The 72,089-nt window shown below is 38.0% G+C and overlaps 4 protein-coding genes and 3 pseudogenes across 4 annotated transcripts; all 7 read left to right on the top strand.

Moving 5' to 3' along the window:
- Nucleotides 1-5,418: 5,418 nt before the first annotated feature.
- Nucleotides 5,419-9,473, top strand: LOC122679041 (annotated as a pseudogene).
- A 12,627-nt stretch (nucleotides 9,474-22,100) lies between these two features.
- Nucleotides 22,101-23,231, top strand: LOC122678294 (olfactory receptor 6C2-like). Its single transcript, XM_043878940.1, has one exon. It carries the CDS (start codon nucleotides 22,101-22,103, stop codon nucleotides 23,052-23,054), a length of 954 nt encoding a protein of 317 aa, XP_043734875.1. The 3' UTR covers nucleotides 23,055-23,231.
- Nucleotides 23,232-32,097: 8,866 nt separating this feature from the next.
- On the top strand, nucleotides 32,098-33,036 carry LOC122678285 (olfactory receptor 6C2-like). The gene has a single exon (XM_043878932.1). The coding sequence runs from the start codon at nucleotides 32,098-32,100 to the stop codon at nucleotides 33,034-33,036; it is 939 nt and encodes a 312-aa protein (XP_043734867.1).
- A 10,844-nt stretch (nucleotides 33,037-43,880) lies between these two features.
- Nucleotides 43,881-44,810, top strand: LOC122678277 (annotated as a pseudogene).
- A 9,593-nt stretch (nucleotides 44,811-54,403) lies between these two features.
- On the top strand, nucleotides 54,404-55,354 carry LOC122679035 (olfactory receptor 6C2-like). The gene has a single exon (XM_043879277.1). The coding sequence runs from the start codon at nucleotides 54,404-54,406 to the stop codon at nucleotides 55,352-55,354; it is 951 nt and encodes a 316-aa protein (XP_043735212.1).
- Nucleotides 55,355-60,195: 4,841 nt separating this feature from the next.
- Nucleotides 60,196-61,174, top strand: LOC122685851 (elongation factor 1-delta). The gene has a single exon (XM_043890890.1). It carries the CDS (start codon nucleotides 60,260-60,262, stop codon nucleotides 61,100-61,102), a length of 843 nt encoding a protein of 280 aa, XP_043746825.1. The 5' UTR covers nucleotides 60,196-60,259; the 3' UTR covers nucleotides 61,103-61,174.
- Nucleotides 61,175-64,476: 3,302 nt separating this feature from the next.
- LOC122679027 lies at nucleotides 64,477-66,941 on the top strand (annotated as a pseudogene).
- Nucleotides 66,942-72,089: the final 5,148 nt, after the last annotated feature.

Raw genomic sequence — 72,089 nt, 5'->3', positions numbered from 1 at the left:
TCTTCCAACAAACAAAAGTGCAGGACAAGATGGCTTCACAGGTAAATTCTACCAAAAATTTAGAGAACTAACAGCCACCCTGCTCAAACTTTTCCAGAAAATTGCCAAGGAAGGTAAATACCCAAACTCATTCTATGAGACCACCATCACCCTGATACCAGACAAAGATGCCACAAAAACTGAGCACTGTTGTTATTACTTCTGTGTATATTGACATATTGATTGTTATGTGGGATGTGACTATTTTCCCCAGCTTTTTACCACACTTCAACTTGTTTGTGGATTTCCCTGAAATAGAATCTCAAGTTACATTTCAGAAAGAATTCATATTTTTCTGATTATGATGTTTTTCATACCTTATACTTTTTTTTCTTTTGTTTCTTTTTTTAATTTATTTTTATTAGTTGGAGGCTAATGACTTTACAATATTGTAGTGGTTTTTGTCATACAATGACATGAATCAGCCATGGATTTACATGTATTCCCCATCCCGATCCCCCCTCCCACCTCCCTCTCCACCCGACTCCTCTGGGTCTTCCCAGTGCACCAGCCCCGAGCACTTGTCTCATGCATCCCACCTGGGCTGGTGATCTGTTTCACCCTAGATAATATACATGTTTCGGTGCTGTTCTCTTGAAACATCCCACCCTTGCCTTCTCCCACAGAGTCCAAAATTCTGTTCTGTACATCTGTGTCTCTTTTTCTGTTTTGCATATAGGGTTATCATTACCATCTTTCTAAATTCCATATATATGTGTTAGTATACTGTAATGGTCTTTATCTTTCTGGCTTACTTCACTCTGTATGATGGGCTCCAGTTTCATCCATCTCATTAGAACTGATTCAAATGAATTCTTTTTAATGGCTGAGTAATATTCCATGGTGTATATGTACCACAGCTTTCTTATCCATTCGTCTGCTGATGGGCGTCTAGGTTGCTTCCATGTCCTGGCTATTATAAACAGTGCTGCGATGAACATTGGGGTGCACATGTCTCTTTCAGATCTGGTTTCCTCAGTGTGTATGCCCAGAAGTGGGATTTCTGGGTCATATGGCAGTTCTATTTCCAGTTTTTTAAGAAATCTCCACACTGTTTTCCATAGCAGCTGTACTAGTCTGCATTCCCACCAACAGTGTAAGAGGGTTCCCTTTTCTCCACACCCTCTCCAGCATTTATTGCTTGTAGACTTTTGGATAGCAGCCATCCTGACTGGCATGTAATGGTACCTCATTGTGCTTTCGATTTGCATTCTCTGATAATGAGTGATGTTGAGCATCTTTTCATGTGTTTGTTAGCCATCTGTATGTCTTCTTTGGAGAAATGTCTGTTTAGTTCTTTGGCCCATTTTTTGATTGGGTCATTTATTTTTCTGGAATTGAGCTTCAGGAGTTGCTTGTATATTTTTGAGATTAATCCTTTGTCTGTTGCTTCGTTTGCTATTATTTTCTCCCAATCTGAGGGCTGTCTTTTGCATACCTTATACTTTTAAATGAGATGATATTATATTTTACCATCTATTTTTGTTTAGTGATACAGTTAAATAGTGGTCTTCCCTGGGGTCTCAGATGGTAAAGCATCTATAAGGCAGGTAGACCTGGCGTCAATCCCTGGATCGGGAAGTTCCCCTGGAGAAGGAAATGGCAACCCACTCCAGTACTCTTGCCTGGAAAATCCCATGGATGGAGGAGCCTGGCAGGCTACAGCCCATGGGGTTGCAAGAGTCAGACACAACTGAGCAACTTCACTTTTACAGTTAAATATTTTATTTTTAATTTTCATAGTTTTCAAAATTGCTCATTCTGAAAAGAATGAGACATCTTGTGAAGAGAATTGACCTGTGCTTTTTTTATTCTGTGATTACCCTCAATATATATTTACTTTTGTTGATACTTTCTCATCTTATTTTTTTTATAATTTTGACTAAATGCATATAAAATAAAATTTACTATCTCAGCTTCTTTAAATGAGTATTAAGTACATTTTTATTGCTGGGTATTACCCATAATAGGTTAACACACATATTCAATATTGGTTTTTCTTTTATTGTCCACAAATAATTGATATCCAGAGAATAGTTCCAAACAAAGCTGTAACTCAGCCTGATTTTTTACTTTCTTTTTCTTGTTTTGGACTAACTTGAAGGATACTATTGACAGTGTCTTATGTTGAATGGTAATACTTTCTTTTTGTTATCAATATTAGTTCATTTTTAAGAGTAAGTGTTACTCATCTTTTTAACACCCTACTCCTGTTATTAAATAGAGTTTTCCTGTGCTATACAGTAGGTACTCATTAGTCATCTATATTATACATAATGTGTATATATGTTGATCCCAATATCTTAATTCATTCACCATCCCTTCCCCCCCATGGTAACTCTACATTTGTGTTCTACATCTGTGTCTCTATTTTTGCTTTGAGAATAAGTTCATCTGTACCATTTTTCTATATTCCACATGTAAGTGATATTAAATGATATTTGTTTTTCTCTTTCTGACATGCTTCACTTTATATGACAGTCTCTAGGTCCATCTATGTCTTTGCAAATGGCACTGTTTCATTCCTTTTTGGGCTGAGTAATATTCCATTGTGTATATATATATATGTATATATTATATATATATATACACCATACCTTCTTTTTCCATTCCTCTCTTGATGGACATTTGGATCACTTCCATGCCCTGGCTATTGTAAATAGTGTGCAGTGAACATTCAGGTGCACATATCTCCTTTAACTATTATTTTCTCCAAGTATATGCCCAGGAGTGGGATTGCTGGGTCATATGTTTGTCCTATTTTTAGTTTTTTGAGGAACCTCCATATTGTTCTCCATAGTGACTGTATCAATTTACATTCCCACCAATAGTGTAGGAGCATTCTGTTTTCTCCACACTCTCTCTAGAATATATTGTTTGTAGAATTTTTTGTTGTGGGCATTCTGACTGGTGGTGTGAGGTGATACCTCACTGTAGTTTTGTTTGCATTTCTCTAATACTTAAGTGATGGTGAGCATATTTTCATGTGTTTGTTGGCCTTCTGTATCTCTTCATTGAAGAAATGTCTATTTAGTTCTTTTGGCCATTTTTTGACTGGGATGTTTGTCCTTATTTTTTGTTTGTTTGTTTTGTTTTTTTCTGGTAAAGTGCTGCATGCACTACTTGTATATTTTGGAAATTAATTCTTTTTCAGTTGCTTTGTTTACAAATATTTTCTCCATTTCTGAGTGTTGTCTTTTTGTTTTGTTTATGGTTTCCATTGTTGTGTAAAGGATTTTAAGTTTCATTAGATCCCATTTATTTATTTTTGCTTTATTGTAACTTGTACTATTTGAGAAGATGGGTCAAAAAAGATCTAGCCAACTCCGTTATCTTAAAATGTAAATTATGGGAGTGGGTCTGGTGAGGTCTTTGCAACCTCCAGACATTCTTTGGATTCATTGGAGAGTATATAACTCCATTGCTAATACTAGCAAAGGGGGTACTCTTTTGCCCCCTTCTGATGCCTATGTCAGAAGCTTTCTCTATCTCCTTTATACTTTAATAAAACTTTATTACACACACAAAAAAAAAGATGTTGCTGTGATTTATATCAAAGAGTGTTCTGCCTCTGATTTCCTCTAAGAGTTTTATAGTGTCTGACCTTATATCTAGGTCTTCAGTCCATTTTGATTATGGTATGGTGTTAGGGATTGTTCTAATTTCATTCTTTTATATGTATATGTCCAGTTTTCCCAGAACCACTTATTGGAGAGACATATATTTCTCCATTATATGTTCTTGCAAAGATAAACAGATGTTTGGTCAAAGAGTACAAACTTTCAGTAATAAAGCAAATAAATTCTGAGGGTGTAATGTATAGCATGGTGATTATAGTTAATAATACTGTATTATATACAAGAAAGTTGCAAAGAAAGTAGATCTTATATGATTTCACCTCAAAACAGGAAACAGTAACTATGTAATGTGATGGAGTTGTTAGTTCATTCTATGGTGGTAATCATTTTGCAATATGCAAGTGTGAAATCAACATATTGTACAACTTAATTTATAAAACTGTATATGTCAGTTATATCTCAATAACGCTGGAAAAAATAAAACCTAAACAAGAATAGAGTAACTCATTGCCACCTCCTGCCACCCCATATCTCAATAACGCTGGAAAAAATAAAACCTAAGCAAGAATAGAGTAACTCATTGCCACCTCCTGCCACCCCCACCCCTTCCTCTTGGACATCAAAATTTGTTCTGAGAAAAGGGATTAGGGTTAGGGTTAGACAGATGGCTAACAAACACATGAAAAGATGCTCAACATCACTCATTATCAGAGAAATGCAAATCGAAAGCACAATGAGGTACCATTACACACCAGTCAGGATGGCTGCTATCCAAAAGTCTACAAGCAATAAATGCTGGAGAGGGTGTGGAGAAAAGGGAACCCTCTTACACTGTTGGTGGGAATGCAAACTAGTACAGCCACTATGGAAAGCAGTGTGGAGATTTCTTAAAAAACTGGAAATAGAACTGCCATATGACCCAGCAATCCCACTCCTGGATATACATACCAAGGAAACCAGATCTGAAAGAGACACGTGCACCCCAATGTAAATCCATGGCTGATTCATGTCAATGTATGGCAAAAACCACTACAATATTGTAAAGTAATTAGCCTCCAACTAATTAAAAGAAAAGAAAAGAAAAAAAAATTTTTTTAATTTTTAAAATTTTTAAAATTTAAAAAAATTTTTTCAAAAGAATATCTTTTGTTTTCATTTTCTAAATTATATATGATACTAGTATTTCAAAAGCAACCTCTCTTTATTTTATGGCTGAATACTAGTCTATTATATGCATATATATACAACATCTTCTTTATCTTTTCATCTGTTGATAAACACTTAGATTGCATCCATATCTTGGCAGTTGTAAATAATGTTCCATAAATATTGGCATACAAGTATCTTTTCAAATTAGTGTTTTTATTTTCTTCAGATAAATACCCAGGAGTGGAACTGCTGGATTATATGACAGTTCTATTTTTAGTCTTTTGAGGAACCACAAAACCATTTTCCAGAGTGGTAGCACCAGTTCACATTCTCAGCAGCAATGTACTAAGGTTCCATTTTGTCCTCGTTCTCCCAACATTTATTTATGGTCTTTTTGATGATAGCCATTCTGACCCAGGTGTGAGGTAATATCTCATGGTGGATGTACCTGGATGGTATCACGCTAAGTGAAATAAGTCAGCCACAGAAAGACAAACACTGTATGCTATCATTTTCTTAAGAAATCTATAAAATGAAAGAAACGAATATAACAAAACAGAAACAGGCTTACACAGTTAAAGAACAAACTCGTGGTTACCAGGGGGAAGAGAAGAGAGCAGGGGGCAAGATATGAGTGTATGTGAGCGGGATAATGCTCCGTTTTTTTCACTTCTTGGGGTTTCTCTTTCTCTCATACATGGTAAGTCAAGGGTAGGAATAACGTTACCTTTAATGTTTTTATTTTAACACACTTGGAAGAAATACCATAAAGTTATTAATGTCTGGATGTCATTCTTCCTTAATTTCTTGAGCCACTTTAAGTGTCACATGTTTTTTACATTCCTTGGATACAATTCTTACATCATCATTTAGCCTCATATCTCCTTTCACTCAGTCATGTTTCTTGGAGTCTTAAATACTTCTCTACTTAAGTCTTACATACTAAGGTCATTGATACCCAAATTAACCACCTTGGAGCATGCCACAATTCATGATAAAATTAGTAACTTTTCGGTCATCTCAACAAGGATTGACTGAATGAAAATTTTTGTGAATGTGGTAAATCTGATGGAATTTTTACCTTTAACCTTAAATACTAAAGCTAGTCATTGAATAATGAATATGATCTTGACCCACCAATTGTTCTTGTTTACTGTCTTAGAGATGTTTAATAACCTCTGTTCTCTATAGGTATATTCGCCCTTCACATTGTATGATAATATGTTATACAAGTCAGTTTTATTGCATATAATTAGCGTCTTTGATTCATTAGTCCCAAGGGTAACTTTTCTTTGTGTAGTTTTGCTTCTTTTACCTTCTCAGTGAATCCCTTGAGTATGTAAGTAAGTAAATAAACGATTAAAGAAAGCGTATTCATTTAGTGTGTGAAATTAACTATAAGACATCTCCCTACTTGGAGGATATGCCAACACTTTTGTCAAAAGTGCCTGGATTTTTTCTATTTCTACATGTAAGGAATATAAGAATGTATTATACTAATAATATGTATTATATCATTTGGACATATTCACAGTAAATTCTAGAGAATTTATCTTATTTTGGCTAAAATCAAATAAAGTAGCTTCTACTACCCAAATCCAGAATGTTGGCCTCAGTTTACATTTTCATACAAGAGAGAGGTGGGAGGGGAAAATTTACAGAAACACAGAATACATTCCACCTTTTGGCATTGAGTTGCAACTTAAAAGCTATTTTTCTTTTCATTTCTTGCTGAAACAATATTGTCTAGACTTTGAGTACATTGATAATCCATTTTTTATCCCTTTTCACATCTTAGGCAAAAATACAGGACAATGCAGGAACTAAGGTAAGTGCTTTAGAGTTTGGATCTTTTGTTTTTAACTGTGAATTAAGGTAATTTTCTGGAAATCAAAGGCAGATATTTATAAGCAGTTTGATTTTTTTCTTTCTGGATAATTGTTTTTCATCTTTTTTGTATAGAAATACAACATATAAAGGGTGTCTGTTCATAAGATGATTTAAATCTGTCCATTGGGGTTTTTATTAACTGCATAAACTTAACAATGAAAAAGTTGAGAAAAGAAGACTAATAAAATGATCTCAAAAAAGAGACATCCTCACTCTATAATCAAAATTTGGCCACTTTTTAGTTATCAATTTCTTTCACACAATTATATCCTCTTAAAAAGACATACATCTATTCATTAATTAAAAATAGAAGTTATTAAGATGCTTATTACATGAGAATATATGTGAAAAAGAACAGATTATTTTCATTTAGCAGACAAGAATACTAAGCAGCATTTGACACAGAAGATATCATTAATTACTCTAAATCTTTCCTCATTTAATTCTGGAAATCATTGTGATATTCACACAAACACTCTGGACTAGATCAAATTTTATCTTTTTAAATCACCCTAAGAGTAAACTATTAAGGAAGCAACACATAATTGTACTATTCAGGCTTAAATTCCGACATAGAAACTAAGGAAAGGAAATGAAACATAGAATGGTAAGACATTTTAGATACAATATACGATAGATTTTAAAAGAAAGCTGACTATTTGAACATGTTGAGAAAAAGAATCGTTACCATCAATTGAAAGTTTTACAGTAATTTTGTCTGTTAGGAATCATGTAAGTGGTAAACTTCGTATGGAAGTAGTACATCTCATCTACAAGGAGGCTAAGAAGACATGTGGAAGATGAAGAAAAACTGGTATATGTCTTAAAAGCAATGTAGCTAATTTCTAAAATGTGTTTAGAGATTTGAAAACCTTTACTGGAAATATGGTTGCAAGAGTTTGAACCTTTTTGAATTTATAGAATTATTTCTCCCTTTTATTTATTGTTTATATTCTAGTTTTATTTGTAAAAGTTGTCAACTGTCATAATTGTATCCTTGGGTAAAATCTTGCTAAATAGATTCTTTTCTTGATTTTGCTGAGAATTTTAGCTTTATGTAAAGATTAGTCAAGTTATCCATAAATTCTCTTTTAGATCTAAGATACTGTGACTATTTTCTATGATTTTTAAGTCCAATCTGTAATTTTCTGGTTTACCACCCAACTGACATTGATATTCAATTATGTTTTATTGTTGCCCTTCTTGAAGCAGTATTATCTATTGTAGTCAGTCTTAAAAATAATGTGTCATTTGCCCTTTGTTTAAAAAAAAACTATATATGCCCTCTTCATATATAATTTCCATAGATTTTAAGTAAATTCACAAACACTCTAAATTTATTCATGTATTTAAGACTAAGACCTTGTAGTGGATATTCATTATGATAAAGTTGAAAGGAGCAAAGGTGTTGAATGTAAAAGGCTTTGGGTTCAACATCCCACTGAATTACTAACACAGTACATCTTCATTGGCTGTGAACTTTAAACTTTGTAGAAATATAAATGCTTAGATCTCACCCAAGGGATTCAGATGGATTTTATCTGTTGTGTCTTAAATATTTATATTCATTAAAGGTTCAACATATTTCTATTAAAAAGCTGAGATTTAGATATATACCTCAGAAAAAATCTTTAATCTAAGCCTCATTTTTTTTCTCTAAAAAGAGGGATGGTAATACTCTACTCATAGAGGGTTTTGCAGATATTAACAAGAAAATTTATGTACATCCCCAAACATGGTGCTTAGCATATTGTTGGCATCAATTTAATGTTAGCTTCTCTCTCATCTTCTTTGTTTTTTTCTTATTGACTCTCACAGCCAATCCTATTTTTTTTTCCAGATCTTTTTGTCTGTGTTTGATAAAACTCCTATGAGATAAACGAAGAACCACTCAGTGCAAACAGAGTTCATTCTTTTGGGTCTGACAGGTGACCCTGTGTTGCAGACTGTAGTTTTTCTCTTTCTGTTTTTCACCTGTGTGTTCAGTGTGACAGGAAACTTAACCATCATCCTGCTCACTCTGCTAGATTCCCACCTTAACACACTGATGTATTTCTTTCTACGGAATTTCTCCTTTTTAGAAATTTCATTCACACAGTTTGCATTCCAAGGTTCTTGGTGAGCCTTGTCACAAAGGACAGAACTATTTCCTATATGAATTGTATGACTCAGTTATTTCTTTTTTATTTTTCTGGGAGTCACTGAATTTTACCTTCTGGCTGCTATGTCCTATGACCGTTATGTGGCCATATGTAAACCCCTCCGTTACACCACTCTAATGAGCAATAGAGTTTGCCACCAACTTGTACTCAGCTCTCGGGTAACTGTGTTCCTGATGATCTTTCCTCCAGTGATCTTAGGGCTCAAGTTGGAATTCTGTGATTCCAATGTCTTGATCATTTTATCTGTGATTCTTCTCCCATCCTACAGATCTCTTGTTCAGATACACATTTTCTAGAGCTGACGTCCTTTTTCTTGGCTGTGGTGACACTGATGTCCACACTGATGTTAGTGATTCTCTCCTATGCTTATATCATCAAGACAATTCTCAAATTCCCTTCTGTCCAACAAAGGAGGAAAGCCATTTCTACCTGTTCTTCCCACATGATTGTAGTTTCCATTTCTTATGGAAGCTGCATCTTCATGTACATAAAAGCATCAGCCAATGACAGAGTGGCCTTAAACAAAGAAGTAGCTGTGCTCAATACCTCAGCTGCCCCTTTGCTGAATCCCTTCATTTAAACCCTAAGGAACCAGCAAGTGAAACAAGCCTTTAAAGATACGGTCCAGAAAGTCTGGTTTACTTCAAACAAATGAGGAAATTCTAAAATGCATAAAGGAAAAAATGTTTTCCTTTTAATCTTGGTCTAGTTTGTCTTATTCTGTGTATATTTTTAGATTATATAGCAATTTCTGCCAATTTAGGGCCTCCTTCCAAGCTCATTTCCTGCTAGACTTTCTGCTCTACAAACCTGTTCCTTTATGATTTCAGGAATGCAGTATTTTAAATGTGATATTTTCCACAGATAACATTGTAAGAAACAAATGTTTTCAATATGGCTTTCTATGAGCTATGTGTTAGATAACTTTTCAGAACTTGGCATGTGAATAAAATGTGTGGAGCTGTAGTTATAGTTTTAGAACAAAACTGACTACTTGAAAGAAATGATGAAATCAATTATTTAGTTAAAAAATAGTTCAATTATAATAGATATAGCATTATGCTCCTGAGAATATTGTTTCATAAGTGTCATAATTTTTAATGTGTGAACAGATTGTACAAATTATAAAGTAAGATATAATTTATAATTATTTTACAAAATATGTTTTCACACAGTAAGATAATACATTTTGATTATTCTTTATGTGATGAATAAGAAAAATATCAGTCAAATTTTGTATGACCCCAAATGAAAATATTTTTAATTACACTGCTAAATTTTGAATTTCTGAGAGATTGTCTACCTATACCTGTGAGTTGAATTATAATGTAAGAATTTACTGCACTGTCTTACTTTAAAACCTGAAGTACAGTCTATGTCTTCCACAGAATTTTCCTGCTTGAATAAAGCTGCTTTCACTATCTAAAGCATCCCTTATTTGAGTGCAATAATTATTATTCCATACAATGCCAAATTGCCGTTTACTATTCTATTCTAGTTTCTATTTCCAACTGAGCCTTTGGTACTGTTACTGGTCATGCTACTGATACAAACTAAATCTCAGAAAGGTCAGTGGAGTCTTTTCTTTCTGCTAATCAAGTTGATTTTAATGTATAGTACTGCTATACTTTGAACAAAAGAAATGTGGCAAAGAAAATGTAGTATAAATTCCCTAAGATAAAAAGTGATGTTTGCAATTTATTGAAGCAAAAATCAAATGAATTCTAGAGATCAAATTTACAGAGTCTGCAAGAGATAAGCTATTGAATCTTCTCTAAAATCCAGGAGAAGATTGGCTCCATGCAACATGTATAACTACATGCCTTTTGAGTTCTCTTTCTTTCTTCTACAGTGCAATTACCTAGATTTTTCTTTGGAATTTGAATTGGTTTATAGGAGTATCTGAGAATAAGCAAAAATATTTCTCAGTGTTCCAATATGGTGGAGAAGTGGATGGACATGCAGTGCATCTCCCTCCATGGATGCATCAGAAGTACATCCACAGATGGAACAATTCTCTCAGAACACTGGCTGAACATTACCAGAAGACCTTGGTCATTGGAAAGGACTATATGGATCCAAGCATAAGTAGGTAGAATGAAATACAGAAGGTAGAAGGAAAAGGAGGGAAAGAAGGACTAGGCCTGCACCCTGGTGTGGGGAGCTGAACAGGAGAAAGATTCCCACATCTGAGGAAGGCCCCTCACTGTTGGGGAATTTGGTTGAGACAGAAGGGAAGCATTTGAGGTTGTCCGAGGAGGGTGAAGCAGCAGATCTGTGTCAGACTGGACAGAGTGAGAACCACACGACATTGGTGCCACAGCCCTGTATACCCCAGACTGGAACCAGTGTTCACCAGCTCACACGGAGGCTGGGAGCTGGAACAGGAGCATTGCACCTGAATGTTCTTTGCAGCACCATTTACAACAACCCAGACATGGAAGCAATCTAAATATCCTACAACATAGGAATGGATAATGAAGATGTGCTACATATATACAGTGGAATATGATTCATCTATCTAAAGGAACAAAGTGGTGCCCTTAGTAGAATTATGTATAGACCTAGAGACTGTCATACAGAGTGAAGTAAGTCAGAAAGAGAAAAGTAAGTCAGAAAGAGAAAAGTAAGTCAGAAAGAGAAAAACAAATATCATATAATATCACTTACATGTGGCATCTAGAAATATCACACAGATGAACTTATTTACAAAGCAGAAATAGAGGCAGATGTAGAGAGCAACCGTATGGCTCCCATGGGAGGAAAGAGCACTGGGATGAATTGAGAGATTGGGATTAACATATATACACATTATGCATAAAACATAACTAATGAGAACCCACTGTATAGCACAGAGACCTCTACTTAACACACTGTGGTGAGCTGAATGGGAAGGAAGTTCAAAAACGGGAGGCGCTATATGCGTAGGTAAAGCAGATTCATTCTGCTGTACTGTGGAAACCAACAGCATTGTAAAGCTACTACACTCCAATAAAACTTAATTTAGAAAAGAATAGTATCAAACTCCAAGCAGTTCTTAAGAATGGTAGCCTATCAATGTACTGTATTGTATTAATATATCAACATATTACTGGAATTCTTCATATAAGAAGATGAAGTTGGTCTCAGAAAACTACTTCTTTTTTTAATTAATTTACTTGTTATTGAAGGATAATTGCTTTATAGAATTTTGCTGTTTTCTGTCAAACCTCAACATAAACCAGCCATAGATACATATATAACCCCTCCCTTTTGAGACTCCCTTCCACCTCCCTCCCCACCCTCCCCATCTAGGTAAGAAAATTATATATATGAGAAAGGATCCATTTAAGTATGAGACTAAATCAATGCAATTTAAGAAATAAAAGGACTCAAAATTTTAGCTTTTACCATAACCAATAGAAATCCTAAATAGTATAACCTAGCAAGAAAGAAAAATGCATTAACCAAGAGAGGAAAATATCTGCAGGGTAACAGTAGTGGGGTGTAACAAAATGAGTAACACTTCTTAAACCTGAACTAATGTTGATAACAAAAAGTAAGTATTACCATTCAGCATAAGACACTAGTCAAGAGTATCCTGGGAACTAGTACAAAACAAGAAAAAGAAAGACAGAAATCAGGCTGAGTTACTAGCATTGTTAAGAAGTATGGTCTAGATATCAACTATTCCTGGGTATTACAAGATAAACACAACACCAAACATGAATGTTAGAATATTAAGGGAAAGCACAGAAAGAAGGGTTCTTAATACTGCCGAAAAGTGAATGTTAGTCACTCAGTTGTGTCCGACTCTCTGTGACCCCATGGACTGTAGCACACCAGGCTCCTCTGTCCATGGGATTCTCCAGGCAAGAATACTGCCATTCCCTTCTCCAGGAGATCTTCCATGGAGACCCAGGGATCAAACCCAGGTCTCCTGCATTGCAGGCAGATTCTTTACCACCAGATTCTTTTACCATTTTTTACAGTTCACCAGGGAAGCTGAACTGTACCCTTAAAGGAACTGAGATGGTAAATTTTATTTATTTTTATCAAAATTTTTTTTAAAAAATGAGATAGTATAAACAAAATATATATTCAGAGTAACCACACATAATACAAAACCACAGGTAAATCCTCCTCAGAAGATGTCAAACAGAATGAGCAACTTTGAAAGAAAACTATGAGAGTCAGAACTAAAATATTTAACTTTATTATTAAACAAAATTAATTTGAAGAATATAAGAGCATCTCATTTCAAAACTACAAAGTGTGAGGAATAGAAAAAATGAATTAATTGGAAAAATATAAATTTTTCTGAACTCTAACATGAGATTCTATTTCAAAAAAAATCCATAGACAATTAAAGATGAATAAAATAGTGGAGAAAATATTTGCAACACATGTAAGTAAGTTGTAAATATATGCAGAAGGAATAGCAATAATGCTCATTTCTAGGGAATATAGTATATAGACAAAGATATTTGTAAAAAACTGCATTTTGCATCACAGCTTATAGTTTACTTTGAAAGAAACTATATAAATTCATTTTTAAAATTTTGCAAAATTATATAACATCATATCAGCATGAAGTAGTCACTTTTTAATGGAAGAAAATTTTTTAGGAATCATGAAGTTTCAATTGTTAGACTTGATTTCAAACTATAATGGAATGCTCTAAAGGAAACATTACATAGTTCCCCAAATGATTATTTTAATTTATGACTATTGAGATCAAAAGAAGATTATTTTACATTTTTAAATCTTTCAGAAAACAACTCATAAAGACAGTTTCACATTTTGAAATATACCAATTAATATGAATATATTTATATAGAAAATTTCTGGAAAATTGTAACCTAAGCTATTATGATTGGTTGTTATACTTAGGCCTAACTTTTCTACTTTTGCTAATTTAATTTTAGAATAGATGGCAATTTTAGATAACAGCTAGAAAGTACTTTATAATTTAAAATAAATAGTAATTACTAGATTTTATACTATCAGGCTTAGATACATGTGTTATTGTATTAAGAGAAATACACAATGAAAGGAATGTACTTAATACCACTGAACTGTACCTTTTAAGTAGATGAGATGGTAAATTTTATATATATTAATTAAAAATCATAAAAAAGAGCATGGCAAAGCATAAACAAAACCAAAAAATTTACTGAGGGTAATCACAAATAAAATAAAATGTGTGTATAATTTATAATAAATAGCAATTACTTAAGGAAAGCAATTTCTTTCCTTCTACTAACCTTGGGTTTTGTTTTTTCTTTTTCCTCTAGTTACTTTTAATGTAAGGTTAGGTTTTTTATTTGAGATTTTTCTTGTTTCTTGAGGTGAGATTATGTTGCTATAAACTTCCCTCTTAGAACTGCTTTGGTTGCATCACATAGGTTTTAGACTATTGTATTTTCATTGTCATTTATCTAGGTATTTTTAATTTCCTCTTTGTGATCTTCAGTGATTCATTGGTTATTTAGTATCATATTGTTTCAGTTCAGTTCAGTTCAGTCGCTCAGTCGTGTCCAACTCTTTGCCACCCCATGAACCTCAGCACACCAGGCCTCCCTGTCCATCACCAACTCCCGGAGTTTACTCAAACTCATGTCCATTGAGTGGGTGATGCCATCCAACCATCTCATCCTCTGTCGCCCTCTTCTCCTCCTGCCCTCAATCCCTCCCAGCATCAGGGTCTTTTCCAATGAGTTAGCTCTTCACATCAGGTGGCCAACGTATTGGAGTTTCAGCTTCAGCATCAGTCCTTCCAGTGAACACCCAGGATTGATCTCCTTTAGGATGGACTGGTTGGATCTCCTTGCAGTCCAAGGGACTCTCAAGAGTCTTCTCCAACACCACAGTTCAAAAGCATCAATTCTTTGGCACTCAGCTTTCTTTATAGTCCAACTCTCACATCCATATAGTCTCCATGTGTTTGTGTTTTTTATAATTTTTTCTCATAATTTATTTCTGATCTCATAGCATTATGGTCAGAAAAGATGCTTGATGTGATTTCAATTTTCTTAAATTTACCAAAGTTTGATTTGTGACTCAAGGTGTGGTCTATCCTGGAGAATATTCCATGTGCACTTGAGAAGAAAGTGTATTCTGCTACCCTTGGATGGAATGTTCTATAAGTATCAATTAATTCTATCTGGTTTAATGTCATTTAAGGCTTGTGTTTCCTTATTAATTTTCTGTCTGGATTATCTCTTTATTGGTATAAGTGGGGTGTCAAAGTTCCCCACTATTATTGTGCTACTGTTGATTTCCCTTTTAATGGCTGTTAGCATTTTGCCTGATGTATTGAATGGTTCCTATGTTGGGTGCATAAATATTTATAATTGTTATGTTTTCTTCTGGCACTGATCCCTTGATCACTATGTAGTGTTCTTTCTTGTCCCTTATAACAGTCTTTATTTTAAAGTCTATTTTTTTCTGTTATGAGTATTGCTACTCCAACTTACTTTTGATTTCCATTTGCAATGAATATTTTTTCTACCATTCACTCCAGTCTGCATGTGTCCCTGTGTCTTCACTGGGTCTCCTGTAGATAGCATATACACAGTTCTTGCTTTTGTGCCCATTCAGCCAGTCTAAGTCTTTTGGTTGGAGTATTTAATCCATTCACATTTAAGGTAAGTAGCAATACGTACCTTCCTCTTGCCATCGTCTTATTTGGGGTTTGGCTTTGTAGGCCTTTTTTCTTCCCTTCCTCTTTTGTTCTCTTCTCTTGTGTTTCTTGCCTAGGAAAGTTCCTTTAGCGGTTTTTGTAAAATAGCGTTGGTGGTTCTGAATTCTCATAACCTTTGCTTGTCTGTAAAGCTTTTGATTTCTCTGTCAGGTTTGAATGAGAGCCCTGCTAGGCAGAGTATTCCTGATTGTAGGTTTTTCTTCTCTTTCATCTCTTTAAATATATCTTGAAACTTCTTTCTGGCTTGCAGTTTCTGCTGAAAAATCAGCTGACAACCTTATAGGGATCCCCTTATATGTTATTTGTTTCTTTTCCCTTGTTGGTTTTAATATTTTTTCTTTGTATTTAATCTTTGTTACTTTCATTAATACGTGTCTCTGTATGTTTCTCCTTGGGTTTATCCTGTATGGGACTCTCTGAACTTCCTGGACTTGGGTGTCTATTTCCTTTCCACGTTAGAGAAGTTTTCAACTATGATCTCTTCAAATATTTTCTCAAGCCCTTTCTCTTCTTCTCAAGCCCCTATAATTCAAATGTTGGTATGTCTAATGTTGTTCCAGAGGCCTCTGAGATTGTCCTCATTTCTTTTCATTCTTTTTTCTTTACTCTGTTGGGCTTCCCTGATAGCTCAGTTGGTAAAGAATCAGCCTGTAATGCAGGAGACCCTGGTTCATTCCTGAGTCAGGAAGATCTGCTGGAGAAGGGAAAGGCTACCCACTCCAGTATTCTTGGGCTTCCCTGTGGCTCAGCTGGTAAAGAATCCGCCTGCAATGCAGGAAACCTGAGTTCGATCCCATGGAGAAGGGAAAGGCTACCCACTCCAGTATTATGGCCTGGAGAATTCCATGGACTGTATAGTCCGTGGGATCACAAAGAGTCATCCCCCTGTCACCCACCCGAGCCTGAGCCAGGAGAGCTGTCCAGCCCCCTACATCACAGTGCAGCTCCCCAGGAGAGTGTGGGCCACCACTCCCCAGGGAACAGCTCCCTTGGGACCAGAGGTGGCCCAGACATCAGTGGCATCTGAGCAGAGAAGGCGCAGTCGTGACTGGCACTTAAATAGGCCTTCCTGGTCTCTCATGGTGACCAGTCCACCACAACCCACAGCCCAACACTCAGACACATAGGTACCTGAAGGAAAAACCTACAAAGTATTAAGAGAAATTAAATGAACAGGTATATTGTTGAAAGACAATACTCTAAAAGGTAAATTGTTTTCAAGTTGACCAATTGATTTAAAACAAGCTCCATCAAAATCCTAGCAAATCATTTTTCTATGAATTGACACTCTGGTTCTAAAATTTATATGGCAATACAGAGGACCCAGACTAAAAAAAATAAATAAAAACACTCCTGATAAAAAATAATGAAATTATACTGGCAGTAGTAGAGAAAAATAGATCAATAAAAAAACAGGAAGTGCAGACAGAGACTCATGTCAATGTGTCCCTGGTTCCATTTCTTCAAGCCTGTCTGTCTGTAAATCCCTGCTTCCCTGGTCTCTCCTTTCCTACCTCAGTCCCTATTTCCCTCTGCTCAGTAAAGGCTCCAGTATTGCTGCTTCTGAGGGCCTACCCTCCTCTCTCAATAACTGACCCACATTCATAAAAGATCTGAAGACATTTCCACCTTGGAAGTGTTGGCTATGATTCCATGAGGGTGGATGGGATTTTTACTGTTTATCTTGGATGGGGAGCAGCCTCCAAGCCAGCAGAGGCCGTGACATATGACTCCAGCTCAGACTTCTCAGTTCTCAACTCCTGAACTTTATGAAAAGCTGGCACTGCTGAGCACTGTGGAAGAGTGGGAGCAATCTCTGGACTTTTGGTCAAAGGTGTTCACTGAGCAACATACACCCAAATCCTGCATTCTTGATAAGCAGAATGACACCTTTGGGTTTAGCAAGGTACCAGCATGTTTAGAGTGTGATTTAGAGAGTGGTCAGTATATGACCACTAATTTAACGGGCTTCCTAAAGTGCCACCTAAGTGGCACTAGTGGTAAAGAACCTGCCTACCAATGCAGGATATGCTAGAGACACAGGTTCAATCCTTGGATGGGGAAGATCCCCTAGAGAAGGACATGACAACCCACTCCAGTATTCTTGCATGGAGAAACCCATGGACTGAGGAGCCTGGTGGGCTACAGTCCATAGGGAGGTGATAGTACTATCAATTTAAAATGTTTATTCTGGGCTTCCCCAATAGCTCAGTTGGTACAGAAACCGCCTGCAGTGCAGGAGACCCCAGTTCAATTCCTGGGTCGGGAAGTCCACTGGAGAAGGGATAGGCTACCCACTCCAGTATTCTTGGACTTCCCTGTGCCTCAGCTGGTAAAGAATCCACCTGCAAGGTGGGAGACCTGGGTTTGACCCCTGAGTTGAGAAGATCCCCTGGAGAAGGGAAAGGCTACCCACTCCAATATTCTAGCCTAGAGAATTCCGTGGACTATATATATAGTCCATGGGGTCACAAAGAGTCAGACATAACTGAGTGACTTTCACTTCACTTCACCTTTAAATAGGACCAGTGGATGAACTATATGATCAGCAGAATGAAATAAGCAAATATTAATTCTCCTAACTGCTGAAATAAGACATCTTAAAAACTAATAATCTAGGAAGGACTGCCTTGAATAGATTATATGAGTGTGTCCAGTAACAAAAAGCATCAAGTGATCCCCAGCATTTAGACCATGTAAAAGAAACATTATGTGAATCAAATTGTCAAATTACCATCTGACTTTTTTCCTGCAACTGATGACTGTTACGGTTGCATTTCTTATCTCTGTGGACACTGTCCCACAAGATCTGGGTAATTTTTTTCCTTTTGCTAAAGTTAATTTTACTGTAGATTCATTAGTAGTTTAAGTAGGGTCACCAAGGACATTTCTGCTTGTTCCCTTAATGGCTCCCTGGGCACTTATGCAAATAAAACCAGTAAAGCACATGCTATTTCTATTCATGAATACTTATACAGTAACTCATTTCTTTGCACAGAGACCTCAGACCATCTTCACTTCCACAGCCAGGGAGAGTTGCTAGCAATTATTTGCCATTGTTTGTCCATTCTTTCAGTCACAGGCTTCAGAGAAGTTTTAATAGTATTTTAATGAGAGATAAGAACTCTCATCAAATTCCATTTTCCACGTGGTGATGGTAAAAGCAAAGGCCCTGGTCTCTAGGTCACTGCATATTGCCTTGCACTTGCAGACACTATTACCTGGAATAAAATGTGGGGCTCAAGGGGATGTCAAAGTTAACTCAAAATTATAGCCACTAGCATTTAGTGTTTCTCAGACTCAAAAAGTTTTGCATTAAATTTCCTGAAAAGTTATGGAGAACTACCAGAAAGTAAGTACAAAATGTTTGTTGTTTATGTGCCTAGAAGTTTGAAAAATGAAACCATGGAAGTTTTGTAAATGCAGTCCCTGGGCAAAGGCAGTGAGATCTTTCTGAATAACCTGAGTCCAAGAAGTATCTTCACGTTCAGAGAGGATTTGAAAAGCAGTCTGAGCTGCCACTTTCTTCTGTATAACGTGGTAATGAACCTGAATACAACTCTTGAGCATTTTTCCAGGAAGTGATTAGAATTAAGGTAAGAAGGGTAAGACCAAATGGAGACACATTAATAATGCTGGACTCCGATGTGTTTCTGGGAAATCTTCCTTTCTTTCATACACTATTCTATGAGCTTTGGAGCAATGCTGCTGCAGCTGTTGCTTCAGTCATGTCCGTCTCTTTGCAACACCATGGACTGTTGCTCACCAGATTCTTCTGTCCATGGGATTCTCCAGACAAGAATACTGGAGTGGGTTGCCATGCCCTCGTCCAGGAATCAAACCCTTGTCTCATGTCTCCTGCACTGGCAGGCAGGTTCTTTACCACTAATTCCACCTGGGAAGCCCTGTAGAAGATAAATATGTGTGTATCTTATTGTGAAGGACAAAAGTAATGTTATCTTTAAAGAGAAAAATGAAAAATATCAATTTTCCATAATTCTTCATAATAGGATGTGAAACAGTCATAGCCTAAAAGTCCAGTATTAAATGTAATTTCTTTATGTTAATAATTTTCCTCTTCAAGTAATGATTCAAACAATGATGTGAAGTTATCTAAAAATCTCCCTCCGCCAGTTCCTCTGAACTGTGAACACTAAGTTATGCATTTTCACTATATGTGATATGGCATTAACTGGGAGTCAGGGTGCTGACCAGCATGTAGGCCCTGGGTTATGCAGGCAGAAGGAGCTGAGGAGATGAACATTGGCAGTATGAGTGGGAAGACATGTGACTCTCAGAAAAGCATCACGTCTAAGCCTTAGAGAGCCATCTGATGGGCTCACATTATTCAAAGGTTTCCAGCACTCTGGCAAATCATTTACCCCATGAGAGTAGGTGAGCTGACTTTTCCTGTGAAGGTGTCTAAAAATGCTATCACACTGTGGCAATCCTCCTCAATAGAAAAGACATAATGCCTTCTCTAAACTCAGAGGGAAACATCACTTAAGGTATTTTCTGAGTAATATCTTAAAACATCACATGAAAAAACATTCATGTTACAAAAAAAATTGGTGTCTTATGGGGAGATTTTTTCTATTCATTTACTAAAGTAAACCAGATGCCCTGGAAATACTGTTTGAACCAAGGCATTTGAAAAGCTGATATTTTCATTAATGTGTTATTATTAGAATGGACATTAAAAATCCTAAAATTACAATTTCCTAGAAACAATTAAGCTTTGGATCTGATGTGAACTGGCCCAAATTCTAGCTCTGACATTTCTTAAAACTTCATTATCACTCTCCTCCCTGGGCGTGGTGGGTGAACAGACAGGAAATGTGAGAAATGAAAAGTGCACAAGAGCGTCCTGGTAGGTAGTGAAACGATGGCTTCTTTAACATGAAACAACACAGGAAGGCCATCATGTAGGGAAACTCAAAAGGATGGACTGTGATTCTTTATCTGCTTTTAAGAACATTCACACTTAATAGCCAGGTTTTATTTATTCTCCGTGTCGTTTAGTCTTTGTTAATATTAATGCCTGATGATACCTGTTCTTTGGGGGAATAGCCGCAGAGCCTGAGTTTATCCTTGGGCCAGACTTCTAAGAACAAAGAGGTGTCCTGAAGCCATGAGAGTAGTAGAAATGATAAGTAACATTCCCAAGGATGAGGTGTGTCCTCAGAGAGAGAAATCATGGCAAAGAAGGCAGTTCTTTCCCTAAGATGTATTCTAACTCTTCTGCATCTTGGAGGATATAGCCTCAAAAGGATTTTGGGAGCTGAAATATCTGTGCATAAACTATAGAACCCCAATAAGGATCATGGAAGCCTAAGGTCAGGATTCTGATTCCCCAGAAAACCATCACAACTTCCCATTGGTCAGTGATCTGTGAAGGCTTAGGATGGGTGGAACATTAGACAACAGATGGAATTCCTGTTGAAACAGGAATTTGGCCCGGGGGTGGGGCGGGGGAGGCATGCTGTTAAAACTGGTACACAACAGAGACACAAACTAATCTTTCAGCACATTATCTATTATGAAAGGGGCTCAAAGAAGAAATTCTGGAGGGGGATGGGACTTAGGAAATTTCATGGTAACTCTCTTATACTGTTCCTCAGTTCAGTCAGTCCAGTAGCTCAGTCGTGTCTGACTCTTTGCGATCCCATGGACTGCAGCATGCCAGGCTTTCCTGTCCATCACCAACTCCGGGAGATTGCTCAAACACATGTTCATCAAGTCACTGATGCCATCCAACTTCTGTCATCCCCTTCTCCTCCTGCCTTCAATCTTTCCCAGCATCAGGGTCTTTTCCAATGAGTAAGTTCTTTGCATCAGGTGGCCAAAGTATTGGAGCTTCAGCCTCAGCATCAAGACTGTTCCTAGGTCTTGTAAAGTCAAGATTAAGAAATTATTTGAAAAGGATAATTTTTGCAAAGTATGAAACATAGTACAATTAAGGCACTGGTGGCTTTTTTATTACCATAAGGTAAAAGAATGACTTGTTGACATGTTGTACTAACAATTAGGAAAATAAAATTTTTATACATCTGTTTCTATTACTCAACATTTATGAGTCTCCTATTCTACACTGAGGATTAGGGATACCACTGTGGCTGCCAAAACTTCAGAGGACTATGACGTAGGCATTAAAATTGATCCGGTAACTAGAATGGAAATAAAATTTCAGATGAATGCTTTTCATGAACATTCTGAAGACAAATTTAATGTAGAGTCCAGGGAAATGAAGTATGATTCAATCACTTTTTCTATGTCATGATTATTGATGATCAAGTAAAAGCTTTATTTTTTTTTAGTTCTTTTAGATTTTTTTTTCATTTATTTTTATTAGTTGAAAGCTAATTACTTTACAGTATTGTAGTGGTTTTTGCCATACATTAACATGAATCAGTCATGGATTTACATGTGTTCCCCATCCCATCCCCCCTCCCGCCTCCCTCCCCATCCCATCCCTCTGGGTCTAAAATGTGCATCTGCTGCCTGTTTCACTACTTTATTCTACATAACTTGTTGAAATTTATTTTTATATTCTATTCCTCAGGTTAAACACTTATAGTCTATTAATACAGCCTTCTTATGTATCTGAAGATAGTGATGAAAAATCATTCTTCAATAACAACATTCATCCTACTAGGATTAACAGACGACCCAAGACTACAGGTTTTTCTTTCAGTGTTTCTGTTTCTCACCTACACGTCCACTGTTGCTGGAAATCTAGTCATTATCCTCCTCACTCTGGTGAGCTCTCACCTTAAAACACCCATGTACTTCTTCCTGCGGAACTTCTCCATCTTAGAAATAATCTTCACCACTGGCTGTATTCCTCGATTTCTGTACAGCATGACAACAGGAGACAAAACAGTGACCTATAATGCTTGTGCCATCCAGTTGTTTTTTGTCATCCTCATCGGGGCAACAGAATTTTTTCTCCTAACTGCCATGTCCTATGACCGCTACGTGGCCATCTGCAAGCCCCTGCACTACACCACCATCATGAGTGAAAAGGTCTGCACCATTCTGGTCCTTTGCTCTTGGCTAATTGGGTTAATTGTCATACTCCCACCACTTAGCCTGGGAGTTCAGCTAGATTTCTGTGACTCCAATCTCATTGACCATTTTGGCTGTGATGCATCTCCTCTTCTAAAGATAGTGTGCTCAGACACTCAATTTATAGAGCAACTTGTTTTAATCATGGCAGTGCTGACCCTCATACTCACACTCGTCTGTATAAGTGTGTCTTACACGTACATCATCAAGACTATTTTAAGACTCCCTTCGGCTCAGCAAAGAAAAAAGGCTTTCTCTACTTGTTCTTCCCATATGATTGTAGTTTCCATCACTTATGGGAGTTGCATCTTTATCTATATCAAACCAGCAAAGGAAGGTGTGGCCATTAATAAGGTGGTGTCCCTGCTCAACACTTCCATTATTCCTTTGATGAACCCTTTCATTTATACTCTGCGGAATAAGCAAGTCAAACAAGCCTTCAGGGACTCCATTAAAAAAATGGCATTTCTTTCCAAAAATTAGGTGACTAAAAATATTTTATAAATTAAAAATATATATACATAAGTATTTCATCTTTTACCATGTGTTCTAATTCAGATCTACAGAGCAGAACTAAAGGTACAGTCTGATTAATCACTGAAATTTCTCCTCTATTTCTCTGAGAACCGAGGGCTGAAAAAAGTGTTATGGCCTTAATTCAAATAGGCCTTCATTCCTTATGGCTTACTTTCATAAGTAGGAATGAATATAGATTTCCAGAATCTGTACAACCCCTCACCATTCTGATAGCTGAACGAAGAAAGACGGTAACAAAAATATGAGATGGATTTTTTTCTACTCATTCTTCTAGTTTTACAGCTTTTGGGGGGCAAAATTATTTATCTTAGGATTCCTTCCTGATCTAGCATCCACTATCAAAAAGAATAAGTTGGCCTTCCCTGGTGGCTCAAGTGGTGAAGAATCTGCCTGCCAACACAGGAGAGACAGGTTAGATCCCTGGTCTGGGACGAACCCACATGTCGCGGAGCAACTCAGCCTGTGAGCCACAGCTACTGAGCCTGCGCTCTAGGGCCCAGGAGCCACAGCTGCTGAGCCCACGAACCGCAGCCACGGAAGCCTGTGCCCTCCGGCCGTGCTCTGCAACAGAGGAAGCCAAGGCACGGGGAAGCCTGTGCACCACGAGGAAGGGCCCCACTTGTTAGCTAAAAGCCTGCACAGCAGCAAAGACCCAGCCCAGCGAAAAGTAGATAAATAAAAGAATAGGCAGATGTCACCTTACTAACCTTGTTTCTTATAATGCGCCCCACCTTGCTACAGACTAAAATGGAACTATTTCATTATACTTGCTGCTAAACTGTTTTGATGTTTTAATTTTTTTGCTTTTGACATTACAGCCTTTTGTTTTGTTTTTTCCAGTTTCACTTGGATATAATTGGCAAATAGCATTGCTTTAGCTTAAGTTATACACCATTATGATTTCATATATGTTTATATTGAGAAATGGTTACCGCAATAAGTTTATATAACATCTACCACCTCACATAATTACAGTTTCTGTACTTGTGATGAGAACACTTTAATATCTTGTTTCTTGGCAACTTTTACATAAACTACACAGTATTTTTAACTTGAGTCACCATACTGTACACTATGTCCTCAGGACGTACTTATCTTATGACCAGAATTTTGTACCCTTGACACCCTTTATGCATTTCCCTCAGCCTTGGTCAACCACTAATCTGTTCTCTGTTCCTATGCATTTGATCTTTTTAGATTCCACACACAGGTGATATCATACAGTATTTGTCTTCCTTCCTCTGTTTCACTTATTTTACTTAGCATAATGCCCTCAAGGTCCATCCATGTTGTCAAAATGGCAGAATTTCCTTCTTTTTATGACTGAATGATATTCCTTTCTATATATACCACCTCTTCTTTATCCATTCATAGACCATCTATGGATACTTAGGTTGTTTATATGTTTTGGGCTATTTTAAATAATGCCACAATAAACTTGGGAGTGCAAATATCTCAATGATATATGTAATTCCATTTCCTTCAATTACCTAACCAGAAGAGGGACTACTGGATCATAATATACTTCTATTATATATTATAAATCTATTTGTATATTTAATATATATATTATAGTACTAAACAGAGTGCCAAGATTCCCTTTTTCCACATACTTACCACAACTTATCTTTTTATTATTATTGCTATTGTTATTATAGCCATTCTAACAGGTGTAAGGTGATTGTTCACTGAAGTTTTGATTTGCATTTCCCTGATAATTAGTGATATTAAGCACCTTTTCATGTACCTGTTGGCTATTTTATATCTTCTTAGGAAAAATGTGTATTCAAGTTCTCTGCCCATTTTTTGCTTAAGTTGTTGAGATATCTTTACTATTCAGTTGTACAAGATCCTTGAATATTTAGGATAATAGCCCCTTTTCAGATATATGGCTTGCAAACATTTTCTCCCATTCTACAGGTTGTGTTTTCACTTTGTTTATTCTTTCCTTTTCAGTACAGAAGCTTTTTAGTTTGATTCAGTTTCTCACTTAATTTTGCTTTTGTTGCTTGAGCTTTTGGTGTCATATTCAAAAAAATCATTCCCAATATCAGGGAGCTTCCCCCCTATACTTTATTCTAAGAGTTTTACAACTTCAGGTCTTAATATATAAGTCTTAAGTTAATTTTGATTTGATTTTTGTTTATGGTGTAAGATAAGGGTCTCGTTTCATTCTTTTGCATGTGGATATATAGTTTATCCCATCATTTATTGTAGAGTCTATTCTTTCCCCATTGTGGGTGACCACCTATTTTAGTCCTACAGACAGTATGGTCATCTAAACAACACCAAAGATGTCTTCAGATCAAACATTTCCACTCTTCTGGCCACTATGATAATGACACTTATTTTATCTGTTAGGTTTAAGTGATGCCACCTGATGCCTACACTACAGGTTTCCATCATTCCATCGAATTCAGGGAGCTCTTTTTGATAGCGATATTTCCCATTGTCATCCCTTGCCTTCAAAGACTATTCACTACAGAGCACTTCAGGAAGCCAAATCTCCTCATCAACAATGCATTTCGCAGAGACTGATGAATGGAATGTACCCTAGAACTTCCAGGGCTATTCTTAGACAGTAGGCAAGCAAGTCTTACATAATAAATCTACTTCAGTATTCCAATCTCCCTAAGCCTTTGGATGCATCCTCAACAACATAAAGAAGAAGTTCTGGAATTTCAACTTCATCCAGTGTAGGGAGTCAATGGGTACTGGGGAAATGAACACATTTTCAATAGGTTTCCCATATTTTTCTACATTTGCTTCTTTTTGTCCCCCTTCTCTAGAAGGATGGAGTTTAAAAAAATTAATGCACATTTAATTTGCACATTTGGGCCAAATAGAGTCCTGTCCAAACATTTGAGAGGCCAGAACTTGAAAGGATAAAACTGTTTCTAAATGATTTAAATATTACCAGAATAAACTCAAAGAATCTTCATAAAGATACAGATACATCCAGCCTTCCAGAAGGTAAAATTTATAATGTCTGACTTAATCAAAATTCCCAGACATGTGAAGAAATACAGCATATAATGAGAACAATGAATAAAAATAGACCCCCAAAATGGCACAGATAATATAATTAAAATAGAATATAGCTAAAATAGCAATATAATTATACCCAGTAGGTTGACGACTAGAGAAAAAAGGAATATTTTAAGTAAAAATATTAAAATTCTACAATATTGTAATTAGCCTCCAACTAATAAAAATAAATGGAAAAAATATTTAAATTATTTAAAATATTCAAATCAAACTTACAGAGATGAATGAAAACTGTACCATCTGAGAAAAATAAGCATTGAGTAGTTTTAATATCAATTAAATATTACAGAAGAAAATTTTTGTTAAGTGGAAGAAGCAGCAATAAAATTCTCTACATAAAACATGCAAAGAAATAGATCCTTAAACAAAATTAACAGAGCATCAAGAAACTGTGAGATAAATTCAAGAGGCCTGATATGTTGTATAGTTAGTCTCCTTTTAAAAATAGAAAGGACTGAAAAAGTTTTTGAAGAAATGAGCAGGTGACATCAGCAACATAGTGAAGTGAAAAATGACTTTGTCTCTCCCCTTCAATCTACAACCAGTAAAACATCCACAATGTAACCCAAGAATATTCTATCCAGCTAAGTTATCATTCAGATATGAAGGAAAAATAAAGACTTTCCTAGACAAATAAAAGCTGGGGAGATTCATCAACACTAGACCTGCCTTATGCATGCCTGCTAAGTCACTTCAGTCATGTCTGACTCTGTGCAACACTATGGACTGTAACTCACCAGGCTCCCCTGTCCACGGGATTCTCCAGGAAAGAACACTGGGGTGGTTCGCCATGCCCTTCTCCAGGGGGTCTTCCAGACCCAGGGATGGAACCCATGACTCTTACGTCTCCTGCACTGGCAGACGGGTTCTGTACCTCTAGCGCCACCTGGGAAGCCCAGACCTGCCTTATAAGAAATGATAAAAAGAACTCTTCTACCAGAAACAAAAAGGCAAAAGCACATTAAACTTTTAGTAAGGTGATAAATAGAAAGACAGGATCAGAAAATTGAAGCTTTATCAGAATAGATTTTTAACCACTTTGTTATAGCATAAGGGAAATTAGAAAAAATAGCTATAGCTTCTTCAATTTGGTAACAAACTCACCATATAAAAAGGGATAATTTAAGACATCAAAACACAAAAGGGGAAGAAGAAAGGATGGAACCCATATAGGTAAATAATGATAAGATACTATCAATAGAGAAATGAGCTATTTTATCTCTGGGACACTTTACACAAACTGCATAGTAACAATAAAACATAAATCTAGAGCAGAGATGCAAAACATAAAAAGAGAGGAAAACATCATAGAAAAACTACCAAGCCAAAATGGCAGACAGAAAAAAAAAAATGGCAGACAGAAACACAAGGGAAAAGAAATAAATGCAGACATAGAGCAACCAGAAAATAAAAGACGAAATGGCTGCACTAAGTGCTCATCTGTCAATGATCACCGTAAATATAAATGGATTGAATTCAACAGAGTGACTGGGTGGATTAAAAAACAAGACCTAACTGCATGCTGCCTGCAAGAGACACAGTTCAGCTTTAAAAACAAACACGAGGCTCACCGTGAAGGGATGGAGAACGAATAGTCCAGGCAAATGACAGCAGAAAGAAAGCTGTCAGCCAAACTCATATCAGACAAAAAGAGACTGTAAGCCAAAAGAGTAACAAGAGACAAAAATGGGCAGTGTCTAACGATCACTGGGACAATCCATCACGAAGACCATCTCTGCCATAGTCCCTCAGGATGTTTTTCAAAAATGCGCTATAAATACAGAGAGAGAGATCTTCTTTCTCCCCAGCTCATTCCTCTGCCAAGGAACATTTTCACTCACTCTCTCCCAATAATGGGAGAAGTATGAAGTGTCATGTCTATGCAGTGTGAGAAAACTCCATAGGGCAGTAGTGAGTGGCCTAAGGAGAGGAAATACCTGCCCCAGGAAAGGCACAAAGTGCCCTCCTCTGCTGCATCATCTGACATGAGCATCAAGAATGAAAACATCCAGAAATGGCAGCAGAGATAGTCAAACAGAAAACTTTGTTCAAGGTCACTGGACAGCAATGTGTTGTTCATTGTTCAGTCATGTCCAACTCTTTGCAACCCTACGGACTGTAGCACACCAGGCTTTCCTGTCCTTCACTATCTCCTGGGAGTTTGCTCAAACTCATACCCATTGGGTCAGTGATACCACCCAACCATCTCATTCTCTGTTGCCCCATTCTCCTCCTGCCCTCAATATTTCCCAGTATCTGGACAGTACTAAGCCAAAGCAAAACAAAAAAACATATCCTGGAAAGAGGCAATTTTTTGTCCAATAGTTGGAATGAAAAACTCTCCATTGCTTCAAATACCAAAGATCGTTTCATGCCTACTGGAAAAATCATGAGTAGAAGAATAAAAAAATGAAAATACAGGTCAAGTAGCCCTAGAATATCCAGTTTGACATTTAAATCCTAGTGAGTCTTCAATATCAGAACAAGCAACTAGGGTAGCATGGAGGAAGAAGCAGGATCTTTGTACTCAGATAAACTTTTGTTCTAAACTTGCACCACCACTATAGGGCATTATGATTATTCATTTCTCTTTTCCTTAATTTCCTCATCTGTAAAAAGAGGGTAAGAATGTTTTTTTCATTTTACTTTATCTGAGATCTATGTAAAAGAGTAATATATATATAAAGTGTCAAATCAATTTTCAAATTCTAGGAATAATCTTAAGATTCAGCAAAGAACTCAAAACAGAACTCAGATGACATCAGACCACCCTCAGTGTCTCTGAGGACACTGTCTCCGTTGTCACGTGTGTTTTTGCACTGTCGATGAAGCTTCCACCAATTCATTAGTACTTTGGAAACTAGGTCACCAAGGACTATTTTGTGGTTCACTCAAACGTCCCCTGTGCACTGGTAGCATACTAAATAAAAGAAATGTTCCTATTACAGAATTTGTGGAGAAGATTGCCTCCCCACCCAGGAAGATCTTATATGCCCGAACAAGACTCAAGAGAAGTCTTCCTTTCCTCTGCACCATCTCTTTTCCCTTTGAACTAACAGAAGAACTGGGAAGTTTAGGATCAGATGTCATTTTAGAGTTGGCAAGGGAAAAGGAGACTGTGGCAGGGACCTTTGCATCAGGAGCCGTGAAAATCTGGAAGAGTTCTGCTGATTGTCAGACTTGCCTGTGAGAGGATGTGTGTGTGTGTGTGTGTGTGTGTGTGTGTGTGTGTGTGTGCGTGTGCGCGCCCATCCATGCAGGTCTGGATGGAGAGTGAGCCTGGGAGTTGAGGCAGGTGAAATGTGAGATTAGGAAGAGAAGTGAACAAAGCTCCTCAACGACTCAATGCTCCTCAGACTGAGGTTTCCTCAAAGGCTACTGCTGGTAAAAATTGTCAGCAAATTGTCAGTGTTTAATTCGTCATGAAAGTCTTTTTTTCCATATTCCCTAACTGTAAGCAAAGGGTTAGTTCAGTCAATTTTTAAATGTGGGTTTTTAGTTCATCATAATTATGCAAAAGGTAATCAACACTCATTTCTAGTATGTTGTGATGATGGCAGGAAAATTCTAACTTCATGTTCCTTCAGAATAACAACATACTATCTCTCCAGTTAACCATTTTCCCCATGAGTTAAGGGAGGGATTTCTGTTTCAAAAGCATGTCTGTGAACCCCGAGCAGTGTGCCTCGATAACTCACCTTAGGTAAGTAATAATGCTGACAATTTTAGTAGAAAGAAAAGAACCTAAAGAAACTGAATGAGCATAGAAAAATATGAATAGTTACATAGTATAACAGTGCTAAGGAACAAACTTGGAGCAGTTATCATCCCAAATCTAAAGAGCATTTTCACTTTTATCCGTGTTCCCACATCACTGAGTATGCACTGCAGTGAAATGTTATCTCCCACTGGTAGCCTGAAGACTCCTAGAGGGAAGAGATCCAGTTAATGATTGGATCGCCAGTCTCTGATATTATGCTCTTTAAGTAATAGATGCTTATTAAGTATTTCTTTGTATGAGTAAGTGTAGATTATCTGAATAAACTGTGGACTTTATTTGGTAATAATGTTTCAGTACTAGTTCATTGGGCTTCCCTGATAGCTCAGTTGATAAAGAACCCGCCTGCAAAGTAGGCGACCCAGGTTTGATCCCTGGGTTGGGAAGATACCCTGGAGAAGGGAATGGTTACCCATTCTAGCATTCTTGCCTGAAGAATCCCAGGGACAGAGGAGCCTGGTGGGTTGCAATTCATGGGGTCGCAAAGAGCTGGACACGACTGAGTGACTATCACTTTTATTATAGTAACTTTATTCATTATAGTTCCAAACTGCAAATAACCCAAAAGTCCGCCATGACTGAGTGGATTAAAAGGGAACATATATGCCAAACATATAGATGCTTCTTAAAAACATCCTGAGTAAAAACCAGATTTAAAAGATGTTTCCATTTATACAAAATTATTGAAAACTAATTTATACTGACAAAAAGCAAATTAATGATTATTTTGGGGGCCCAGAGTAAAGGAATGGATTGAACTGCAAAGGGAAATGAGGGAGATTTTTGATGATGGAAATGCAATGTATCTTGCATTGCATCTTGAGGTATCTTGGTTGTGGTGGTGGTTTCACAGATATATACATTTTTTCCAAATTCACTGAACTGCAAATCTTTTAATGATTGCAGTTTATTATACATAAAGAAAGAAAGAAAGATAACACTAAGTCATTTCCAACTCTTGCGACCCTATGGACTGTAGCCTGCCAGGCTCCTCTGTCCTTGGGATTATCCAAGCAAGAATACTGGAGTAGGTTGCCATTTCCTTCTCCAAGTATACCTGAATAAAACTGAAAAAAAATTGAGTTAAAAATCCCAAATCCTAAATGCCAGCAAATCTTATGGAGCATTCTCATATAGTTAAGACTACTTACCCACCAACTCAGATGTATGTTCTTTGAGTTGTTCCTTCAAAAGAATGATGGAATAAGGACTAGCACTTTTAAATGAATGTGTTGCTGTTAAAATTTGGCATAACAAATAAGATGATCAACATAAATACTAATTAAATATTTGCCCAAGCCCATAGATATTGAACACCAAGAATGAACCATAAAGTAAACTAACAGACTCTGAGTGATTGTGAAGTGTCAAGTTCATCAGTTATAACAAATGTACAGCTCTGGTGGGGGTTGTTGTTAATGGAGTGGGGGAAGCTATGAATATGCGGAGACAAGAAGTATATGGGACATCTCTGTACCATCCCCTCAATTTTGCTGTGAACACAAAATTGCCCTAAAGACATGTTTTGATTTAAGAAACACACCAAAAATGTACTAATAGATTTTTCTTGGTTTTGAAAATGGAGCATTTTGGTATAGGGTGAAAAAGCAAAGAAAGAAGAGGATGGGCAAAAAAAAACTTCAAAAATGACATCACTTCCTCCAGCATGAGGGCAAATAAAATCTAGGCCACTAGGCAATATTGTTAAGAAGTTGCATGTCAGATTTATGGCTTTTTACCTTGACATCTTTTTAAATATACTTTCTTTTTCTAATGTTTATTTGTTTGTTTATTAATTTATCTGGCTGCCCTGGTCTTAGTTGCAGCATCTGGGCTCTTCACTGTGGCATGTGGGATGCTGGCATCCCTAACCAGGGATCAGACCCAGGACCCCTGCATGTATAGTCTGAACCACTGGACCACCAGGGAAGTCCTAAATAAACTTTCTATTTGCAGAATTAGAGGTGTAAGATTCATGATAGGTATTTCTTAAAATGTCTCAGTAGGATGTCAAAGTCACTGGTAACAAACTGATTATTAAGTAAAAGAAAAAAAGTGCATGTGAGCTGGCTTGCTGGGATATTTCGTTCAGATTCCAGTACTAGGTTCTTAGGACGTTTGTTTCTTCAGGTGGATTCACGCTTGCCTTGGCAGGAGGCAGTGATGAGAAATCATACAGCAGTAACAACGTTCATCCTCCTGGGACTGACAGACGACCCAAAACTACAAGTTCTGCTTTTTGTATTTTTGCTTCTCACCTACATGTTGAGTGTGGCTGGGAACCTCGTCATTATCACCCTCACACTTTTGGATTCCCATCTTAAAAAGCCCATGTATTATTTCCTCCGAAACTTCTCTTTCTTAGAAGTCTCATTCACCACGGTCTGTATTCCCAGGTTCCTGTATTCTATGGCAACTGGAGATAATACTGTTACCTACAATGCTTGTGCCACCCAATTATTTTTTATTGTCCTCTTCGCAGCAACTGAATTTTTCCTCCTTGCAGCCATGTCTTACGACCGCTACATGGCCATCTGTAAACCCCTGCACTACACCACTCTCATGAACAACAGAGTCTGCACTGCCCTCGTTCTCTGCTGTTGGTTGGCTGGCCTGTTGATCATCCTCCCGCCTCTTGGCATGGGCCTCCAGCTGGAATTCTGTGACTCGAATGTGATTGATCATTTTGGCTGTGACACATCTCCTATTTTACAGATAACTTGCTCAGACACCGTGTTAATAGAGAGAATTGCTTTGAGTTTTGCTGTGCTAACACTCATTTTTACTTTACTGTGTGTGGTCCTCTCCTATACATACATCATCAAGACCATTCTAAGATTCCCTTCTGCCCAACAAAGGAAAAAAGCTTTTTCCACCTGTTCTTCCCACATGATTGTGGTTTCCATCGCCTATGGCAGCTGCATCTTCATTTACATCAAGCCTTCAGCCAAGGAAGGAGTGGCCGTCAACAAAATGGTGTCTGTGCTCACAACCTCCGTCGCCCCTTCGCTGAATCCGTTCATCTACACACTTCGGAACAAACACGTGAAAGAGGCCTTTAAAGACACAGTAAAACGAGTTATATTTCTCACAAAGAAGTAAGAGACTCTTAGTGTTTTTGAGACCAAGGTAAATTAAATTTAAATCTTGATAACCCAGAAGTAACAATTGTGAATTTGCCAAATAAATGGTTTCTTTATATTCTGTAGATTCATCAAGCTGATTCAACCCCAGGAAGATTTTTCTGTTATAATACAAAAGCCAAAATAAAGCTTTTCCTTCTTTCCTTCAAGCTTATTTCAAGGTTTCTTCAATTAACGCATGTTCCAGACACCAGATTCCCCAAAATAACCCATGTCATAAAAAAGAAATTTAAATAAATAAAATTATATTTCTGATCATATGGCCATCTCATGACACAGAATATAAATGCCCATAGAGCATTTCTCACTCATTGGGAAGACTATGGTATCTAAGACTCATTGGGAAGATACTTCCAGTATCTAGTGTTCAATTGTACAAGAGTCGTTAGTCATTAAAGATTCTTTACCAAAGCTTTAAAAATGATCCTTAAAATAGTAAAGCTCTCTTTATCATTTGAAAATGTTTATTTTTCAGGAACGAGTAGACGGTATTAATAGAGCAAGTTCAAAATCAGTAAATATAATTATATCCTTTCTTTTAAATCAATTTATACACAAAAATATTTCTGCTGGCCTTTCTGAAAATTATTTGGCTATACTACATCCTGAAATATATGATTACAGAAGAGAAAGAAAAAGACTTCCAAATGCTGGAGACTTCTACTGACATTACCATCAATGGTGCTTAGACACAGACAAAAGAAGAAGAAGCCCCGAATTTAGGAATAAGATAAGCAAGTCTTAGTTTATTAAGTTCTCCAGTATCCAAACTTTTATCATCCCTTGATTTAAGGAGAAAGTTAGAAATTAGGATGGTTGATCAAAATATCAAAAAGTTCCTGACATTCTAAGGAGTGTTTTGTTTCTCAGCCTAGACTACTGAAGATAAAATCCAGGTATAGTGTGAAAAAAATGATAGATTTACAGAAGATAGAAGTGGTAAAACAGGTAACAGTTACACAAGGACCTTGGTCCAAATGATAAAAATTCTTTCTATTAAATGGTAACAACAGTCTTGGCAGTTCTGCACTTGTGAAAATAAAATTTTGTGCTTTCACACAAATTATGTTTATTTACCATCACCTCTTTGCTCAAACGTGCTTTTTATTTTGACCATATTTTCAATTGTTCTTTGCACGACAATGGCCATAGCGTGAGTGCAGGCTTATTCTGTACTTCAACAACATTCAGGAAAGACAGGGCTCTATCCTCCAAGGCCTTTCTTCTTTTTCCATTGAAAATTTCTAAAACACCAAGAGTCCATACTGATACAAATAAATGATGGAATAAATTAACAAAGGAGGGAGAAATGTTGTGCAGAAGGATCCCAAATAATTTATATAGATACTCCTCTTATAGAGGAGAAACTGACAAACACTACATCAGTCAGATGATCCAGATCAACATCATACATCATGTTGATATTATGTATCCTTGACAGCGTGAGAAAAAAAAATTCCACTTTCCCTCTGTGGTCTTCTTCCCAATATTGTCAGACAACTTCCAATAGTGGGGCATCTCTTATCAATAAAATATCTAGTCAGTAATCCTGAAAGCTGCCAAAGTCTTCAAATATAAGAAAGTCTGAGAAACTGTCACAGGCGAGAGGAGCCTAAGGAGATCTGACGACTAAATGTAACGTAGTGCCCTAGATGAGGTCGTGGAATAGAAAAAAAGGTGCCAGGTGTAAGCTAAGGAAATCTGAATAAACTGTGGACTTTATTTGGTAATAATGTTTCAGTACTAGTTCATTGGGCTTCCCTGATATTTCAGTTGGTGAAGAATCCTCCTGCAAAGTAGGAGACCCGGGTTTGATCCCTGGGTTAGGAAGATCCCCTGGAGAAGGGAATGGTTACCCACTCCAGCATTCTTGCCTGAAGAATTCCAAGGACAGAGGAGCCTGGCAGGCTGCAGTTCATGGGGTCGCAAAGAGCTGGACACGACTGAGTGACTATCACTTTTATTATAGTAACTTTATTCATTATAGTCCTAAACTGCTTCCCTTGTGGTTCAGCTGGTTAAAAATCTACCTGCAATGCAGGAGACCTGAGTTCAATCCCTGAGCTGGGAAGATCCCTTGGAGAAAAGATAGGCTACCCACTCCAGTATTCTTGGGCTTCCCTTGTAGCTCAGCTGATGAAGAATCCGCCTACAATGCGGTTCAATCCCTGAGTTCAATCCCTGGGTTGGGAAGATCACATGAAAAAGAGAAAGGCTGCCCACTTCAGTATTCTGGCCCGGAGAATTCCATGGACAGTATGGGGAATCATAAAGAGTTGGACACGACTGAGAGACTTTCACTTTCACTTTTTCACTAGTTTATCAATGGTAACAAATGCATCATCCTAATGTAAGATTTTAAAAGGATAAATTGGGTATATGTTATACAGGAATCACCCTTACTATCTACTCTGTGGGAGCTCAGTCGTGTCTGACTCTTTGCAACCCTACAGACTGTAGCCCTCCAAGCTCCTCTCTCCACGGGATTCTCCAGGAAAGAATACTAGAGTTGGTTGCCACATCCTTCTCCAGGGGATCTTCCCAACCCAGGGATCGAACCCGTGTTTCTTACATCTGCATTGGCAGGCAGGTTCTTTACCACTAGGGCTACCTGGGGAGCCCACTACCTTCTCCATTTTTCTGTATATCTGAAATCTTCTTTTAAAAAAAGTGCTTAAAAAAATAAAATCTATTAAAAAATAAATATAAATCCTCAAGTTAAATAGCAAGTATTTCTCCATGCTGAGAAAAATCTATGGTTACTTAAGTGATGGATTTGAAAAAAGACATAAAGATGTATCTTGCCAGCCACTCAATGCAAGGATGCCTCCCAACTCCATTGTTCTGCCTCTCATTCTTCTCCTTAGTCTCCTGATGACCTGTGTTTGATGCTCTCATTGCAACTTTCTTACCAATCTCTCTGGGATAACTTCTCTTAAACATCTACTTAAGTTTGTTCTTGGAGATGGCAACAAAAGGTCTTTATTAGTCCTTCAGAACCAGAATCCCCAAGGAATGTATTGTCTCTCAGCACAACTGATCCCAATGTGGCTGTTCTGAAGAGAGAAAAATATGTTACTTTGGATGTTTAAAAACCTCTAAAAGGTTAATGATGGCGCAATGGTAAAGAACACACTTGCCAATGCAGGAGACACAAGAGATGCGGCTTTGATCCCTGGGACGGGAAGCTCCCCTGGAGCAGGAAATGGCAACCCACTCCAGTATTCTTGCCTGGGAAATCTCATAGACAGAGGAGCCTGGTGGGCTACAGTCCATGGGGTTGCAAGAGTCAGACACGACTGAGCAATTGAGCATGCATGTCTGGATCTACAGTCTGTGTATATGACGGAAGCACAATACTACTTTCTATTCTGGCAGGACCAATAAGGGGCTAGAACCCACCTTAGACTCAGAAAAGATTAGAAAAGTGAAAAAGTAAGCAGAGCGCATTTCTTTAAGAAAACCGGATCAACAAATATATGAGTCCATCTTTTAAAACTCTTTGGGTTAATCTTTCCACCTGGGCCAAATGTTTCAGGCAAATATAAAAATTAGAAATAATTAGTGATATTTGCTGGCATTAATACTAGATGAAATCAAAGCATAAGTTTCTTATAGAGTTTCAGTCTGGATGACTGGAATTATACTGCTTTTGACACATATAGGTAATTAACATGGAGAATCAGCATTGTGCTTTTTGATCATTTCTCCAAATTGGTCTTTCTGCCTTCTTTCAAAATTCTTACTTCTTAAATCCACTTTCCTACTTTTTCCAGAATAATCTTCCAGAAATGAATTTGAGCTTTTCACATTCCTCAAAAAAATTCTTCAGTGCCTCCTTGAGGACAGATTTTAGTCAAATCTTCTTAAGATAGCACTCTAGGACTTCAGTCATCCAGTGTACAAATTCTTTCTCACTGTCCTCTTCTAATATTTCAGGCCTTCTGTTCAGTCACATGAGATCATTCAGCAGAGTTTCTGCAATGCAGTTTCCTCAGTCTAGAAGATCCATTCATTTTTTGAAAAATAATTGCTTCTAACATAAAATTGTAAATCAACTATACTTCAATAAAAAGAATTTTAATAAATAAAAAATAATTGCTTTATTGATATATAATTCACACACCATAAAATTCATCCCTTTTTATTTTTTATTGAATGAAAGATTATTTAAATTCTATAGTGCTTTACAATTTTCAAAAATTACACACGTTTTCTTTTTTTTTTTTTCATTTATTTTATGTTTTCATATAATCCCATAATAATCTTTCTTTTCCCTTTCCCTCCCCTTACTGGTAACCACTAGTTTATATCGCAGAAGTAGAAAACAAACTTACGGCTACCAGGGCGAAAAAGGAGGAGGGCTAAACTGGGAGACTGAGACCGACATGCGCACCTTACCTGATATAAGACAGGTAACTAATACGGGCCTGCTGTGTAACACAGGGATGGCCTATATGGGAAAGAATCTAAAAACGAGTGGATACATGTCTGTATGTAACTGAATCACTTTGCTGTAGTAACAGCAGCAGAAACTAGCACAGCATTGTAAATCAACTATGAAAGTGTTAGTCGCTCAGTCGTATCCGACTCTTTGCAACCCCAGGGGCTATAGCCCACCAGGCTCCTCCATCCATGGGATTTCCCAGGCAAGAGTACTAGAGTGGGTTGCATTTCTTTCTCCAGGAGATCTTCCCAACTCAGGGATTGAACACAGAGTCTCCTGTGTCTCCCGCATTGACAGGTGGATTCTTTACCATCTGAGCCACCAGGGAAGCCACAAATAAATCAGTCTGGCTTCCCTCAGGGAATTCTGAGCAGCTTCTCTCCTAAATTCATCTGAACTATCTCTAGGCCATGTGGAGAGAATCAAGTCTTTTGACTTTTCATCTGATTCTTTTTGTTTTGCAGATGACCTGTTGTTGCATCTTACTTTCTCCAAAGACACACCTCCCACTGATATATGATGAAAACTTCTAATTCAAAGAATTTCTTCAAGTTCAATACACTGTAGATTAATTAGTGACTTTTGAACTTGGGCTCCCAACGGAACTTTGAGTTTGTTTAGTCTGTTGTTCCCTCCACATCTGTGGTGGACTCAGCAGATATAACTAATCCTGTTCTTATAAATTTTAGGAGAAAACCTGTCTGCCTGTTTGAAAAGGCCAAAATCTCAATTTCTCAAGCTGGAGAGAGTTGCAATGAGTTTCCACAGTCTTCCCATCTTCTCAGTTAACCAGAATTCAGTTTGTTCAGTCCAGTCACTTGGTCGTGTCCAACATGCTACATGAACCACAGCACGCCAGGCCTCCCTGTCCATCACCAACTCCCGGAGTCCACCCAAACCCAGGTCCATTGAGTCGGTGATGCCATCCAACCATCTCATCCTCTGTCGTCCTCTTCTCCTCCTGCCCTCAATCTTTCCCAGCATCAGGGTCTTTTCAAATGAGTCAGCTGTTTGCATCAGGAGGCCAAAATATATAAATAAAGGGAAAAATCAGGAGCCCTGGAGACAGAGTACAGATGGGAAACATTTGAATAGCTACAGTGTGATTAATCATAGTTTCTAAAGAGCAATTGTCTGCCTACTACTGTCCTAATTCAGATACAATTCAGTTCAGTTCAGTCGCTCAGTCGCGTCCGACTCTTTGCGACCCCATGAACCGCAGCACGCCAGGTCTCGCGGTCCATCACCAACTCCCAGAGTCTACCCAAAGCCATGTCCGTCGAGTCAATGATGCCATCCAGCCATCTCATCCTGTCGTCCCCTTATCTTCCTGCCCTCAATCCCTCCCAGCATCAGGGTCTTTTCCAATGAGTCGACTATTCGCATGAGGTGGCCAAAGTATTGGAACTTCAACTTCAGCATCAGTCCTTCCAATGAACACCCAGGACTGATCTCCTTTAGGATGGACTGGTTGGATCTCCTTGCTGGCCAAGGGACTCCCAAGAGTCTTCTCCAACACCACAGTTCAAAAGCATCAATCTTCAGCACTCAGCTTTCTTCACCGTCCAACTCTCACATCCACACAGGTACAATTAGTTAACTGACATTTACTTTGGTCAAATAGGCAGAGGTGGCATCATACAAAAGATTGATTCTCTACTCAAAAAAACAGGGGAAATGAGAGCATGGAGAAGTCAGTTATCCATGTCCTCCCATTTGCCCAATGATGAAAATCTTATACACAGGTAAAGTGAAAGGAAGTTTCAATGGCAGTATTCTTAAATGTTTAAGAACTGAATCTCTGGAATCAAATTATTTGTCTGCATATCCCCACTTTACCATACCCTTAATGGATGGTAATCTAGATGGATATTTTAGGTCCCCTAATACTTATGAGGGGCTTTGTTCAAGGCTCACCAGTAAAGAGTCCACCTGCCAATGCAAGAGACACAGGGTCAATTCCTGGGTCGGGAAGATCTCTTGGAGAAAGAAACGGTAACCCACTCCATTATTGTTGCCTGGGAAATTCCGTGGACAGAGGAGCCTGGCAGACTACAGTTCATAGGTCGCAAAGAGTCAGACACAACTTAGCAACTAAACAACAATACTTACTCCTCATCTTCAAAGTGTGAATTACAATGCTGCAGACTGCAAAGAGTTGCTGCATTAGTTGAGATAAACTATGTAATGTGTTTAACACTATATCTGGCACCTAGTTTAAGAAAAGTGAGCTATTAGCCTAATAAAATTTGAAAGTTAATTTGAAGGAAGAAAAATGGACTTCCTTATCCACAAGCATCTTTTCTATGATTGAAATTTATTATCAGAAATGTACTTTCCAATTAAAACAAAATATCTCTAGAATCAATAGTTCAAAGTATTTTGAGTTTTTTAAAAACTTAATGAAGTTTTTGAAAATTTAATATTGAACCATTTTCTAACTCTACAACAAGAAAACTATTAGAAACAAGTTTTCTGAATAAGAAGACACCCTCACTGAGTGGTTAACCTTTCACATAATAAGTAATTCACTTAAGTTTTCCAGAGAATTTTAGAGACCAATAAACAGAAATAGGTGACCTAGTAATTGTTGGAAGCTAGAGAACACTTTAGAGTTAGAAAAATCTGAATATCACAAAACAGATTCCTAAAACTTTTTTCTGCACACTTTTATAGGAGAGAAAATATATAATTAAGATTCAGGAGACAAATTTATTTTCCTGCCAGTTATGAGCCAGTTATACATATACTTCCAACCATTTGTTCTCAACGTCAAAATTAGAGGACTGAACAAAATGGTTGACAGTATCAGCTGCATTTAAAATTGTATCAATCTGTTCATAATTTATAAATAAAAATTTTATATAAAGGGGACTGGTATCATCAAGTTTGAGTCCTTTTTTTAATAAACGAAGAGATAAAAGGAAATAAATAACTGTGTGGAAGAGACAGCTAGGTTTGCAGCACAGTCTGAATGAGATATTCTGATTTGGCAGAAGGTTTTGAAAGGTCAGGGTACCAGGACAAGTCCAGAAGATAACAAAGTTATGTGCAGTTGGGGAGTGAGCTCAAAAAGAGGTGGATGGATTAAGAAATATGGTCAGTATAATAGGCCACAAACTGCAAACAGTAAATTACAAACCTAAGTACATCTTTCTCTCTTGGAAAGAAGAGATCATACTGTGTGCTACATATATGAAGAGCTCTACTAATGATTAGACTTTCCAAGAAAGCACTACTTGTGAGATTCCAGAAGTCCTCAAAATAAAAGTGGATAGAAAAGTTTATGGAAGTCTGGGAAGTAAATTAAGGAGGATAGAACTATGATCACAGTGAAGGAAAGGATGGAAAGGGTACCAAACTTCACTCAACCAAAGAGGGAAAGTAGGAGACTTCCCTGGTGGTCCAGTGGTTGAGAATTTCCTTCTAATGCAGGGAATGCAGGTTCAGCCCCTAGGAAAGGAACAAAGAGCCCACACGTTGTTGTTGTCTAGTTGCTAAGTCACGTCTGACTCTTTTGCAACTCGCCAGGCTCCTCCATCCATCGGGTTTCCCGGGCAAGAAGATTGTACTGGAGTGAGTTGCCATTTTCTTCTCCAGGAGGGGATCTTCCTAATTCAGGGATCAAACCCAGGTCTCCTGCATTGGCAGGTGGATTCTTTACCACTGACCCACCATAGAAGCCCAAGATCCCACATGCCACAGGGCAACTAAGCCTGCATGCCACAGCTAGAGAGGCCTGCGAGCCACCAACTGGTGAGCCTGTGGATTCCAGAGCCCGTGTTCCACACGGAGAGAAGCCTGCAGGCTGCAATGGAGACACAGCGTGGCCAAAAATAAACAAAACCAAAGAGAGAAAGCACTTCACACACGCAACTCCTTTCTAGGGGAAAAGAAGAGCAAAAACACTCAGCCTTTACTTAGTATTAATGATGTCCCTAAAACTACACTAAGAACCTTGGGTTTAATCTCACTTAATTCTCACCATAATTCAATGAGGCACATGATATTAATATCTACACTTTTTGGGTGATGAAATAAAGAAAGCAGAGGGCAGCAGATCCACTATTTGGCTCATTACCCAGATCATGACCCTAACCTGAATGATTCCAATACCCCAGTCCTTCACCATCACCATTTACAAAATGACCCAGGTAACTGAACTCTGCCTATTCAGGAATTACCTTTCCTGAAGTCTCAACCAACCTTCTAGAGAAGAATTAGGAATGGGGGTAGACTCAAGGGCTGGAACAGAATTCAGTCTTGTAGCGGCTCATTTCCACAAAGCATTTCTGCACATTAATCCATAATAATGTAAAAACTTTTGTCTGATTTACTCTTGGGCCAAGGCAAAGACACCTGGTGTCAGTTGAGGAGAAGGGCTTCCCAGGTGGCGCAGTGATAAAGAATTCGCCTGCCAATGCAGGAGCCACGGGAGAGGCTCAATCCCTGGGTAGGGGAGATCCCTTCCAGGAGGAAATGGCAACCAGTTCAGTATTCTTGCCTGAAAAATCCCATGGACAAAGGAGCCTGGAGGGCTACAATCCATGGGGTCCCAAAGAGTCTGACAAGACTTAGCGGCTGAGCGAGCATGCACCCACGTCAGTTGAGGGGACTCAGGTAAAAGTGATCTCTTTACCCTTGATGCCAAAAATAGCTTCAATAAGCTTCGAGACATTATGGGAGGTAAGTAAGACTATATGGAAATAGATGAATGATGTTTCAGTTAAAGGGAAATCAGCCAACTTATTTCCATGTATAAAATGCTTGGTCCTTCTTATTGATTTGAAAAATGTTTATTTAACTCTTCCTGAGTGCCAGACATGTTGCAAGGCAATCCACTGAGAATAGTGAGCAAAACAAACATGATCTGTGTTCCTGTGGGTCTTGCAGTGGGGTAAGAGAATAAAGATGAAGAAGTTTAAAAGAAAACACGTAATTGCAAATAGCAAAGGTGTGCCATAAGGTAAACAGTGATGTTCTGAAAACTCCAAGATCGCAGGTTTGTTTAGGAGAGCATAGGACCTCCTCTCTGAAGCTGGAGGAACTGAAAAAGGGCACGCTAAGTGGGACCTGCCGAGTGAGAGAAAGAGAAGAAAAACTGAGGTTGGAGAGAGATAAGGGAGCCAGGTCACGTGGGAATTTTCAGGCCAAAGTGAGAATTCCGCTTTAATTCCAAGTTCAGAAGGAAACCATGAAAGGAACTGAAAGCAGGAAATGACATAGCTCAATGTGTCAGCTTGAAAGGGCACCTGGTTGATGCACAGGAGACGCCATGTTTGGTTTTTCTAGTTTTGAAAGTAAAGAGAGTAGAAAAACGATCTTTTTTTTTTTTTTTTTCACAATTGATAAATGAGCATGTTTGGCTGTGGAATTCAGAAAAGACAGAGAGTGATAGAAAAAGCTTTAGGAACATCCCACCTTTCATTATAGTCAACTCTGTTTACATTCCACTGAAAGAAGATACACAGTATTTATGACCAGAAGGATTATTGGCAATCATTCTGAAGTCTTGTAGAGAAAGTGAAGTCACTCAGTCGTGTCCGACTCTTTGCGACCCCATGGACTATAGCCTACCATGCTCTTCCATCCATGGGATTTTCCAGGCAAGAGCACTGGAATGGGTTGCCATTTCCTTCTCCAGGGGATCTTCCCGACCCAGGGATCGAACCTGGGTCTCCCACATTGTAGGCAGACGCTTTACCATCTGCACCACCAGGGAGGTCTAAGTCTTGTATATAATAATAATAATAATAACATAATCATATATGGTGTTGATCATATTTCAGATAATTTTCTAAGTAGTTTAAACATATGACTCATTTATTCCTTTAACAACACTATGCAATAAATTCAGTTATTCTCCATGGAATAATTCTTCCATATGAAGAAAATGGTACCCAGAGATTAATAGTTTGCCTAAAGTCATGTGCTAAATAATGATAATTTGAGCCCAGAAAATCAAGCTCCAGAGTCCATGCCCCAAGCCAATGTGTAGTGCTGCCTCTCTGGTTATATTATTTATGATAAATAATGTTTTTGCCTTTATTTTTCCTTTTCTACATGACTGATGTCATCTGAAGGAGGTTCATTTTCTAGAGGGCTTTAATCTGGGAGTCTTGTACTGCAGACTTATAAGTACAATGATCAGAATGTTTAATTCAGCTTTTGGCCACACTATTGTATGAATCTTGGAGGAGCATGAATCACTGATGCAATCATGCTATCAAATAAAATTATACTGTCTTGCCTGGCATTCTTGTTCTACTCTCATTTCTAAGCCATTTGAACCCAACTCATCTCCAATTTCTACCTTATTTTTAACCAACAGAAGGTGCAGACGTCAGAGGTCAGTGATGAAAAATTACACCATGTTAACAACATTCATCCTGGTGGGACTGACAGATGACCCAAATTTACAGGTTTTGCTTTTTATCTTTTTGTTCATCACCTATCTGCTAAGTGTGATTGGGAACCTGACAATCATCACCCTCACCTTTACAGATTCTTGCCTTAAAATACCTATGTATTTCTTTCTCCAGAATTTCTTCATTCTAAAGTCTCTTTTACCGCTGTCTGTATTCCCAGATATCTGTATATGCTTGCCTCTGGGAACAATACAGTTACCTATAATCTTTGTGCCACTCAATTATTTTTTCTTATTGTCCTGGGTGTGACTGAGTTTTTCCTCCTGATGGCCATGTTCTATGACCACTATGTGGCCATCTGCAAACCCCTGCATTACACAACCATCATGAACAACATGGTCTGCATCAAGTTCCTCATTGGCTGTTACATGATCGCTCTAATCATCATTATCCCACCATTTGGCATGGGCTTTGAGCTTGAGTTTTGTGACTTTAATGTCACTTTGGCTGTGATGCTGCTCCCATCCTGAAGATTACTTGCTCAGACACAGAGTTCCTAGAGCAATTCGTCTTGGTCCTGGCTGTGTTGACGCTCCTGTTCACCTTGGTGTGTGTAATCATGTCCTATATATACATCATCAGGACCATTCTCAGATTCCCTCCTGCCCAGCAAAGGAAAAAGGCTTTTTCTACATGTTCTTCCCATTTAACTGTGGTTTCTATCACTTATGGAACCTGCATTTTCATCTACATCAAACCACATGCAAAAGAAGCAGTTGCTGTGAATAAGGTGGTGTCAGTGCTAACAACTTCAGTTGCCCCGTAATGAATCCTTTCATTTATACTCTGAGGAACAAACAAGTGGTACAAGCTTTCAAAGACAGGATCAAAAGGGTTGCATCCATTTCAAAGAACTAAGATTAGTGAACTTAAAAGATCAAAGTGTAAAACAACTTCTTATTATTTCAACAGGTTTATTGAGATGTAACAACTATTATAAAATTCACAAGTTTTGATTGTACCATTGAACACACTCAAGTACGTTAACAGAGCTGTCCAACCACCACCACAATCCACTCTAGAACATTTCCATCACCCCAAGTATTTTTCTGATGACCATCGGCAGTCAGTCACCACTTTCGCCCCCTCACCTCCAGTAGGAACACTGATCTATTTTCCTTCTCTATAAATTTGCTTTTTCTGGACCTTTCATACAAATGGAAACATATATGTATTTGTGTCTAACTTCTTCTATTAGGCATAATGTGTTTGAGGTTCACTCATGTTGTAGCAGTTATTATGAGCATTCTCCTTTTTACAGCAAATAGTATTCCATCACATGGATATATTACATTCATTGTTTCCTTCACCAGCTGATGAACATTTGGGTTGTTTCCATGTCATTGTGAGACATATGTTTTCATTCTTTTGTACCTATGGAGTTGTTGAGTTGTATGGTATCTACAGAGCTGTTTCCTAAATCTGTGCCGTGTTAGTCCCACCAGCAATATGTAAAGGGTCCAGTTTCGTCACATATTCACCAACACTTGAATTTTAACTCTTTTTATTATGGCCATTCTCATGAATGTGTAATGGCACCACATTATGGGTTTAATTGGCATTTCCCTAATGATGAATGATATTGAGTGTCTTTTCCTATGTTTATCATGTTTGTATATTTTCTTTGGTGAAATTTCTATTTGAATAATTTGCCCATTTTTAATTGGGTTGCTTGTCTTTTTTTTTTTTAATTTTTATTGCACTACATGGCATGCATGGTTCTCAGTTCCCCCACCAGGTATTGAACCCATGCCCCCTGCATGAGAAACCTGAAGTTTTAACAACTGGACTGATAAGGAAGTTCCAGGTTGCTTGTCTTCTTACTGAGTTGTAAGAACTCTTTGTATATTTTGATCCAAGTCCTTTATCAGATATTTGATATTTGAAAATCAAATATTTTCTCCCAATTTGTGGTATGTGAATAAATCTGTAAAGCAATATTCATTTAAAGTCATTCTTTTCAGCATTTCTTGTAATAGCAAAAGGCATGAAGTGCAATGTTTTTCAACAGAAGACTGCCCTATTCAACAGAAGTTCCATTCTGTAGAATACCTTACATTTATTAAAAAAAAATAAAGTAAGCTCTTTGTGTATTGGCATAGAAAATTTTCCATTATGCTATATATTTAAGTAAGAAAGATGCAAAACAGGGCATACATCCTTTCTGTTTAGAAAAAGATGAAAACATCATCTAATTATACATATGCCTAAAAATGCATTAAAACACTAGAAAAATAGTGGAAATATATGGATAGGTAACCAAGCATATAAGGATAAGGTGATGAAAATGAGCTTTCACTGAATATCTGTTTATACATTCTGCTGTTACAAAGCTTTAAAAGCTCATATAATGATATGAGTATTCATCATGTAAATATATAACAGTACTATATATGAATACAACTTATACAATATATTCCATCAAAAGATGAACTTATATATGCTATATAAAATACATTTATATTTCATTAATATTAAAATCTTATATTTACATTTTATCCACATCTGTATTTAATTCATATCATTATTCATGCAAGTTCATTCATAATTCATACAATTTAAAATATAAGTTTATATTGAATGTATCTATCATAAAACTGAATACCAATATGACACATTCAAGCATGTATCATGCACTGAAAGTGTTCATTTGAGGCATTTTTTTAAAGAAATATTTCTGTTTATTTGAAATTTAAATGTCACTGGTGATCCTGTATCAGCAGCCAGATTTGAAGGGTATTTTTAAACTTAAATGCACATATTTGGGAAAGATGACCAAAGTTAAACTTTCAACTTTAATGGAATTTTTTAAAACTCTAAGCAAATATATTAAAATATAAAGATAAGATATAAAGACAGGATCAGAATGGAGAAACTTTGATAGATACAACTTAGGTAGCAAAGATAAAAATGCCTTAAAAATATTATATCAGTAAATGTAAATCTTAGTAAAATGAACTACTTCTTTTTAAAATGATCTGAAAAAATAAAAAGCTTAAATGCTATAAAATTTAAGGAAATTAATCAATAGTTTTGGTTTTTCCAGTTGTCATGTATGGATGTGAGCGTTGGACCATAAAGAAGGCTGAGTGCCAAAGAATTGATGCTTTTGAACTATGATGTTGGAGAATATTCTTGAGAGTCCCTTGAACTGCAAGGAGATTCAACCAGTCAACCCTAAAGTAAATCAATCTTGAATATTCATTGGAAGGACTGAGGCTGAAGCTGAAGCTCCAATACTTTGGCCACCTGATGCAAAGAACTGACTCACTGGAAAAGACCCTGATGCTGGGCAAGATTGAAGGCAGGAGGAGAAGGGGACGACAGAGGGAGATGGTTGGATGGCATCACCAACTCAGTGGACATGAGTTTGAGCAGGCTCTGGGAGTTGGTGACGGATAGGGAAGCCTGGTGTGCTGCAGTCCACGGGGTCGCAAAGAGTCGGACACAACTGAGCAACTGAACTGACTGAATTTTGTTGTTGTTCAGTTGCTAAGTTGTGTCCGACTCTTTATGACCCCGTGGACTGCAGGATGACAGGCTCCCCTGTCCTTCACCATCTCCCAAAGTTTGTTCAAATTCATGTCCATTGAGTCTAATTTACTAGATGTTTCTAAAATTGATAAAATTCAAAATGCATTCTTGATAACTCTTAGTGAGTTATGAATGAAAGTGAATTATGGAGTGTCCAAGTGGACCTGAAATCATTAGTTTTGCTCTTTCCTACCCATGTTACTTACAAAAAAATAAAACCTTCTGATAGTGAGGTATGTTGCTTTACTTTAGAATCATGAGTGTGCAATCTCCTAAGTACTTGTAATAATGAGTTGTGTAATTGGGCAAAACACACGTGAGATGAATGGGTGCCCAAAATCAAGAGAAGAGCTAATTCTCCTACAATAGAAGAAGGTGTAGTTTCACCAAGAGCAGCAACTTTGCATTCCCGAGAGCTTCTTCCCTGAACTCAGCAGAATTCCTTAAACAATGAAAAAAATGGTGAAAAGAAACCACACTTATGTTTCATCAACAACAAACACTTACTGTTTTGCACCTGACCTATTTCTGATTCTATCGTTACATCTTCCTTTCTCCAAGGACACAGTTCCTATTGAGAACAGTATTTTTTCCACCCAAAGTTAATTACAAAATAGGTTAATTAGTGACTTTTGAACCTATGGTCCCAAGGCGTTGAATTGTTTAATCAGGTGATCCCTGCTAACCTGTTGAGGACCAGATATAACTTATACCATTCTTGTTAATACATAATTTGCAGAGAGTGCTCTCTGTACAGAGGTCAAGATATCAGTTTGCCCAAACCAAAAAGAGTTTCTCACCAACGACAAGAGTCTTTAATTCTTTTAACTATACAGAACATATGAGCATTTTTCCTAGAATTAAGTCAGAAAATATCCTTCATTTGGTTTCCTTATAAGACTGTAGAAGGTAAAAGGACATCTGAGAAAACTCCCTGGGAAATTGTGGGCAATGGGACCCTAAGAGATCTCTGCTCACTCACACACTTGCCAGTGAGTGCAAGTGTGTGAGTGTGTGAAAAATATTGTAGGACACACCATCAGCTAACAAAGTCTTCTCAGTTCTGAGTCACCCTAAGGATCTTTGTGGTTAAATTGCACAGAAGCCATGAGCAGCTATCTGAAAGGTGAGTATGATTTACTTGGTTCAAAGTTACAAGACAGAAAGCTTTGACCTAGGTGTTTCAAAACCCAGGTCCAGAAGAGTAAAGAACAGTGTTTAACAATAGAAATCAATAGTTATATCCAATGTTATTCTATTCTCTGACACATGACATTTGAATTCTAATAAGACTTCAGAAAGGTGTCCTCTGGAAAAGTTTGAAGGCTAGGACAGTAAATTTTTAGGAGAAGAATATAGTCTCCCATGTGTGAGACCCTAAGACTTCCTTTTCTCTTAATCCAGCAAAAATATCTCCCTAATGTTTCTATTTTGCTCAAAAGCTTGAATATCTACCATTAGAGATAATTCCCTGTATTTAATGAACAGTACCATAAAATATACTTGAGAGGGTAAAACATTGTGCTATTAATAAGTGTGTGTTAGTCACTCAGTCGTGTCCAACTCTGTGACCCCCTGGACTGTAGCCTGCCAAGCTCCTCTGTCCATGGAATTCTCCAGGCAAGAATTCTGGAGTAGGTTGCAATTTCCTCCTCCAGGCGCTATTAATAAGATGCCACAATATATCAATGAACTTTTGTATGTTATTCTGCATGAGTTTACCCAATATGTTCCAGGTGAGACTAAGATAATAACAGATATTTGCAAAGAGAGAAGTTAGAATATTGTGGGTTCACAGGGCTTATCCCAGGTTGAGGAGAGCTTGGTGGACACCCTATGTGGGCACTGGGAATCTAGATCAGAAGACAAGGAAGGATAATAGGAATGCTACTCAACTTTAACATCTGGTCAGGTGTGGTCACTCCCTGAGTGGTTCCACAGCACCTGAGATAGAAGCAGTATATTGACCAACCATTTATTACACACCCAAGTCAGACCCCTGTCCATCAATGTAAGACATTGGACTCTGAAGTGAGATCTGAGCACCTACTGGAAATGGATGCTGCACCCTCAGTGAGAAGGGAAAAGCCACATTTCCCTAGTCTCAGGGGAAACTCGCCTGAAGATCATTATGGGAAATAGGTGGAAACATCGAATAAAAAACATTCATGTTCCAAACTAATTGAGATCTCCTGGGAAGATCTTGTTCCATCCCAGTGATGAGAGAAACCAGAGGCCCTAGAGACAGTGACTGCAAATGGGAAACATTCCATTTGCTACAAATGTGTGCATTAGTTGCTCACTCTGTCTGATTCTTTGCGACCCCATGGACTGTGTAGCCCACCAGGCTCCTCTGTCCATGGAATTTCCAAGGCAAGAATACTGGAGTGGGTTGTCATTTCCTTCTCCAGGGTATCTTCTTGACCCAGGGATCTTCCTGACCCAGGAATCGAACCAGCATCTCCTGCATGGCAAGCAGATTCTTTTACTGTCCGAGCCACCAGGGAAAGCCTACAAATGTAATGAATTATTACTGTTGAAGATCAACTATCACTCTACTATAACCCTTAGCTCAGAAATAAATACACCCTGGGCATTGATTTATTTCATTCCCTGAAAGTTACTTGACAGATAGCGTCACAGAGATGTTGGTCATTTTCTGTTTCTCAAAAGATAAAGAGGGGAAATAAATCAGTCAAATAAATAGTTGAGAAGGCAGTGTTTTAGAGTGGTTATGAGCTGGGTCATATAGACAGATGGTTAATATTCCTGCTTTACCGAATCCTAAGTCATTAACCTTGGGCACAATTCTAAATATTTCTGGACCATGATTTCCTCAATTGTAAAATGAAGATTAAATTACAACCAGCCTCAGAGAGCTGTTTTGAGAATTAAATGATGTACTCTAAATGTTTAACATAATTATTAACATTTAGTACCTGCCTTATAAATATTACCTTCCTTGAAGAATTTTGTGAATTAAATTGAATAAAATGAAAAGGGGATTCTCTATGCTGATATCTCCATTAAAAGCCTATTCTTATCCCAGGAATTTCCTCATGAGAAGTTTATTCTTCAATTAAAAACATAAATATGCCTGGAGTGAGTAACATAAATATGGTTACCAGCTTCTAAAACCCTAGGTGAATTTATTTCTTCCTATAGCACTGACAGTAAGTGTTCCCTGAAGTAGTATAGAGACTGAGGAATCAGTTAGAATGGACTGAGTACCCTTGGAAGATTAAAACACACACCCATACACACACACACACACATTAGAAGTGGCGAACTTCCTAAGGGGTGATTGGAAATCAGGGAAACCAAAAAAACCCTGAAATTCTCTCCTAATTTTGGCACAGTGAAAAAAAAGCACAGAAATCAGATTTAGAGAACTTAGATTCTTCCTTAGACTTTGCTCCTAGTGAGCCTGGTGACTGCTGACCCTCCGATTTCTATCTTTAAAATTAGAGGGTTGGCTAAAATAATTATTAAGGTGATTTGTATCTCAATTTTTTTTTTGTGTGTGTGTGTGTATCTCAATTTATGTAGCTCTCTTAAGTCCTTGACCGTTTCATTTACTGTAACCTGGTGTCCATTTGACTAAGGTTTTTTTTTTCTTCTCTCTTGTTCCTTTGCAATAGTTCAAAGAGAAAGAGATAAGGCAACATGTAGAGGTCATAAAAGAGATTTCTTATAAATTAGTGGGGGGAATTTCTGGGGAGTTCTCAAGTACAATGAGATGAAACAAGAGGACCCTAGGACAAGGAGAGAATATGAAAGCTGCAGTTACTGAAAGGAAGTGAATATCCCAAGGAACAATGCTTGAATTAAGAGACTTAGGCAGGAAATCACATTAGAAAGTATAAACAGTGTAGATGATGAATATACGAGATTCAGAGAGAATAAGTCACATGTTACACTGTATATAGTTGAATTACTTCCATGTAAACAGACTTATCAATGAATATTACATTTGTGGAACTTAAGAGGACCTTATAATTTTGTATTTAACCTCAAAGATAGCAGCAAACTTAAAATATGTATACAGAATACAGTAAGAGGTGAGAGGTAAATCTAGGGATAAGGTGGGGAAACCTATGAGACAGTATGCGAACACAGAGAGAGGCAGTAGGTCCGGGAAGAAGAAACAGAATGAATAGAATGTATTTGGTATCTGCTCTATGCCAGGCAGGATGCTAAGAGCCTAGAAGAGTTAATGTATTTAATCTTTACACTAACCCAGGAAAAACATACAATTATTATTCGCATGTCACAGACCAGGAAACAGAGCCCATTGCTGAACTTTCCAAAGTTTCATGACCATGTGTGAACCCATTATCAAGCCCTGGTATCTATTTTATTCCAGAACTTCCACTCTTAGCCCCCATCTCTCTTTTTTTAAGCTTCTCCGGGTCTTCACTGCTGCGGGTGGGCTTTCTCTGGTTGCACTGAGCGGAGCCCGTTCTCTAGTTGTGGTTTCTAGTTGAGGGTTTCTCGTGGTGGCTTCTCTTGGTTGTGGAGCACGGGCTGGAGAGGCTGTGGGCTTCAGCAGCTGTGGCTTGCGGGCTCTAGGGTGCAGGCTGAGTAGCTGTGGTTCACGGGCTCAGCTGACCTGCAGCATGTGGGATCTTACTTCCCGAACCAGGGTTCAAACCCATATCCCCTATCTTGGCCACCAGGGAAGCCCCATATCCTCCTGCTGGGCCACCAGAGAAGTCCCATTCCTATGTCTTATAATTAACCCAGCTGGGCTCTCTCAGAGGAGACCTAGGACTGGGTGACAATTCTCCCCAGCCAAGTTCCTGCTGAGAAAATGAGGCAAAGAGATGAACAAAGTGAAAACCTTACCACCAGGCCACCTCCTTCCCTCTGCAATCCTTCCTTCAAGACACCACTCTTAACCCCAAGTAGCTTTAAAAGATTAATTCTTATTCAGTGTTAGGTACAGATGATGTACTTTAGTGTAATTATGGGAGATGATGACTAAAATTGATCATTTATCTTTCTGATTTCTAGAATTGCCTCAATACACTGAGATCCTTAAGTGAAGATTAAAACCTAAAATATAAGTGAACAATGTAACTTTTCAGTTACACTTTAAATGAAACTAGTCTATCAGTTATCGAGGACAAAATGCCCAGCCTCATTCACTCAGTAAACTTGTATTGGTATCTGCTAGTGCCAGGAAAAAATCTAGCCCTGGGTTTACAGTGGTTTACAAAATAAATCCATCTGTGCTCTCATGGAACTTGCTATCAAGTAGAGGATGAAAGTAAAAAGTAAATGGATAATAAAAGAAATAAACAGAGAGTGTGCTCACAACATTGGAGGTAGAAACAATACAGATAGTATCCTCAGAGATGCATCTTTGAGGGGATTATGTTTAAGTTGGCACCTGAAAAATAAGATCCAGAGTGCGAACAGAGCATTTCTAGAAGAGAGAAAACTGCAAAAGGTCGTGAGAGAGTCATTTCCTAGGCAGGTTGATAAGAAGTCTAGGGGACCCCAAGGAGAGAGGGGTCTGGAATTCTCAAGAAGGAAGAAAGGACAAACTTTTTTTCCCCTCTACATTCTTTAGGATTATATAACAATAATGAATCCTGCCTGAGGACAGTCTCTGGATTAAACCTTCTGGCTAATCCTGTTATCTTAAAATGTAAATTTGGGAGTAGGCCTGGTCTTTACAAAGATTATATAACAATAATGTATCCTGCCTGAGGACAGTCTCTGGATTAAACCTTCTGGCTAATCCTCTTATCTTAAAATGTAAATTATGGGAGTAGGTCTGGTGAGGTCCTTAAAACCTCCAGACATTCTTTTGATTCATTGGAGAGCATATAACTCCACTGCTAACACTAGCAGGGGGTATTCTTTCTGCCCCCTTCTGATGCCTATGTCAGAAGCTTTCTCTATCTCCCTTATACTTTAATAAAACTTTATTACACGAAAGCTCTGAGCGATCAAGCCTCGTCTCTGGCCCTGGATTGAATTCTTCTCCTCTGGAGGCCAAGAATCCCGGCGTCTTTTCGAGGTTCAGCAACAACCTTTCAGTCAGGGGTAGAAAAGAATTTGGCATCTTCAAGGAACAGAAGACCCAAACAGCTAAACTAGAGACAAATTAGGAGCATTTCACAGCAATGAGATCATGAAATATCTTATAAACCAGAGTAAAGAGTCTTTTATTCCAAGGGTTATGGAACTCTAGTAAGTGATTATAAACAGAGAAATGGATCTTATGTAAGGTTTTGAAAATTACTTTGATTCTATCTTTTGAATAGACTTAGGAGCATACTTCTGTGCGGTTTAAAAGGGAAGAGAGCAGAGAGATGTGAGGCACCTTAGAGGAGAATGTGGATTATCATCACAAGCAAGGAAGCAGAGGTGGAGAGGAGAAAAAATTTAACTTCACAACCTTAACTGTAGTCACCCCTGTATCCCATAGAACCAAGATGACAGCACAGCTTGAGGTTTTATTGTCAGGAATTTATAAACCATGCATATTTTTATGACAGTGTTTTTCTGTTCATTAACACTGATAATAAAGCCTAGCTTCTTTTCCATTAGGTTGTTGACCAGTAATTCCTTTGCTATTGAATTAATACTACATTGATAAAATAATAAGAATCTTTAAGTAGAGCCTTCTGACTAGTATCCAGTATAGGGCTCAGCAGTGGGAATCCAGTAGCAATAATGGTTAGTTAACTGCTGCTCCAATAGCATTCTTCATTAACAGGTAAATAAAATAGCATTCTTGATTCACAGGTAAATAAAGTAAAACCTTGGCTTATGTAACTAAGTTAACATTAGCTAGGAATTTCATGTCATCTCTCCGCTAACTCATGTAACAGTCTAGTTCTCTGATCTAATTTCTCTCTTTCTTTTTCACACATAGACACAACCACAGTCAGGAATCAGGGATGAAAAATTATACAGCAATAACCACATTCATCCTTGTGGGACTAACCGATGACACAAATCTACAGATTTTGCTATTCATCTTTCTGTTTCTAACCTACCTTTTGAGTGTTGTTGGAAACCTGGTCATCATCACTCTCACTTTGGTATATCCTCATCTCAAAACACCCATGTATTTTTTCCTCCGGAATTTCTCCATCTTGGAAGTGTCACTCACAACCGTCTGTATTCCCAGATTCCTCTACACAATGGCATCTGGGGACAACACTGTTACATGCAATGCATGCGCCACTCAATTGTTTTTTGTTGTTATCCTGGGTGTGACTGAGTTTTTTCTCCTGACGGCCATGTCCTATGACCGCTATGTGGCCATCTGCAAACCCCTGCATTACACAACCATCATGAACAACATGGTCTGCATCAAGTTCCTCATTGGCTGTTACATGATGGCTCTAATCATTGTCATCCCACCATTTGGCATGGGCTTTGAGCTTGAGTTTTGTGACTCTAATGTCATAGATCACTTTGGCTGTGATGCTGCTCCCATCCTGAAGATTACTTGCTCAGACACAGAGTTCCTAGAGCAACTCGTCTTGGTCCTGGCTGTGTTGACGCTCCTGTTCACCTTGGTGTGTGTAATCATGTCCTATACATACATCATAAGGACCGTTCTCAGATTCCCTTCTGCCCAGCAAAGGAAAAAGGCTTTTTCTACATGTTCTTCCCATTTAACTGTGGTTTCTATCACTTATGGAACCTGCATTTTCATCTACATCAAACCACATGCAAAAGAAGGGGTAGCTATTAATAAGGTGGTGTCAGTGCTAACAACTTCGGTTGCCCCCGTAATGAATCCTTTCATTTATACTCTGAGGAACAAACAAGTGGTAGAAGCTTTCAAAGACATGACCAAAAGGGTTGCATTCAATTTCAAAAAACTAAATAATTACTGAGTACAAAAAAACAAATCGTAAAAGAATTCCTTGGTATTCATTATATTTTTCTCTAATGGTATATTAGCCATGGTTTTATAATCACAACCTCATTCTGTGACACTTAGTACCTACCATTAATACGTGTATTGATAATCCTTTTAGCTCAATCTATCTCCAGGAATACATGGGGGAAATTCACTGTTAATATTTATAACAATATGTCTGTTACTTACAGAACCAAGAAACATAGGCAATATCAATGTACTATTATATGGTGCTCAGCTACTCCTTTTACTGACTGATATGTCCTAAGCTGAGTCCCAAATCTCCCAGGAACAGCAGTGACAATGGTTTCACCAGTGTATGAATATGTCTGAACTCATTGTATACAGTAAATAATGTGAATTTCTGTGAAAATATGTAATTTACACATATGCTAAATATGTGAATATCAATTATACCTCAATAAAGCTGTCTTCAAAAGGGGAAATTATCTGTGAAGTCATATGCACAGATTTATTTCCTTGTAGGATACACTTTCTGTCAAGTATGTGCTTGTTTTCCACTTTGATACTGATGACTGTATCTCTAAGACAGCATATTATGGTAATCAATTATAACACCTTAATGCTTTTTTCTTAAGAGATGATCAGACTCTAATCTTAAAAATGTGAAAAGAAAACTAATAAATCTTCTAGATGAAATTAGAAGACTATTTCCATGATCTTGGGGTAAAGAATCTTTTGTACACTGGCGTGTAGCTGGTTGACAATGCTGTGTTAGCTTCAGGCCGACAGCAGGTGATGCAGTTACACATATGCTGCTGTTGTTTCAGCCACTTAGTCATGTCCGGCTCTAGTGGAGCGGGTTGCCATTTCCTTCTCCACCAGTTATACATATACATGTGTCTATTTCTTTCTAATCTTTTCTAATTCTTTTCCCATTTAGGTTATTACAGAATATTGAGCAGAGTTCCATATGGCTAAAGAATATTTTTTTTAACTAAAAACAGAAAGCATTAATCATTTTTTAAAAGCCTAAAAAAATAACTTTTTTTTAAAGTATGGTAAACTGAACTATTTTACAGTTAGGAAGGTTCCATTCATCAAGAAACATTAGAGAATGAAAGGCAGACATATGAGTCTAGAAGAGTATTCAGATAAATGTGGGAGTATGAATTTTCCCTGGATTTCTTATTGTTCCTATAAAATGTCAACTCTTGGCTGGCATTTGGGATTGCTAATTGGCAGTTGAGAATGCCAATTCCCAACTCTTCTCCTGCCTTAAGAATTAGACCTACAGCCATTTGGCTAGTTAATTGCTCTGATCCAAAAAGATAATAATAAATTTCTGTCTCCCCTAGCAAGTCAAATGGTTACAGCCAAAGACTGTCTTTAGGTTAAACACCAAGGTTCCAGGAAGACTAGAATTGTTTCCCTAATTATTGTACACATCAATGAAGAAGGAAACTCAGGAACTTGGCCGCCATCTCTAAATTGTAAAAGCTAACACCTGTGTGGATCTATCTGACTCCTGGAGACATTTTATTTTCCTATCAAACGGCTAAAGTAAAGAGAAGACCCTTTCTGGAAGGGAGCGGACAGCTGCCTCCTTTTCCTTATAAGTAGAGAATTATTTCTCCTCGTCTGCTGCCTATGGGCTTCCCAGGTGGCGCTAGTGGTAAAGAACCCACCTGCCAATGCCGGAGACATAGGAGATGCAAGTTCGATCCCTGGGTTGGGAAGATTCCCCAGGAGGAGGGCATGGCACCCACTCCAGTATTCTTGCCTGGAAAATCCCATGAACAGAGGAGCCTGGCGGACTACAGTCTATGGGGTCGCACAGAGTCAGACACAACTGAAACGACTTAGCATGAATGCATTGCCTGTGGGTCTAGAATTGCTCACACAGGATATCTGACTTGGTTGTCATCAGGTCACTGCAGTGACTAGACTTAGGGTGAGGAGACCTAATATACTTATTATTTATTTGTGTTAGTCGCTCAGTCACATCTAACTCTTTGAGACCCCAAGGACTGTAGCCCACCAGGTTCCTCTGTCCTATGGGCTAATAAAGGTTTACTAATAAAGGTTGAATCAGATGCACTTTCTTAAGATCAGAGGATTACACAGCTACTCACCAAAATGTTGAAAATGTTAGTCACTCAAGCATGTCCCAACTCTTTGCGACCCCAGGGACTGTAGCCTGCCAGTCTCCTCTGTCCATGAGATTTCCCAGGCAAGAATACTGGAATGGGTTGCCATTTCCTTCTCCAAGGTATCTCCCCAACCCAGGGATCAAACTGGAGTGTTCTGCATTGCAGGAGGATTCTTTACTGTCTGAAACACTAGGAAAACCCCATTATTTATTTACTGAGGGGGGTCAAGACCATCCCCATGGAAAAGAAATGCCAAAAAAGGCAAAATAGTTGTCTGAGGAGGGCTTACGAATAGCTGTGAAATGAAGAGAAGTGAAAAGCAAATGAGAAAGGAAAGATATTCCCATTTGAATGCAGAGTTCCAAAGAATAGCCAGGACAGATAAGAAAGCCTTCCTCAGCGATCAATGCAAAGAAATAGAGGAAAACAATAGAATAGGGAAGACTAGAGATCTCTTCAAGAAAATTAGAGATACCAAGGGAATATTTCATGCAAAAATGGGCTCAATAAAGGACAGAAATAGTATGGACCTAGCAGAAGCAGAAGATATTAAGAAGAGGTGGCAAGAATACACAGAAGAACTGTACAAAAAAAGATCTTCATGACCCAGATAATCACAATGGTGTGATCACTCACCTAGAGCCAGACATCCTGGAATGTGAAGTCAAGTGGGCCTTAGAAAGCATCACTATGAACAAAGCTAGTGGAGGTGATGGAATTCCAGTTGAGCTATTTCAAATCCTGAGAGATGATGCTGTGAAAGTGCTGCACTCAATATGCCAGCAAATTTGGAAAACTCAGCAGTGGCCACAGGACTGGAAAAGGTCCATTTTCATTCCAATCCCAAAGAAAGGCAATGCCAAAGAATGCTCAAACTACCGCACAATTGCACTCATCTCACACACTAGTAAAGTAATACTCAAAATTCTCCAAGCCAGGCTTCAGCAATATGTGAACCAAGAACTTCCAGATGTTCAAGCTGGTTTTAGAAAAGGCAGAGGAACCAGAGATCAAATTGCCAACATCCGATGGATCATTGAAAAAGCAAGAGAGTTCCAGAAAAACATCTATTTCTGCTTTATTGACTATGCCAAAGCCTTCGACTGTGTGGATCACAATAAACTGTGGAAAATTCTGAAAGAGATGGGCATAGCAGACCACCTGACCTGCCTCTTGAGAAACCTGTATGCAGGTCAGGAAGCAACAGTGAGAACTGGACATGGAACAACAGACTGGTTCCAAATAGGAAAAGGAGTACGTCAAGGCTGTATATTGTCACCCTGCTTATTTAACTTATATGCAGAGTACATCATGAGAAATGCTGGGCTGGAAGAAGCACAAGCTGGAATCAAGATTGCCAGGAGAAATACCAGTAACCTCAGATATGCAGATGACACCACCCTTATGGCAGAAAGTAGAGATGCACTAAAAAGCCTCTTGATGAAAGTGAAAAAGGAGAGTGAAAAAGTTGGCTTAAAGCTTAACATTCAGAAAACTAAGATCATGGCATCTGGTCCCATCTCTTCATGGGAAATAGATGGGGAGACAGTGGAAACAGTGTCAGACTTTATTTTGGGGGGACTCCAAAATCACTGCAGATGGTGATTGCGGCCATGAAATTAAAAGACACGTACTTCTTGGAAAGAAAGTTATGACCAACCTGGATAGCATATTAAAAAGCAGAGACATTACTTTGCCAACAAAGATCTATCTAGTCAAGGTTATGGTTTTTCCAGTGGTCGTGTATGGATGTGAGAGTTGGACTATAATGAAAGCTGTATGTGAGACAGCAAGAGAGACACAGATGCACTGAACAGTCTTTTGGACTCTGTGGGGGAGGGCAAAAGTGGGATGATATGGGACAGTGGCATTGAAACATGTAAATTATCATATGTGAAATGAATCACCAGTCCAGGTTCAATGCATGATATGGGATGCTCAGGGCTGGTGCACTGGGATGACCCAGAGGGATTGGATGGGGAGGGAGTTGGGAGGGGGGTTCAGGATGGGGAACACATGTACACCCATGATGGATTCAAGTCAATGTATGGCAAAACCAATACAATATTGTAAAGTAAAATAAATAAACAATTTAAATTTTAAAAAAAGAAAAAGAAAGCTGAACACCGAAGAATTGATGCTCTTGAATTGTTATGTTGGAGACGACTCTTGAGAGTCCCTCAGGCTGCAAGGAGATCCAACCAGTCCATCCTAAAGGAGATCAGTCCTGAATATTCATTGAAAGGACTGATGTTGAAGCTGAAACTCCCATATTTTGGCCACCTGATGCGAAGAGCTGACTCATTTGAAAAGACCTTGATGCTGGAAAAGATTGAAGGCAGGAGGAGAAGGGGATGACAGAGGATGAGATGGTTGGATGGCATCACCGACTCAATGGGCAGGGGTTTGAGTAAACTCTGGGAGGTGGTGATGGACAGGGAGGACGGGCGTGCTGCAGTCTATGGGGTGGCAAAGAGTCGGACACGACTGAGTGACTGAACTGAACTGAACTGAACTGAACTGAGAGGTAAATAATAAGAAATCTGCCTCTGATCTATAATACCTCGATGTACATTCAAGAATAAAATTAATAGAAATAAATATTTAAAAATCAACAATAAAATAGTATTATATTTTATACTTTAGTTTCAATTTAAAGTTACTGTGTATAACATCAACATACAAAAATCAGTTGTGCTTTTCCTCTGCCGTTGCGCGCCGCCTAACCCTGCTCGTTGGTCGCCGCGTCCTTGGCTGGCGTAAAAATGGCCACAAACTTCCTCGTGCATGAGAAGATCTGGTTTGACAAGTTCAAATATGACGATGCAGAAAGGAAGTTCTACGAGCAGATGAACGGGCCCATGGCTGGCTCCTCACGCCAGGAGAATGGCGCCAGTGTGATCCTCCGTGACATTGCGAGAGCCAGAGAAAACATCCAGAAGTCTCTGGCTGGAAGTGCAGGCCCCGGGGCCTCCAGCGGGCCCAGTGGAGACCACAGTGAGCTGGTCACCCGGATTGCCAGCCTGGAAGTAGAGAACCAGAGCCTGCGAGGGGTGGTGCAGGATCTGCAGCAAGCTGTCTCCAAGCTGGAGGCACGGCTGAGTGCCCTGGAGAAGAGCTCGCCTGCCCACCGGGCCACCACTCCACAGACCCAGCACGTGTCTCCCATGCGCCAAGTGGAGCCACCCAGCAGGAAGGCGGCCACCGCCACGGAGGACGATGAGGATGACGACATTGACCTGTTCGGTAGCGACGAGGAGGAGGACAAGGAGGCTGCCAGGCTGCGTGAGGAGAGGCTGCGGCAGTACGCAGAGAAGAAGGCCAAGAAGCCTGCCCTGGTGGCCAAGTCCTCCATCCTACTGGACGTGAAGCCTTGGGATGACGAGACGGATATGGCCCAACTGGAGGCCTGCGTGCGCTCCGTCCAGCTGGACGGGTTGGTCTGGGGGAGCTCCAAGCTGCTGCCTGTGGGCTACGGCATCCGAAAGCTGCAGATCCAGTGTGTGGTGGAGGACGACAAGGTGGGGACAGACCAGCTGGAAGAGGAGATCACCAAGTTCGAGGAGCACGTGCAGAGTGTCGACATTGCTGCTTTCAACAAGATCTGAGCCCTGGCCTGAGCCTGTGCAGCCTTGCAGCCAATAAAGACAGATAGATTCCAAAAAAAAAAAAAAAAAAACAGTTGTGTTATCTATATGCCAAAAACAAACCAGTAGAATATGAAATTAAAATAAGACACCATTACAAATCAAATAGTAATGAATGAATATATGCAAGATTTATTGGAGAAAAATATAACATTCTATTTGTAGACATTTTAAAGATTCAAATAAATGGCTGTCCCATACTTATGGGCTAGAAAACAAAACATCTTAAAGATACCAGTTTTCACAAGTTTACTATAGGTATAATGCAATCTCAGTAAGGATTTCATAGATTTTTTTTGTAATATTTGAAAAGCACAATTTTTGCTTATTTACAAAGCATAAAAAATAATGACACACTCTAAAAGGATAACAAAATGAAATTATCAGAGATCACTAATTATTCTAAAGTGAAAAAGTGAAAGTGAAAGTTGCTCAGTCATGTCCATCTCTTTGCGACCCAGTCCATGGAATTCTCTAGGCCAGAATACTGGAGTGGGTAGCCTTTCCCTTCTCCAGGGGATCTTCCCAACCCAGGGATTGAACCCAGGTCTCCGGCATTTTGGGCAGATTCCTTACCAACTGAGCTATCAGGGAAGCCCTAGTTAATTAAAACAGAATATTATTGTTGTAGGAATAGACAAATAGACCAATGGAAGATAACTGAACTTAGAAACTGACTCATATATATGTGAACCCTTAATTTATGATGAAGTTATCACTAAAATGGAAAAGGACAGTCTTAACAGCAAACAACTCTGGGAATATTTGATGTCTATATGGGAAAAAGTGAAATTGGGTATCAATTACAGATGAAATCAATTTCAAATGAATTATAGACATAAACCTGAAAGTCAAAAAATTAAAGATTATATAGAAGAATATTTTCATAGCAGTGGGTTAGGGAAAATTTTTCTTAACTTAGGTACAACAAAAAATTGATAAATTTTACTGAATTAAAATTAAGAATATGTCCACAAATGAAAATCATTAACAGAGCAAAAAATAGTAAGATATCTGCAACTCATGTAATCTAAAATGTATTTATCTCCAGAATATATAAAGAATTCCAACACATCAACAAAGACAGGTAGCCCAATGAAAAAGAAGTGAGCAAGAGACTGGAAAAAAGACTTCAAAAAAGAGAAATATAAATGGCAAATATTGCTATAGAAAGTTCTTCACCTACGCTAACAATCATGGAAAAAGCAAATCAAGATCACATTAGTTCAACTTCACATAATCGGATAGGTAAACATTGACAATCTGAAAAAAAAAAAAATTGACAATCTGAAGTCCAAGTAGAGAAGCTATGGAGAAGAGAGTAATTGGATGTTGTAAACAATTCAACCACTTTGAAATCAACTCAGTATTACTATTAAAGTTGAAATAATTCATACCCAATAACCCGGCAGTTCCACTTGTGGAATACATGTGTCAGTAGAACTGTACATTTCATAACATTTCCAAAATGAAAAATAAATCCCTGCTAACTGAATGAGTGAATAAATGGTGGCAGATTCATACAATGGAATATTATAATGCAAATGAATGAGTCACAGCTACCAGCAGCAACACAAATGAACTGTATGCATAAAACTGAACAAAAGAAGTGAGACACGAAAGAATACATACAGTGCAATTCCATTTTTATAAGAGTTGAAAACAGGCAACACAAAACTATATTGTGTGAGGATCCATAAAGTGATAAAATTGTAAATGTAAGAAACTTAATTTGTTGAAATTTTCTCATATATAAATGGAGATACAAGTAAGTCCAGATTCAAAAGATTTCTGAGATAATTGAAGTAGCTAATCCATGTAACAGACTGAGCCCCCACTTAAAAAGAAGTAGAGATCACTTAATAGCACAGTTATTTATAATTTTCTCCTTGGCCTTGCTATTAATGTTCATGGTGTTAGCATTGCCATTGATTTTTTATCTTTTGAAATCTCTGAGAACACAAACATTTATCCAAAATAAAGTGTCTCACAACATATGCTTTTTTTTTTCTTTTTGAGTATAATCTTTGTACTTCATTCTTATAATATCAAGTGATGAACAAGAAGAAAAAAATGGACAGAAAATAAGATTATATTTGATTATATTTGAGGGTAGGTTGTGGATGAATGACCATCATAATTTGAGAGATGGCTTAATTTCTAATGAATTTAGAAGTACTATACAGGGCCACTCACACTCCTACAAATGAAAGAGCCCCTAATTGTGCTGATTTTAGAAAAACTATTCACAAAATATTTTCAGAATGTGGGGTTCTTCAATGACCCTCAAATTGTGTAACCAGTGTGGTAGCATGTTTCAGTGATAACCAAGTGGTAATTTTTCTGGCCATCTTCAAAGGTCTCACCTCATTACTTTCATCATCTCTCTCAGATTCTTAGGCTGTAGATGACTCTCTCACTGCATTTTTTTTTCTTTTTTTCCCAAATATATTGAAATATAGTTGACATATAATATTGTGCAACTTTAAGATGTACAATGTGATAATTTGATACTCTCCTTGGCCCTTCTTCTCTCAAATATGTGTCCACAACTTGCTCACAAAGCTGTCAACAATTGATGCTCATTAACACCTCTGAACTTGAGTCCACAGGGCATCTTCAGCTTCTAAAGGAAATTGATCCCCATGTGCATTCTCTAAAAGGAACAGATAAAAACCTGGGTCACTGTTGATAACACAGGATCTGCAAAAAAGTCCATATCTTGGCTTCTAAGGAGAGCAACATAATTTATCACAGATCAGAAAATTTAGGGTATTTTCAGTCTGATCAGTCCTCCTTTTTAATCCTATCACTGCTACTTTTTCAATTTTTTGGTATGCTATTTTGCCCTTGTTAAGTAGAACTCTATCTCTCAAGAACTGAGGTTTAATCTAATTTGAATTATTTGAAGTAATAGAGAAAATAATTCACTTACTATTTAACTAAGCCTTATAAGGTTGATACTTCCATGAAAGAGCATGACAGGAAAAGGAAAGATAATATACATAACTTATGCTAATTTTTTGCTATTTGTAGACTCATATGTGAATCTCACCTTTGATTCATCTTTTAGTATCAACCAGGTAAACAGACCATCACAATCATTCAAACTGTGAACAGTATAAGCCCTTTTTGTTTCTAGTTTCCAAAATCACTGATGTAATCATTGGTGGACATAGACCATGAAGTTTTACCATTGTGAAATTCTGAAAGAAAATGTAAAGTTACTGTTAAAAATTTCAGGTGAGTACAACCAGGGAAATAAGATCCAGATCTGAGAAAGCCAGATTCAGGTTTCACCGTACCTGGTCTCTCAGTATTCATGTATGGCCATGATGGGGTATCAGTGATGTCTGAAAGTATATGACTTTTCTAACTAACCATACAGGTTGATTAAAGGATCCCTTAAAATGTCCTTTGCCACAAGAATATTTTTAATCAGATAAGGTTACAGGTGCAAAAATATGTAACTATCAAATTTGCCTTCCTTAGTAACTACCAATATATCTACAAAGAACAACTATAACCAATAATACTGGCATTAATTTCCTCATTTCTGTGCTCTGAGAACAGTGGAAACACATATTTTTGAGATTTATAACCAGCTTCTACTCCTAGATACCATTCAGCAGTCTTCAAAACTTTGAGCAAAATCCATTCTGGGAGCTATGTCCTATGACTGCCACAATCTCTCTCTCCCCAGTTGTATGCCAAATCAGTGCCCAGAAGACTCTGGCAATGAAGTGTAAGTGAAAAGTGAAAGTGTTAGCCGCTCAATCATGTCCAACTCTTTGCAAACGCCATGGACTGCAGCCTGCCAGTTTCCTGTGTCCATGGAATTCTCCAGGCAAGAATATTAGAGTGGGTTGCCATTCCCTTCTCCATGGGATTCTTCTGACCCAGGGATCAAACCCAGGTCCCTTGCATTGCAGGCAAATTCTTTACCATCTGAGCCACCAGGGAAGCCCATAAAGCATAATGCTTAATGCATATCAATACAATTTAGTCATAGCAGAAGCCTGGACATAGGAAAAGACTTATGGCATAAAATGATAACATTCTGAAACAGTCTCATAATCTTAAAGGCCAAATAGACATTCATCCAAAAAAAATTCAGGAAGGTAGCAAAAAAAAACAGCTTTGGATTTGGGGTTTATAGCATTGCCTGTACTGGGAGAATTTCCACAGTTTATTTTAAAGAGGAAACCAGGCAACTAGACCGTGAAGGAGATGAGGATCAGCTACATATATGATGAAGTATCAGGTAGTGTATGAAGGGGAACACAAAAAGAAGAGAAAAGAGGAACAAAGAGAAAAATTTATGCCAAGAACATAGAAGTAAAAGAGACATAGAGAACTAAAATCAGATAAGATTATTTAAATGTAGGAAATTTATGAATATTTTATAAGAAGGAACAGGTACAGTCAGAGTCATTCTTGTGTGACATGTCTGTGTTAAGAACCCAGGAATAGGAGAAATGACCAATTATTAATTGAAACAATATTTTATGTTTTGGTGTTTTTACTCCATTATATGAATTCTCTATGCACATCATTCCTGTGTGTCTTTTAGATCATTCTTTAGGTTTAATCAATTTCATTCATGTTTTAATGTGAAAATATTGATCCATTAAAGTATTCACTTGCTTAAAAAAGAGCTTTATGAATCAAGCCACTCACATAGGAACCCTGGGTCTTCCAATGAGCCAACCCTAGTCCAGTGGGACGCCATTTTGGGCCAATTTGGATGAAAAGTAGATAATATGACCTGATTCTGTTGGTTGCAATTAACTTCATTTTTCCTAGCCTGAGAAACTCTAGTTTTCATCACTGACCTTTCATTTTCCCTTTAGATCTACTGAAGTCAACAATGAAAACCAAACCACATTTACTGAGTTTATTCTGTTGGGCCGCACAAATCCACCTGAATCCAGGTGGTGATATTCCTCTTTCTGTTCCTCTCCTACTTGCTAAGCATCTTAGGAAATCTGACTATCATCGTACTCACTCTGGTAGACCCTCACCTCAAGACTCCCATGTATTTCTTCCTCCAGAATTTCTCCTTCTTAGAAGTTTCCTTCACATCCATTTTTATTCCCAGGCTTCTGACCAGCTTGACAACAGGAAATAAAGTCATCAGCTTTGCTGGCTGTTTGACTCAGTATTTTTTTTTTAATATACTCCTTGGGGCAACAGAGTTTTACCTCCTGACTTCTATGTCCTATGACCACTATGTGGCCATCTGCAAACCCCTGCATTACCTGACCATCATGAGCAGCAGAGTCCGCATACAACTTGTGTTCTGCTCCTGGTTAGGGGGAGCCCTGGCTATCTTGCCACCAATTATCCTGATAAGCCAGATGGTTTCTGTGCCTCCAATGTTCTGAATCAATATTACTGTGATTATAGACCCCTCCTAGAGGTTGCTTGCTCAGACACAAGCCTTTTAGAATTAATAGTCATCTTCTTAGCTGTTTTGACTCTGGTGGTTACTCTTTTGCTGGTGACACTTTCTTATACGTAGGTTATCAGGACCATTCTGAGGATTCCTCCTGCCCAGCAAAGGACAAAGGCTTTTGCCACTTATTCCTCCCACGTGATTGTCATCTCACTCTCTTATGGCAGCTGCATCTTTTTATACATGAACCCATCACCAAAAAAAGGAGGGAATTTCAACAAGGAAATATCTCTGCTCATGACTTCAGTTAGCCCTTTATTGAACCCCTTTATTTATACCCTAAGGAATCAGCAGGTGAAGCAAGCTTTTAAGAGCACAGTAAAAAAAATGATAAAATTTTAATAATCAGAATTTATTATTTTAATTCGTGAAATTAACAAATAATTGAGTTAATACATATCTAATAAGTGTTGACGATGTTTCAAGAGATATTCTGGGCACTGAGAATAGAAATACAAGAAACATAGCTTCCAAATTTCTAAGAACCTCCAGGCCAGTATCATAGAGATATATAAAAGCACCTAAATTATAATGAAACTTATTAAATGCTATTACAAAGAAATAAATGGGATGCCATAAAGAATTATTTGCTCTTGATATCATGATTTCTCACTTTTGAGACATTTGATTTCTCACTTTTAAGACATTTGAGAGGCAAAAATGGTGTATAATGGGAACAGTAGAAAGATATTAATTTAGAGTGAATGGTAGGAGCCCAGTAGTGAAGATATTTATTGCACATTTAAGAGTTTACTAAATATTACTGAGCCAAGAGAAATTATAAGAAAGTGATATATCAATTTTGCTTTATGAGGAATATAATAAAGCAGTGAATAAATTAACTTTATTAATGTATTAACGTATTATAATGTAATGTAATGTATTAAAGTAATAAAAATTACATACAAGATGAGTGACAAGCAATTAACCAAGAATAGCATTCAAGCAAACAATACTAAAGGCTTCATTATAGTCCATAAGATAGAGAGAAAGGACACAATTGCAATCTCGATTCAAGCAATGTAGTGGACAGAGATGAGAAAGTTCTTCAGCTTGGAAGACTGCATGGTTGATAAAGCCATAAATCAAATGAAGGATTCAAGAGAAAAACATTTGTCAGCTTAATACTCACAAGTTATATTTAATCAGGTTTGTCTTGAAACACAGATGAAAAAATAAATGAATGAGAAGCATTTGTTCCTCAGTGTGCAATGGACTCAGCTTTAGGACGTGTGAAACGTAAGATTACTTTAAAGGTACATTTGAGCAAGCTATCCAAGCAACACGTGAGGTTTGGACATAAATGTCCGGCTTTTATCTCAGAGTGACTGAAGAGCACAGACTTAGGAAACAGTCTGAAAGATAGTTTCTAATCAAGGATATTCTGAAATAAAGTCTGCCAATAGTAGCCATCAGAGAGATGAAAGAGGAGGAGGAGGAAGGAGACAGTGGGAAGAGAAGAAGGGAGGGAGAAAGGAAAGAGGGGAGAAAGGAAATAAAGAGATATTATAGAAAAGGAAGTAAAACGTCCCCCTGGAAGTCAGAAATTATAGGGTTAAAAATTGTCAGAACTGGAAGCAAAGCAGTCGAATTGGCAATGTTAAAAATGTTCACTATACTTTCAGTTTTATAAGTGAAGTTCAAAATTATTTCACTCTAGTAATGCCAGACAACTAGAGGTCATGTGGAGAAGGAAAAGACTGTCATACCTAATTTTAAAAGAAATTAAAGTTTTAGACACTGAAGGAAATAATGAGAACAAGAAAAATCTTGAATCTACTTGCCTGGCAAGTAGAAGCATTTCATTGTGCCTCTTTTCATAATAGCAATCCACCATCTGTGCTGTTTGATATTTTCCCTAGAATTAGTGTCTTATGATTTCTTCTGAAAAGCTGCCTCAATTGTGTTTTTTAAATTTATTTTTAATTGGAGGATAATTGATTTCTGCCATACAACAACATTAACCAGCCGTAAGTATACATATGTCCCCTTCCTCCTGAATCTTCCTCCCACCCAACCCATCCCACCCTTCTAGATTGTCACCTGGCACTGGGTACAGATCCCTATGTTATACATAAATCGTATTTTACATGCACAGGTGAAAAAATAAATAAACAAATAAAAATAAAATAAAATATGTGCATAAGTGGGAGACTTTGAACATTTTAAAGAAATTAACTCCATCACTCGGTCATGTCCAACTCTTTTGCAACCCCATGGACTGTAGTCTGTCCATGGAATTTCCAAGAATACTGGAGTGGGTTGCCATTTCCTTCTTCAATAAATACAAGTGGTACCACACAATTACATTATTTTCTTGAACAGCTTTTTTTATTGTCTAGCGACACCTTTTTATTTGACACTATTTGCCGTACCTTATTTTCAAATGTTTGTCTGTTAAACTTTCTATTGAGTTCTCTTTCATCCTAAAGACCTCACTTCTAAGGCTTCCATCCTCCTAGTCGATCTGTACAAGTGGCCTTCTGTGTATGTTCAGCAGTTGTCCTATATTCACTGTTGGTTAATGAACTAAAATGTGAAATGAGATGTAATTTTTAAGAGTAAAATGGGTTATAATCACTCAACAAGAATTACAACAATGGGAGAACATTACAAAAAGATAATAAATCAAAAACCAAGACTCAAAATACATTTGTGTATCATAAAATTAAATAATAAGATGTTTCAACATGTAGGAACAATTCCTGAGTCCCACAGATAAGGGTTATTCTCGGATAAAGATTATCTCAGATGCTACAAATACAGCAGGTATTACTGTCTAGATAAATGCCTTAAGAGGAAGTGAGTTGTACCCACCAACAACTGAACCTTTACCTAGCACATATCATCAACTAGGAGAGTAGGTAATGTGAAATTTTGGAAATCTTCTATCATCATTCCCATAAGCTTATAATGATTGGATTGTGGCAAACCAGTGACTGTCTGGTCCCCTCAAAGTAAGCAGACTCCAAGAGTGTACATATAAAATGTGTACATATCATTCCTGGAATGTTCTGTGATTGCTACAAGAGTCCTCCGGTCATTTTGATCCACAGGAGAAAAAGTTTGCTTTGTGTAGTTGAACAATTTTTATAGGACAAGCTTGAGAGCTGGAGATGAAAATAAATAAACTGGTGTTCATATAACTGGTCCCATATTTGCCCCCTCTTCATTGGTTAATCCTGTGTTTTGAATTTGTCGAGATATTTCCTCAATGGTATTATGTTTACCTAGGAGAACAAGAATGTTGCAAGGATGGTGCATAATGTGATTTCCTATTATATCTTCCATGGTTGGCCTTAAGACTTCTTTGGATTCTGGTTTTAGAAGGTATTATAAAAATTTGGAAAGAGGTTTAAACAGATTGCTCTGAACCTCAATAGTCTCAGCTCTAATCATGGTGCCAATGTCAGTGGAATGTCTGATTAATAAGGAATCCAGGGCTTCATGGAGTTCATCCAATGTGTTTTACTTAGACATAAGGACAAACTATCTCAACTATCAAGGCAAAACAACCTTAGATTTCCTTCAGTCAAGAGAATGTATGTACCATTATAAATACATCCTGCTGTACAATGACAAATTACTCTTACAAAGTTAAACAATCTACATCCACATTTTAAAATATATAGTTATCTAAGGTAGAACCAAATAAAAAAAAAAACAAAGACATGCTTTTGGAGCCCAGATTTAGAAATCCAGGACAATGACAATTTGCAAATTTGAATAGTAACCTTTATCTAAGTTTGTCTGCCTTACAGTACCTGATATGTGGTCTTCAAGGTTGTAAAAGTCATGCAGTATATGCCATGGCTAATGATTCAGCAACTGGATTATCTAATATAAAGAAATCAACAAGATCTATGCAGCAGGAGATTGAAGTACTGTTGAAAACAGTGTATAATCACAGCCCACTCAACAGCAATACAGAACCAGCTGATCACACACACACACACCAAAAAAATGATCTGTTTTGCATCATAGGCTGGAAATTAAATAGTGTGGATGCTACAGTTTTGTTATTCTTTTCAAAATTGTTTAGACTATCTGAGTTTCTTTGCCTTTCTTTATATGTAAGTTTTAAAATCAGCTTATCTATATCTACAAAAAATCCTGCTAGAATTTTGACTGGATTGCTTTTTCTTGGTAAATATTTATTTACTAATTTATTTATTTGGCTGCACTGAGTCTGAGTTGTGGCATGCATGATCTTCGGGCTCTTTAAGTTGCAGTGTGTGATATCTAGTCCCTGACAAGGAATCGAACCCAGGCCCACTGCACTGGGACCTTGGAGTCTTAGCCACTGGACAACCAGGGAAGCCCCGACTGGAGTGCTTTAAATCTAGAGATCATACCGAGAATTTATTTCTTAAAAGCATTAGAACGCCTTCCCACTAGAGTTGTTATAAAGGGCTGCCACTGCAGGAAGTTGTGGTTCCCCAAAGGCCAGGACCCTTTTCCCCAGGATCACAGCAGAGAGTGCACTGGTTTGAGGGAGCTGGATTTCAGACCCGCTGCAGGACAATGAAGACAGGAGCAGCATACCCCCAGGAGGTAGCAAATCAGCAAGGGTCCCCAGTACATGATCACCAGCATGTGAGTATTAGAACAAGGATCATTTTCGTCTCATCAGGTTTTAGAGAATTGAGAGCTGAATAGTGAACAGCAGTACGCAGATTTTGAGAGCTGGCAGCAGCAACAAGTCACCCAAGACACAGTGGACCACAGGATGGCAAGCATGCTGAAGCAGGGGCAGAATCTGAAGTCTCAGGGACTGTGGTCACCATCAGCTTAGACCCTGATGACCTAAATGGCTTCAAGATTTAGGCTAACAACATGGGGAAACATGCTCAACTTATGCTGAATATCAGAGAGATAGTAAAAGCATAAGAAGAGCCTCACTGAGGTCTTGTGTTGTGGCTTCAATGGTAGCACGTCTGGAAGGAGGGGGGAATACTATTTCCAAGTGTCTACCATGATCCAAGAATAGTAACTAACAGCAGATGGAGTCAATTGCCTCATAAATCTATTTGCCACTGGCTAAGGGCTATCCCCCGGGAGATAATCTTCCATTATATAGGCAGGGGCACATTTTCCCTCATAAGATGCATGGTTAGTCACTACATTATCTTATGTTCCCACTGGAAAAGGGAAGTCCCTTTAATTCTTCTCAAGCCTTGAAGGCAGAGGCCATACTGCAGACTGGTATTTCATGGGCCCACCAGGAAGAGATTAGTGGCATCAGATCTGAGACTGTACCAGTGTGTGTTTCAGAAATCCAAGCTAATTTATCAGCCTGTGCTTTGTAATGAGGCTCTGAAAATTGAATTTTAGTATTTGACCTTGATTTGCATTTTGAGTATCTGTGGTGCAATAAATTCCTGGAGTTCTTTACCCCAAAGGAGAGTGTGAAACAACTTAGATAAGGGATTGTTGTTGCTGCCATTAGCCAGACCATGTGACCATATGGTGGGCAACAGACCAAGAGTC

The sequence above is a fragment of the Cervus elaphus genome, chromosome 3 (assembly GCF_910594005.1).
Source record: "Cervus elaphus chromosome 3, mCerEla1.1, whole genome shotgun sequence".
NCBI classification, from domain to species: Eukaryota; Metazoa; Chordata; class Mammalia; order Artiodactyla; family Cervidae; genus Cervus; species Cervus elaphus.
Note: the sequence above shows the minus strand (reverse complement) of the source record. Positions and strands in the feature narration are given on the sequence as shown.

What these genes read in the sequence shown, in the direction of transcription:
- LOC122678294 (XM_043878940.1), top strand. Translation starts at nt 22,101, where the DNA reads ATGTATCTGAAGATAGTGATGAAAAATCATTCTTCAATAACAACATTC.
- LOC122678285 (XM_043878932.1), top strand. Translation starts at nt 32,098, where the DNA reads ATGAGAAATCATACAGCAGTAACAACGTTCATCCTCCTGGGACTGACA.
- LOC122679035 (XM_043879277.1), top strand. Translation starts at nt 54,404, where the DNA reads ATGAAAAATTATACAGCAATAACCACATTCATCCTTGTGGGACTAACC.
- LOC122685851 (XM_043890890.1), top strand. Translation starts at nt 60,260, where the DNA reads ATGGCCACAAACTTCCTCGTGCATGAGAAGATCTGGTTTGACAAGTTC.